Source organism: Carettochelys insculpta, chromosome 1 (genome assembly GCF_033958435.1).
Source record: "Carettochelys insculpta isolate YL-2023 chromosome 1, ASM3395843v1, whole genome shotgun sequence".
NCBI lineage: Eukaryota > Metazoa > Chordata > Testudines > Carettochelyidae > Carettochelys > Carettochelys insculpta.
In genome coordinates this window covers 254,548,773-254,609,535 of record NC_134137.1, presented here as the reverse complement: position 1 = coordinate 254,609,535, position 60,763 = coordinate 254,548,773, and the positions used below count along the sequence as shown (strand labels likewise).

The window sequence follows — 60,763 nt, the reverse complement described above, 5'->3', positions numbered from 1 at the left end:
GGAGGGGACAGAAGGGGGCAACAAGAAAGATATGTTTTGAAAACCTGACATGTAATGAAAGGCTTAAAAAATTGGGCATGTTTAATCTTTAGAAAAGAAGGCTGTCGGGGGCACGTCATAAGTCTTCAATAGTGCTCTTTATCTTGGGGAAAAAAAAGAGTGCTAGTACTCACCCCTGACTGGATGGTGTGCGGGGATCCTGCAGCACTGTGGCTGGGAGCCAGCTGAGGCACCGAGACCCAACGGCAGCTCCAGCCGTGACAACCCTGGCTGGGGAGAACATTGTTGTGGAGGTAATGATATGCAGGACTGTCAGGTACCGCCACAAAAAAAGCCCTGGTATTCAAACATGTTACCATCATCATCATCAACATCCATGGGCTCAGTGCCTGTTGGTGTCTGAAGCCTCCCTCACTATTTCCTTCCATCTCTCCCTGTCCAGTGTGGAGTGGCTTAGTTTCTGGGCTTGTCTACACTACCACCCTCCTTTGAAGGAAGGATGGTAATTCGGGTGTTGGGAGTTTACTAATGAAGTGCTGCGCTGCACATGCAGGACTTCATTAAGCAAATTCTCCCCCCCGCACCCCGCCACCCCTGTGGCAACTTCGAAGTTTTAAACTTCAAAGTACCAGCACACGTCTAGCTGTGGCTCACCCGCTGGTACTTCAAAGTGCCAGGCCAGCTTTAGTCCTCAGGAGTAAAGGGACTTAGAAGTTGCCCCGGCACTTTGAAGTACTGGCAGTTGAGCTGTGGCTGGATATGAGCTGGTACTTTGAAGTTTAAAACTTTGTAATTGCTGCGGGGGGGAATTTGCTTAATGAAGTGCTGTTTGTGCAGTGCAGCACTTCATTAGTAAATTCTCAACACCCTACTCACCATCCTGCCTTCAAAGGAGGGTGGTAGTGTAGACACAGCCTCCACAGACTAACCACACCATTCTAATATGTCATCTGCCTATTCTCTGTGGGGTCAGCCTTTCCTACTCGAGCCATCCATTATGCTGAATACCTGCATCTTGACTTTTTACTCATCATTTGTTCTGCAGATATATCCGAATAGCTGTAGCTTCCATTTTATAATCTTCTGCAGTTTCAGCTGTATTCTCCTCTATAATTTCTCACTGGTGACGTTCTGCATCCATCCTATTCTCAGGATCTTTCTATAACAATGCCTTTTCAATGCCAATATCCTTCTCTTTGCATCTTTTGTTATCACCCATGTCTCACATCCATACAACATGTTGCTGAATACATACATTTTCAAGACACTCAGCTTCATTCCTAAGCTAATCGCTTTGCTGTTCCAGGTCTTATCCATCTCTTTCAAACTTGCTCTTGCTTTCACTATTCTGGTCACTATGTCCTTCTTACAATCTAGATCATACATCATATTGACAATGTCTACACTAGCCAAAAACTTCAAATGGCCATTTTGAAGGTTACTAATGAAGTGCTGAAATACATATTCAGCACCTCATTAGCACACGGGCGGCCGTGGCACTTCAAAATTGTTGCGGCTCACAGCCGCACAGCTCATCCAGACAGGGCTCCTTTTCGAAAGTACCCCACCTACTTCGAAGTCCCCTTATTCCTATGAGCAGATGGGAAAAAGTGGACTTCGAAGTAGGCGGGGTCCTTTAGAAAAGGAGCCCTGTCTGGACAAGCTGCGTGGTGGCGAGCCGCTCCAATTTCGAAGTGCCGTGGCCGCCCGCTTGCTAATGAGGTGCTGAATATGTATTTCAGCACTTCATTACTAAACTTCAAAATGGCCATTTGCATGGCCATTTCGAAGTTTTTGGCTAGTGTAGACATGGCCATTGCTCCCCAGATAAGTGAGCTTCTCTACATTCTCTAGTTTGATCCCATCTACACTGATCTTCCTATTTCCTTATCTCCAAATACCAGTCGTTTTATCAATGTTCATAATCAGTCCGTACAGCTTCCCCTCCTCTTTTAGAAACTGCACTGTTTTTGCTAGCTTCTCTTTATCTTTCTTGATGATAACTATATCATCTGCAAACCTGAAGTTGTGAATTCTCATCCCGTGCACTGATATCTTGCTATTCCTTGATCTTGTCCATCGCTCTCTCTAGGTGCATGATCAAGATACCTGGTGATGTCTGATCTCCTGGTCTTGTACCTCTGCTCATTCTAAACCAACTTCCCAACACTCACATGTTCTCAGCAGTGCCTGTGCATAGTCATTGACATCCTTCAATAACTGTATGGAAGTACCATATGTGGCTGTGATCATATAATACCTTATGGGCTGTAATACAGGGGACAGTGATCAATTTTTCCCCATGTCCCTTGAAAATAGAACTGTGCTTAATCTGCATCAAAGAACATTTAGCTGGATATTAAAAATAACTTCCTAACTGCAGGTTAGTTAAGCATTGGAATAGGCTTCCAAGAGAGTTTGTGAAAGCCCCATCACTGGAGGTTTAAGAATAGGTTAGATGAACACCACTCAGTGATGGGCTAGGTTTATTTAATTCTGCCACAGCATAGAGGGCTAGACTTCCTGATTTCTCAAGGTCCCTTCCAGCCCTATGTTTTTCTGATTCTATACAAGACAGACAGCTTTAAATGTTTCCCTGTTTTTGGCCAACTTTTTCTGTTCTATGAAACCTAGTGTTACCTAAGGGGGAATAGAAGAAATTAAAAATGTTTCCTAAACTGATTTAGGGACTCAAATGATTAACAAGGCACTGTGGGATGTTGGCATGCCTTTAAGAATTATGGCTATATTAATATATAACAACAAAATATTGGGTTTTTAATTTGCCGCCTCCTATTTACCTTCCAAGACACAATTTCTGGCTTCCTTTCCCTGCTGTACCCCCCAACCCCAGCTGTGAAATATTTGGCAAGATCATTGAGGCTATGGCCCCATCTGAGTTGTCAGTAAAGCTAAATTTGTCATTGAGAATTAAAACCAGCTTCTTTCTCACATCACTCATTAGCTGATATCAACAACAAACTTGATGGCGCTTAGAACAGTGAGCTCACCTACAAACCTAATTGTGTTTATTTAAAGAACAGTGTTCAGTCATCTAGCAATGCTTGGTCAAATGCCTATCAGCATCAAATCTATGCAGCACAGGTAGGGAACGAAGACACAGATGATCTATTTTCTGTGAGAGTAATTTTATCTTAAGTGTATGTGTACTCTGATTGCAAATTTCTATAAGTAATCTTCTAACTCCCCTTTTCTGATTTTATGGTAAACAGTCAACAGCTTGTCTGCCCAGGAAGCAGTTTTGCAGGTTTTATTGTTGTGTGACATAAGTTTCAGTGTTGAGTCCCAAGGCTACCTTTTTAAAATGTATTTGGTTTCTTTCAGAATAGAAACAGGGGATATTATCATGGAGAATTCAGCAAAAGAAAATGCTCAGTTGTTCTCAAAATCCATAATCCTACCAATTGATGGGTCTTCAGCGAAATCGGAATCTTCTGCTTCCAAGGACAAACAAACATACTGTGGAGGTATAAAGGTAAGGAAGAGCTCTGAATTTTGACACACACTCCTTTGAATATCTTAGGTTATTTTGCTGAATGCATTTTCCCCCCTCCCCACCCCAAGCATATTTCTCATTGGAGTGTTACCCCTTTTCCATGCAATGTAAAGCTATTTTAAATGAAGCTAATATATGTGCTCATTCCCTTTTCCCTAACTTTTGAGGATGTTCATGTGTCGGGCCCTGGTTCAAGCTCACATGTAACATACACTCAATAGTCACTATTCATGATCAACATGTACCCACTCTTACCGGTTCATATTTCCTTAGCTGATAATAGAACAGTAAATGTCTGTACTGGCAGTGTGTATGTGAGAGGCTGGGGAGGGGATCAATACACGTCAATTTCTTAAAAGTTGGCAGTCATAGTCATACAGGTTTCTGGAATTTGAAAAAAATTATTCCTATGCTCTACGTACATTTTGAAGGCTTCACTGATTGAACGAAGATGCATTTTCACTTTTGTTACAGTGTATGAGAGAGCCCTGAAAGACAATATTAATGCTTTTTTTTTTGTTACAATCAAATGTTGTTTGCCTACTGTTTTTGGTTCTCTATGCCTTAAATATTGAGTCTGTTCTGGTATGGCTATGGTCTGAAGAAGTGGGTCTGTCCCACAAAAGCTCACCTAATAAATTCTTTTCTTAGTCTTTAAAGTGCTACTTGACTGCTTTTTTCTTTTAACACACAGAATGTGTGACAATTTTGGAGCTGGTTGAAGCTGAAGGAAAATAATTTGCTCTGTCTGCAAAAAGAGATGTGAGAATCTCCATTCAACAGATCCAGTACCGGAAATCTAGTCTGTGTCAGGGCTGGACTTACTGGTGGTACCACCTCATGCTTAGGTCCCTAGATCACCACTCTCCACCGTCTCTAGCTGGTTGTCATTTCATTACAGCAGTGTTCTTGCTCTTCTGGTACATAGGTAATACATCCCTCTGCCCTGGTCACTACTGAAGTCCACCCCTTTCTGGGATAAGAGAGTCTAATAATATGTAGATGTCTGATAGTCCTGCAAAAGGAGTATCTGGCCCAGCTCTGGGCTTCAGAAGGCTCCATACCCTTACTTCAGGGCTCTTCCCTCATGGTGGCAGAGGGGTTATGTCACTGTTGCTGCTAGTTGGTACAAGGTTCAGACCCGTTTTCTCTGTTGGACTCCAACCCAGGTCTCTGTGAGGAGCAGCAATGTCAAGCACCCTGGAGTGTTCTGAGATTACCTCCCCCAGACTCCTTCCTACCAGTTATTTCCTCAGTTCAGGACATGGTCATAGTCTTACAATCAGAAAAGAGGGAGTGCAGCATTCTTTAATGCTTAAGAATTTTTAATTCATCCCTCTTCTGCAGCCTAGTAGCTGTTCCTTGCAGCCTCCCCTTCTCTGCATCAGCAAAGAGTACAACTACACTCTTCCTCAGGAGCGCTCAGATAGGTCCATTGGCACCTGCTGTCCCTGTTCCCCTTTCTGAGATGTCCAGCTTGCTTTTAAACTCCTTCTCTGATTGGAGCAGGAGGGGTGAGAAGAGTGAGGCCACTTGGGCTTAGATCTGCTTCTTAACCCTCTTCTATCCCCACATAAGGTTTATATACTCCATCAGGCAGACATAAGAGAAATATCCAGATACACTGTAGTTACAAGATGACAGGAGGTTTGATGCAGGGACAGGTCATTCTACAAAGGACATTTTTCATGTAATTAATTAAAATGGGGATGGGGATCGATAAAGGGATGTGGCACCTTTTATTTCATGCTCAGTGGTTAACAACCAATTCAGGTTGGGTTTGTTCAAAGTCCCTATTCTGCAAGTTGCTGTACAGTGGCTGACTTGCCTGTCCAGGGTCCCATTGACTTCAGGGAAAACAACTTTTAGGATACAGGTGTAGAATATATTCCCATTGGATGGCAGGTGCCTAAGTGAAATGGGGTTGCTACAGTCAGTCAATTCACTAATGAGTCAGTGTCCATGTCAAAAATAAAATAAAGTACAAATAAAACTCATCACAGCTAACACTAGTTGCTAAGGAGCCTGAATTATCCCCCTATCCTTAGAGACAGGGTCTGTTTCACTGTTTCATTGCCCTCTACTAGGGATAATAGCAGTATTGACCAAAAGTGAAAGCAATTTAAACCACTGATGTCCATTAGCTGTGGAGAAACTGAAGACTGTCTGTCCAACACTGTTTACAAAACTATGAGGGGATGTGGAATCAGTCAATAATTATATTAATAATAAAAGTACATTTAATAACATAATTTAATGCAGTAAATAAAATATTTTTATAGTATGATGTTAATTTCCATCAACTTCTCTCACAGATCTTTCTTGGCGCATTGTCCTTTGTTTACTTCGCTAAAGCATTGTCAGGAAGTTATTTAAAAAGTACCATCACCCAAATAGAAAGAAGATTTGACATCCCTTCTTCTTTGGTTGGTGTTATTGATGGCAGCTTTGAAATTGGTATGTGGCACTTTCCTTTTTGAACTACTGCCACCCTCCTCTGTGGCAAACAATTATACAAATCTCATGGGCCTTCTGAAGTTAAATGAGATTCATCTGGAAAGAACAAACATGGTTTACATTTGGTGTGACAGTGATGAGACAGAGCTTAACATGGGCTTGACCATGTTATGATTGAAACTGTGGTGGTAACTGCTGCATTTAGATACGGTTCTTGTTAGCACAGTTTCTCTGAACCAGTGTGGACAGGGATTCATTGTAACACTTGTGATAGCCATGGTGTAGACTACTCCCCTTGGTAGTAGAATATAGGGTAGTGCCTGAGCCTGACTGACCAGCAGTGTGGACTGAGCTGCAGATATGTCACTTATCCTTGTAATTAAGCAGTGGTGCCCACACTCATACATGCCTTACATGTCATGTGTAGTATTGGCAGAGGTGAAGGAATAAGTGGCAGTGCTGGCACCTGTCCCACTGCGAATTCAGGTTTGGTCCCACACCCAGCTGTCATGATGGTAGGGCCATGGGACCAAACATGCAGTGACTCCACTGGGCAATGGGAAGGCCAGTACTGCTCCACCTTGCTGCTGTGAGGGAGAGGGGCAGGGCTATACCAGCACTTCCCATCGGAGGCCTGTTCAGCCTCATCCTCCTTCCAATGGCCCCTGTCCCAGCTCATGTTTGAGAGGCGTGATGCTGCACCTAGGTAAGAAAGGCTGAGTGGCCGGGGCTCAGCCTGGTAAGGATTTGTGGAGTGGAATACTGGGGCCAGCAGCTACAGCAAGGACGGCTCCACAGGCACTGACGGTGTATATCATGTGGAAGAATGTGGGAGAGGGACCTCTTAGTTGTTGTGGTAAGGGAGCTGCAGCCATCAGTCCATACGAAAAGAGAGGCATGTCATGGTGGTAAATGATTACCCTTTTAGCAATGTTAAAAGGGTTTGGTACTGGTAATAGTTGTAGACAAAAGATCATACTCTTGTGCAATGTTCATCCCTTCATTTGTCACTGAGATCCTCTCTTGCATCATACAGTCAACATATCTCTGTGACTTGGTAAATGGTGGGAATAAAAAATTAAATCCTATATTACAACCATTGATCAAAGGATCGGTGTATTCCTGCACTAACAGCACCAGCAAGACATCATGCAAAGTAACATCAAACCTTTGTATTTAGGTCAAAATTCTTTCAGTTTAGTGTTTCAAGGAATTTTAGTACTCCTGGGAATACAATACTGACTAAAGTACCCAAAGCCCTCTTGCTTGGCTCCCTCATTCCCTCCCCGCCATAGCATTTCACCTCTTGTTCAAGTGACTGGAAGTTAACTAGGTCCTCGTTTCCAGTTGCTTTAGATGTGCCTGTGTTCTTCCTAACTATGATCCTGGAACTGCTTGCACAAATATTTGGCAAGAAAGAGGCGACCAGCCACCATCTTTCTTTAGACCCCCCAGTGAGCACTATATAGGCCATATTTTGGGAACCACTGGCTTACCATGCAGTTCTCCTATGAACATATTGTAAATCCAAATTATTCTTTTGTATTTTTCAAAGGTAATCTCCTCATCATAATTCTTGTAAGCTACTTTGGAGGAAAACTTCATAGGCCAAAAATAATTGGAGTTGGTTGCCTAATAATGTCAGCTGGAACATTTCTAATTGCGATGCCCCAATTCTTTATGGGACGGTAAGTGCAAAGCAATCTGTTCTTTACATTCAGAAAGAAATGCACAAGCATTTTCTTTTGCCCATGAACAAAATGTAAGTACCCATTTAAACAACATAAACATTAAAATTAGAATATTGATGGGAACAGAGAATAATATGGCTACTATTATCTATTTATAATAAATATAGTCTTTATTAATATAGTTGAGCAAATAATAGTAAAATATTCCATCAAGTCTGAGTGGATATTGACATTCATTTCTGAATACTCTGTGGTTTCTGGGCATGATCTAAACTCCATTGAAATCCTCTATGATAAAGTGGTTAATAAAAATAGAAGATAGTGAGGCTGTGGCTACACTAGACCCCACCTTTCGAAAGGGGGATGCTAATGAGCCACTTTGGCAGATGCTAATGAGGCATTGCCATGCCTAAGTGCCTCATGAGCATAATGGTGGCCGCACGTGTTTCAAAATTGCCACTTTTGAAACGCATGCCACCGGTGTAGACGGGGGCCTTTCAAAAGGACTCCCAGACTTCAAAAGCCTCTTCTTTCCATTTGGTTTTGGGAAGAAGGGGCTTTCAAAATCTGGGGGGTCCTTTCGAAAGACCCCCATCTACACCGGCAGCGTGCGTTTCAAAAGCTGTACTTTTGAAATGCGTGTGGCTGCCATTATGCTAATGAGACACTGCATATGCATGGAAGCACCTCATTAGCATCTGCCAAAGTGGCTCATTAGCATCTTCCTTTTGAAAGTGGGGAGCTAGTGTAGCCACAGCCTGAGTGAAAGAGAAATATGTAGGGTGCAGAGAACATTCCCACTATTTTGTATTCTACATTAGACCAGATCTGTGGCTGAAATTACCATCTTGTTTTGTGGTACACAGCCACACACATACCTCACATACAGGTCAGTATTCTTATTTATGCAATACCTGTAATCCATTCAGATTGTGTGGGTGGGCGGGTGGGTGGGGTAGTCCTTTAATGAGATGTACCTGAAATTTCCATTGGTATGTATCTATCTTCGATGAGGGTGCAATGAAAAAAAATTGTTGTAATATATTGGAAGGAGGGGAAAGTAACGAAGATTTTGATTTTTTTTACACAGCTATAGGTATGAGGTATTTTCTTCCTCCACCAATTCTACTGTTAGTGTCTCCCCATGTCTACAGGATAAAAGCCAAATACCTTTCTCAGTGTTAGAAAGATCTCAAGTCAAAGTAAATGCAGGTAAGAATATTCTATTTGGAAAACATAATGTGTATGTATGTAAGCAGAGCGGGTGGCACTGGCTATTACAAAAGTTCATATTATAACACCCTGCTTTCAGTTTCCAATCTTTGAAACATTTGGCTGTGCGTCTGCTTCTGGCTAAATGTTTCTGGGGAAATTTTGGCCCAATGTGTTCAACCAACGTCAAGAACAATCTCATCACAGCTCCCTTTTAGCTCAGTTAAGCTGTGACTGCTCAAACTACTGAAGATCTAACCCAGAGTCTCAGATCAGACGCTATGAAAATGAGGAACACACAGTCTGTTACTGCATGCAGGCCTGCCGATGGGCTTGGGTCAAGGGGCGTGTCAAGTGGGCTTGGGAGTGTTATTTTGTCATTGCTATAAATTGGTGGGCTCAGTTCTTCCCCACTCCACCACCCACCATGCCCCCATTGTACAGGTGCCAGCAGAAAATGCACTTGTACATCTGAGGACAGAACTGACTTCCATGTGTTGAGTGTCTAAAGGTCATAAACAATGTCTTGTTCTCTCTCTCTCTCTTTGTATTCAGGGTGTGAAAAGGAAGTTGGATCATCCATGTGGATGTATGTTTTGCTTGGGAATCTTTTGCGTGGAATAGGCGAGACACCAATCCAGCCTTTGGGAATCACATATATTGATGATTATGCTAACGAAGAGAGTGCTGCTTTCTACATTGGTAAAATAAATAAACAAATAAATAGATAGATAAAACCACTTTAGCTTTATTTTTCACAAGTAAATGGAGTTGGTTTTAGTAACAGGCTGAATGTCATTAAATTAACTTGTCCTGATTATTTTGCTTGCATAGTTTCAAATTCTGTTTTCTATGAGTAAGAATGAGATTATTTTGGATTCACACTGTACCCATGTGTGAGATGGAAGAATTTGGTCCTGTAGGTTAAGATGCCAATCAATTTTCACTGATACATTGCCATGCTCTGTTCTTGTGTATGGTATGAAAACATTTCATGGCAGAAAAACGACAGTTTCCTTCTGTGTTTTGTTTTGCTGCAGGGTGTGTACAGACAGTTGCCATTATAGGGCCAATATTTGGTTTTCTTTTAGGATCCCTCTGTGCAAAACTATATGTTGACATTGGCTTTGTAGACTTGGGTAAGTCAGAAAAATCATTTAAAAATGTTTATTCTATGTGACACATTGAAAAATTCCAAATCCTTCAGGTAAATGATATGGTTAATATAAAAGACAGGTTAAACTAGAGGTTTGAGGGAAGATGACTTTGGAACATCTGAAACTGAAAAATTATTTCCAGAATAATAATTCTCTTTTCTGCTCATTGTAGTATTTCTTAAATTAGTTAAAAGATGTTAAAATACAAATAACTTGAATTCTGTAAAACCAATGAGTACAAATGGTATATTCTCCCTTCATGTTTTTCAGAATTTGTTTGTTTGGTTAACCCCCCAATTTTCCATCAAAAATTATTAAATAGAATATTTTATAATTATTAAATAGAATATTTTAAAGAATGTTTTGAATTCTTGCCCTGACTATACTGGGCCAGAGGTGAAATAGCAATGCATAAATAACTATTTGTTGGTGCTGTATTTTTGTAACTGATTTCATTGAGAAGATGATGCTCAGTTAGTGGGACTGATTTAGTAAACTGCCAAACACTTGCTCCTTCAAATGTTATTGACTTAATAGGAAGTTGCTTAGCCCCTATCATTGACTGAATTAGTTTGAATATCGAACATTGACAAAAACGTGTAGTTTGTGTCAGTGCTGGAGAAAATTCAGTCTGGACTTTTTGGGGATATAAAGGCTGATTACATTTAATCTAAATCACATATTTTCCAGAAATAAGTACAGGCTGAACCTCTCTAATGTGGCACTCTCTTGTTCAGCAACATCAATAATCTGGCATAATTTTTGTTAGATGGGTGACCATTTATCATGGGTGTGGCCAAGTTTTCCATGGTCCCTTAAAGTTTGTTTCCAGACACCAGTCCTGGCTCTGAGCTTTCTGTGCTGTTATTTAGCTGTAATTTATCTCTAAAGTGTTGGTAATGTGCTAGATAATATTGACATTCTAGGGTCCAGAATCACTTAGGTCTAAGGGGTGCCAGATTAGAGAGTTTCAACCTGTAACTCAAAAAAGAAACTCCCAGTCTGCACGGGAGATGCAGTAGCATCATGGTTATAAAATGAGGAGCCTATATGCAGCTGGCTCCTCATCACCTACCCACAGATGACCCCATGGCTGGAGCTGCTGAGGTGCCAGTACTCAGTACTGGCAAGTACCAGCACAAAAAAATAACTGGTTATATGTCTCAATGGTGAACTTTCTGTTCACTTCAGGAACAGCATAGACAGTTACAAAAAGGGGAAGTATGCTCCACAGCTGTCAGAAAAGTATTGGGAGGGGGTGGGCCCAGTGATTATGGAAAAAGACAATGGGGGATCTCTACTGAGGAAATAAGAATCCCTGCTGGAGAGGTACCCCTCAAACTTTGCTTTGTTCTTGACAAACTTTCACTAAATATGGAAATGTATCCCTCTTCCCCCCCCCCCCATTCCACAGACGGTATAACAATAACTGCCAGTGATGCCCGATGGGTAGGAGCTTGGTGGCTTGGTTATTTAATAGCAGGTGTGTTAAGTGTTCTGGCTGCCATTCCATTTTGGTTCTTACCAAAGCACCTGCCAAGACTGGAAAGCAGAAAGGATTCCAGTACCTCCTCTGAGCAGTCAAAATTCATTATTGAAGATAACAGGGAGCATCACAGACCAAATGACCAGAAATTAAAGATAATTGAAATGGCAAAAGGCAAGTAACTATAATTTCTTTTGTAACTGGTTAGTTTTACACCTTATCTTTTAGGTTTGACCTCTGTTTAAGGGCCTCTGAGTTCATATTGGACAAGTGGCCCCATAGGATTAGCAAGCTAAACAAAAGGGGGCCTTTAGTTGATTCTCAGATCTCACCTTCTACAGCCTGGTTTCTCCAGCTGGGCTGGAAAACCTAAAGGGATTCATAAGGCAGCTTGTGGGAGAATTTGCCAAAAAGCTGGCTCTTTCCCTGTAAAAGTTGTTTGGTTAAACAAACCCAATAGACAGAGAATCTGGAACTCCTCCATATAGGAAAAGTACACAATATTTGCAAACCCCTGCAGTAAAATCTTCAGGTTGATTGTAAACACAATGTTCAGAAAAATGAATGGGAAAATGACTTTCGTCTTCTCATGTGACCATGCCCAGGTGAAAAAAATTCTGACTTGTGTGCTCCAGCAGAAAAAGGCAAAGTTATGGTATCTGATTGCATGGAAACATAACATAAAATATTTTATTTACAAAGACCAAGCCACACTATTTCAGTTTAACTAATAGCCTTCCCTCTAAATTATAGGAATTTATGACAGCAAGTTGGCAAGACAGAGCTCAGATTTTGCTAGCAAGAGCAGGTCATTTGAACCAAATAAGTGTGATACATAGCCTATCATTTAAATTAGCTTCTGTACCCGGCATCTGAACCATAGGTAATATGATACCAATTGCTACGAAGAGCTGGTCATTTGAACCAAAGCAAAGTAAACCTGGAGATGTTACAGCTTTCTGGCTATTTAATTGTAACCCTAGAGGCACTGAGACCACTGACAAGGGAGAGTTATGGTTGTTCTTCATTTAATGAATGCATGCAACACTCATGTGCTATAATGAGTTCCACTCATTGGCTAGGGTTACACCAGCAAGCTTTGCCAGCAAACCCCCAGTTTTGCCAACAAAACTTGTGGAGTGTGCACACACAAAATGGGATTGTTCAACAATGTCTGGTCAAAACACAGCTCTTTTGCCATCAGCGTTCTGCCTCAAAGCATGAAGCATAACTCTGCTGTCGACAGATTCTATCAACAAAAAAGCTGTGTGGATGCTCGGGGGGGTCTTCTCTCAACAGACAGGGCATTCACAATAATGGGCAATCCAGCTGCTCTGTTGACAGAGTGGAGCACTCTTCCAATTGGCCTTTGTGTGTGGCCACACTCCGTCATCACAAGTTTTGTGAGGAAAAATCTTCTGACAGCGATTTCTGTCAACAGAGTGCTGTTGTGTAACCACAGTCATTTACATGAAGGTCAAGAACCAGCTAAGATAAATTAAACTTTGGCCAAAGCCTGAATTAAATCCCTCTCTTTGTAATAGGCAAGACGAAAATTTGAGAGATGGTGAAACTAGTGGGGCTTTGAAAGAGTTTAGTAAATACTATTTTTTCTTTTATTAATTGTCATGCCTGGAAATATAAAAATACCACAGTAAAAGCTATTTGTGTGGTATTTCAAATGTGCCCCAAGCCACCCCTTTTAATTCTTGACAGTCTTCTTTGGATTTAACCATCTTGAGTCATTTGGTATTGTGTTCAGGTTTTGTCTCTTCACTGCCTGTACTCGTTTCCAGATGATTTAAAATATGTTGAACATCACTTGTCCCAGTACAGACTTCTGGTGGCCACCACTGTGTACTCTTTTCTATTCTGAAAATTGACCATTCATTCCTACTATTGTTTCCTGTCTTTTAATGAGTTACTGGTTCAGGAGAGAATTTCCATCTTATCTCATGGCTCCTTACTTAAGGAGGAATGTTACCAAAGGCTTTCTTACAGTCTAAGTACACTAATCCATTGGATCACCTTTATTTTCATGCTTGCTGACCCCCATCAAAGAATTTATATGGAGTGATTAGGCATGTTTTCCCATTACGAAGGCCAAGTTGAGTCCACCCAAAAAATTATAATCATCTGTGACTGATGTTTCTGTTCTTTATTAGAGTTTCAAGCAATTTGCCTGATACTGAAGTCAGGCTTACTTGCCTGTAATTGCCAGGATCACATCTGGAGTCATTTATAAAAATTGGTATCATATTACCTGTGGTTCAGATGCTGGGTACAGAAGCTAATTTAAATGATAGACTATGTATCACACTTATCAGTTCTGCAATTTCATAATTGAGATCCTTTAGAATTCTTGGATGAATAGCAGCTGGTTGTGGTGACGTGTTACTATTTAAATTAACAATTAAATTTTCAGTAAGAACTGGAAATCAAAGTATCATGCAGTCATCTGAAAATATTGTCTTCACAGATTACTGCTCTTGCAAATGTGTGTCAAAGAGTGAGAATCTGTGAATGAAGTTTCCATAAACTGAAGCTTATTCAAACCTCTCTACCATTTAGAGTTAATCCATTTCTAAAATGTATGTATCCTAGTTCATCAAAGCAGGTGTGGGGCACAGTCTAGTTAAAGAATTGGTTGAGGAATCATAAGATCTGGATTCTAATCCAAGCTGCTCCACAGGCTTGTTTTTCATTGGCCTTAGATTTCCAAAAGTGGTCTTCAGCTTTCGGTGTCTCAACAGTCAAGCAGACAACTTGACCTATATATGGTCAAGGCAGTTGAACCAGTGGGCCCTATGGGCATTCAGTGAAAGTGAAAAATCAAGTACATATCTGTCTAAAGTTAAATATTTGGGGGAAAAAAAAGGTGAGGCAGTCAAACAGAAACATCATTGTGATTTATGGAGCCCTACACAGTACTATTAAACTGGTGCCCATATACCCAATGGCAGCTGAGGAAGGGAGGGGCAATTTTTTAGAGATATGATTTGATAATCTTCAGCAACACTAGAGAACATGACCTATGAAGAAAGGATGAAAGAACTGGACTTGTTTAGTTTGGGGAAAAAAAAAGATTAAGGGGGGACATATTGCAGCTTTAATATTGTCAGTCAATGGCCGGGTACAGGTGCCCAAGAGTCTGCTCTGTGGAGGCAGCATGACAACTCAGCACCCAGCTTTTACTGCACCTTACCACTGACCAGGCTGAATATAGCCAAAAACTGGCTAAGATTCTTTGTTTGTGTTTGGCCGAGTTACAGCAACTAGAAGGAGTCAGACTGAAGCTTAAACAGGGTTACTATTTATTACAAAGCAGAAATGAACATCTTAATGGTTACAGAATTATATAAAGTCTTAATGGGTACAGTTGAAGGAAAGGTTAGGTAAAATCTTAATGGTTACATTGGTATTGCTCTGTTTGCTTAGCTACTATAGGAGGATGTTACAAATGACATGTCAATCAGAGAAAGTTACCCATTTGAGGACCAGACTCCTCAGACTAAAGAGCTCTTACTATTAAATGTGCACAAAAAAAACATTGCAGGTGTAATTCTCAGCCCTGCATCCTTCAACTCCGGCGTAGCCAAGGTCGTTCACTGAATCCCTCGGGAAGAACTGTACGAGGAAGGGGGTCCCCTAGATCCTCAGGAGGCAATAACCTTACTCGACCGGCAGGCACAGGAAATTGGAGCTCAGTTAGAGTAGGCTGCCGGGCCCCTCTTTATACCCCTTGGGGCACGTAGGTTCTTCCTTATCTCAAGGTACCAATTGTACTGGTTCGTCTTTGTGACGCCAGCGCTTACAAGGCAGTTACACTTGTAAGGACAGAGATAACTAAATTTATAGAAACGGGGCAAACTTTCACACAGGCAGTAAAATTCCCCTCCCTGGGACGATGTGTGGGCAGATCAACTACTGATGCCAGCCAAGGGCAGCTTGAAGCCCCGAGGCCGACAGCTAGCCTGTTAGCCCCCTTATCTGTATTCTTCAGTCCAGGGTCATGCTGACATAGCACATCTGCGTTTGTGAGGCACCAACAGACAGTGTGCTCTCAAAACATTCCAAGGTTGTGCTGTCTCTTTGTGCTGTGTGCCCTGAGACAGCTAAAAGGGGCAGGCAAGATGGAGTAGAGCAGGGGAATTCTGTCTGGCTACAAACATATCTAAAAGATTGTCATAAGGAGGAGGGAGAAAACTTGTACTTCTTGGCCTCTGAGGATAGAACAAGAAGCAATGGGCTTAAACTGCAGCAAGGGAGGTTTAGGTTGGACATTAGGAAAAAGTTCCGTACTGGCAGGGTGGTCGAACACTGGAATAAATTAACTATGGAGGTTGTGGAATCTCCATCTCTGGATGGAGATATTTAGAAACAGGTTAGATAAATGTCTGTCAGGGGTGGTCTAGACAGTACTTGGTCCTGCCATGAGGGCAGAGGGCTGGACATGATGACCTTGCAATGTCCCTTCCAGTCTTAACATTCCATGATTCTATGATTGTAACACACTAATAAAATATTTTAAAGCAAATTTAAAGATCCTGTCGACTAACACAGTAAATTCAGAAACCGATAGTATACACCTAGGGCTGACAAATTCTTGTTAAATGGGTTTCTTACCCCTTGAAAGGCTCTTTCACAGGTTTGATATTCTGCTAATAGTTCTGGCAGGCTTTTTCACTTTAAAGTTATTTAGATCCTCTCTGGAGGAAACAGAGGCACAGAACAGGGATAGGAAGACATGGTTGGGTGGATATTAAGATCCAGTAGAGCTCAAAATTTTCATGTGCCCTACACAGTCGCATATTCTATGTGGCTATATCTATGCTAGAAGCATCTGTCTACAGAAGTTAGTCAGGAGAGATGTTCCAACAATACTTCTGTCGACAGATCATGTCTACATGTAAAAGTGGATCAATCTTTTGATCTGCTCTGTTGACAAAAGGGCCCCCTGAAGCATCTACATGGCTTTTTCATGAACAGTTTCTGCTGACAAAATTAATTTTGTGTGTAGATTCTCCACGACTTTAACTCTGTAGTGTAGACATAGCCTTTATGGGTAAGGATGGCCCCGCACTCAAAACAAAGTGCCGTTGTTGAAAGTTTGACAATTATATAGTTTGTTCCTCACTTTTCTCCCATTTTGTAAAATAAGGATCATGTCCACCTCCTAGCAATGCTGTGGGCTGACTTCATTAATCTTCATTAAACATTTGTGGTCCCTGAGGGGAAGGAGTTATTGAATTGAAAATATTCATTTGAACTATTATATTTTGAATTTGCTTTTCATTAACTTCCAGCACTTTGGTTTTCAGATTTCCTGCCATCAGTGAAGAACCTCTTTGGAAATCCAGTTTATTTTCTGTATTTGTGTGCAAGCATCATTCACTTCAATTCTTTAATTGGCATGGTAACATATAAACCAAAATATATTGAACAACAGTATGGGCAGTCACCTTCAAAAACAAATTTTGTTATAGGTATGTTAAGTCAAATTCTTGTCGCCTTAAAATTTGAAACTGGTAGGATTGCTTACCGGCAGATAGAAGCAGGAAAAATGCTTCTGAAAACTGTATTTGTTGTTCTCCTTTTCATATTTTAAAATACCAGAATTGGAACATGAGTCTGTTCTCATTATTGGGTTTAGTGCTTAAACTATGAGTTTGTGTCCACTAGCGCTCTTGCAAGGGATTTTTGAGGTTGCTGATTTACTCACCCTTGTTCCAGAAAATATATATATTACATAAATCACAAGAAAGTACTTTACATTGGGAGTTAATTTTAAAATAATTTCCATAAATATATATTTATAAAAATTGCTGAATCCCATTCCAGTAAAATGGGCATCAGGTCAGACATCTCAGAGCAGCTGTAGCATCCCTAGAATTATTAAGAAATTAATTAAATAATACTATTCTTGATAGCAGAGGGAGGTAAAGAAAACCAGCTGAGCTTCACATTTTCTTCCTGTCAAATACGTTGAGTTTGTAGTTATTTGCATGTAAGCTAATGTTAAAAAGAAAAGAATAATTGATGTTCTGTCGAGAGAGCAGCCGGGGCAGGCTGGCTGCTTTTGTATGTGACTGCACTCTGTCAACAGAAGTTTTGTTGGGAAATCTCTTCCAACAGTGATTTCTGTTGACAGAGCGCTATAGTGTCATTGTAGCTATTGAGTCATGGTTAAATTGGGATGCACCTGGCACGCTTCTGTAATTTTCTCTATAAGGCAGCCATTGCCATTCAAATTCCTGTTCAAGATCCACTTCTAGCTCAACGTCTATAAGATAGTATCCACATAATTTTGCTAATGTCAAAATCTATGTTAAGACGTGCTGCTATATGATTTCCTTAACAGAGAGTCTGGAAACTGATTTGGGCCTTTTATCCCTCCATTTGAACCAAATATCTTTCAAATAATAATAAAAGCCATGTCTCCACAGATTGTGAATTTCCTTATAATCAAATTTGCAAGTGGTTGTTGTAAGTATGTGTAATGTCGACAGACCCAGGTTGATTAACCTCACACTGGGCTAGTGGCCAGGAGGGGTTACACATGCATCAGAATTCATCAGTTCAATGAAGGGAATGTAAAATGTGTAAAACAAAGGCTCTCATTTCTTGGCAACATCTTTAGGTCCATTTGGTAAAACCAGAGGCAGTGTTTCATCCATACTGGATGACAAAAGGTTTTGAATCTATCCAGTGCAAAAAAGACTGTCTTCACCTCATGGATCTCAAGACAACATTGGTTGCACAGCAACAGATAAACCTGTATGCAGAAAAGGCACAGTTATCCATTGTGCTACGTTAATTCCTTTGAGACAGAAGTTGGAAGAGACCCATAGAAATGTAACAGTAATGGTCAGAAAAACATTCACATATGTAATTACAGTACTTTGCAGTGTATTTAAAGATTTTCCCAGTGCTAAGCTTTCAGCTATGTGTGAAATTTAGGATTAATACCCTTCTAATTTCATAAAGCCTGGGAACAAAACTTGGCAAAGACATTGCTGCTGTGGTTTGTTTGACAGCATTCTTCTGAAGAAGTAAGTCTTACCCATGAAAGTTCATTACCTAATTAAAAAAAAATAGTTTTTAGGTGCTACAGGATTACAAAGGCTATGAGAGATCTGAAGCATAACAACTACAAATCAATGGGAGTAAAGTATCGGAGGGAGAGCTGTGTTAGTCTGGATCTGTAACAGCAACGAAGGGTCCTGTGGCACCTTATAGACTAACAGAAAAGTTCTGAGCGTGAGCTTTCGTGAGCACAGACTCACTTCATCAGATGCTGGTCATGGAAATCTGCAGGGACAAGCATAAATAAGCCAGAGCAAGGCTGGGGATAACAAAGTTAGCTCAGTCAGGAAGGGTGAGGCTTACTACCAGCAGTTGATCTGGAGGTATGAACACCAAGGGAGGGGAAGCTGCTCTTGTATTTAGCCAGCCATTCACAGTCTGCTACTGTGTGGCCTGGCAGATTGAAGTGCTCTCCTACAGGTTTTTGTATATTGCTATTTCTGATATCTGATTTGCGTGCGTTTATTCTTTTACGTAGAGACTGTCCAGTTTGTCCGATGTATATAGCAGAGGGGCACTGCTGGCACATGATGGCATAAATTATATTGGTAGATGTGCAGCTGAATGAACCCATGATGGTGTGGCTGATCTGGTTAGGTCCTGTAATGATGTTGCTGGTGTAGAGGGCTACGTCTACACTAGCCCCAAACTTTGAAATGGCCATGCAAATGGCCATTTCGAAGTTTACTAATGAAGCGCTGAAATGCATATTCAGCACTTCATTAGCATGGGGGCGGCCGCGGCACTTCGAAATTGACGTGCCTCGCCGCTGTGCGGCTCGTCCCTATGGGGCTCCTTTTCAAAAGGACCCCGCCTACTTCGAAGTCCCCTTATTCCCATCAGCTCATGGGAATAAGGGGACTTAGAAGTAGGCAGGGTCCTTTCGAAAAGGAACCCTGTCGGGATGAGCCGCCGCGTCAATTTCGCCGTGTCAATCTTTGGTAGCAATCCACACAGTCCATTGTCTGCAGCCAAGCACTAAGATATAACCGCATTAGCTCCAACCCCTCTGACAGAGACGAACACCTACAGGATCTGCACCAAGCATTCTTGAAACTGCAATACCCACCTGAGGAAGTGAAAAAAGAGATCAACAGAGCCAGACGTGTGCCATGAAGCATCTTACTACAGGACAAGCCCAAGAGAGAAACCAACAGAACACCACTAGTCATCACCTACAGTTCCCAGCTAAAACCTCTACAGCGCATCATCAGGGATTTACAACCCATCCTGGACAATGATCCCCCACTTTCACAGGCCTTGGGAGATAGACCAGTCCTTGCCCACAGACAACCTGCCAATCTGAAGCGAATCCTAACCAGCAACTATACACCACACCACAGTCACACTAACTCAGGGACCCATCCATGCAACAAACCTCTTTGCCAGCTCTGCCCACATATCTACACCAGCAACATCATTACAGGACCTAACCAGATCAGCCACACCATCGTGGGTTCATTCAGCTGCACATCTACCAATATAATTTATGCCATCGTGTGCCAGCAATGCCCCTCTGCTATATATATTGGACAAACTGGACAGTCTCTACGTAAAAGAATAAACGCACACAAGTCAGATATCAGAAATGGCAATATACAAAAACGGTAGGAGAGCACTTCAATCTCCTGAGCCACACAGTAGCAGACTTAAAAGTAGCTATCCTACAGCAAAGAAATTTCAGGACCAGACTCCAAAGAGAAATTGCTGAGCTACAATTCATCTGCAAATTCGACACTCTCAGCTCAGGCTTAAACAAAGACTGTGAATGGCTGGCTAAATACAAGAGCAGCTTCCCCTCCCTTGGTGTTCACACCTCCAGATCAACTGCTGGTAGTAAGCCTCACCCTTCCTAACTGAGCTAACCTTGTTATCCCCAGCCTTGCTCTGGCTTAATTATACTTGTCCCTGCAGATTTCCATGACCAGCATCTGATGAAGTGAGTCTGTGCTCATGAAAGCTCATGCTCAAAACTTTTCTGTTAGTCTATAAGGTGCCACAGGACCCTTCTTTGCTGTTACAAATCAATGGGAGGTCATTCACGGTTACAGCACAGGGGTGCACTGCAGCATTCCTAGATATAATTGGAGATACATGTCTCCTAGAACTGGCAGGGACCTCAGGAAGTCACCTAGTCCAGTCCCCTCAACAAGACCAAGCACCATCCCTGACATCTTTTTGCCCCAATCCCTAAATGGCCTCCTCAAAGATTGAGCTCACAATCCCAGGTTTAGAAGGCCAATGCTCAAACCACTGAGCTGTCCCTCTCGCCAATGTGTACCAAAGAATATAAAGGAGAGCCAAAGGAGCCTGACGCATTCTTCATCCAAACTTTTGTTCCTTTTTAAAATATGGTTTGTACCAATCCCAAAGCTGAGACTCCAACACAACAGAGTAGGACATGGCCCCTGCTCTAAAGAGCTTCCCAGCTAGGATTTAGAACTCATGTCCCAAAGTGAGAGCCAGCCTGTTGAAATAACGACTTGAGAATACAGGACAACAGGCCTATATAAATAAGATCACAAAGTGACTTGTTTAGTTCTTGAATTTGGCATTGTAAACATCACTTTTTAAAAATCTTTAAGTGGGATTTTTAGAACAACTAAGCTGTCAAATTTCTATTGGTATTGATACCAAGGAGCTTTATCATTGATGTCACTGGGAACAGAGTTAGACCCACACTGAAAACTTTCAAAAATCTTTCCCTGTATTAGCTGTCTACCTCGGCTTTGTGGCAGAAATGAGCTTTGTCTTGTTTATACTTAATTGTTTGCAACAAAATATTGATTAGCATGTTTACCTTCAATATCTTCATTTTCAAATCAGTGAATTCTTCCAGTTTCCTGTAAAGAGGAACATTTAAAGCAACACATCATTCAAATATATCACAATGCTTCCTTCGGCAAACATATCATTCATAGAAGTTTACAGTGCAGATGTTCCTTGTGTTGTCAGATGCTATCAGCGTGGTGCTCTGCTCTCTCCAATGTTGGTATCACTTGGCTGCGTGCATGTGCTCCCTCTGTGCACTGCCCCACTCTGCAGATACCTGACACAGCAGACCCGAAGAGAACCCCCAATGACCACAGAGTCTAGTAAGGTGCAAAGGCATGTCGGCCAGGTTTATCGCCGTATTGGACACACTAGTAGTTCCCTGTAGACTTCTTAGTCTAAGTCAGGGCATACTACAAATATGCACCCACGATCAATGGACTCGGCTCAGTCAGTGGCAGGACTTTCCACTGCCCCCTCAGCCGGACCCAGACCACACCCCAGGAGTACATTCTTATACACAGGTACAAACAATTTACACATCACTCCTGACGTATTGAGGTACAACGCTTATACGTAGTCAGGTGCCACCTCTCAGCTTGTACATGTTGGTTTGAACAAAACAACTCTATCCATCATATTACCCTTTTGCCCCTGTCATTGGGATGGGTCGGCCTGTTCTTTCTTATCTGTGGAATGTTCCAGGGTAGGGTGTTCTGGTACCATGTTCCTACTTCAATATGCTAGGTAGATATGTTTATGCAACATCAACCCTCTTCTTGCCAACTTCTGTGAGCAATGCATTCCTTTAGCTCACAGCTGAACTTTGCTTTCTGTTAGCAAAGTCTTGCCCGTTACTTTAGTTCAGGCCTAAGGCCTCATACTGGGCCTGTACTTACTACAACTTGTATGTATGGAGTAAACCTCTAAGCAGTAATCGATGTATGGAAATATTGATTTACATATAAGATATTCCACTGTTTTCTACTGGACTGAGTAAAGGCTATCTTAATACATGCTGAACCTCTCTAATCTGGTACTCTCCTGTCTGGCAACATCTGTAATCTGGCATGATTTTAGTTAGCCATATGATCACTTATCATGGGTGTGTTCAAATTTCCCATGGTCCCATCAAGTTTCTTCACAGCCACCAGTGTTGCTCTCAGTGTTCTGTGCCATTGTTTATCTGTAATTTACCCCTAACTGTCTTCGAAGAGCCCAGGAAGCAGTGGAAGTGTTGGTAATGCTGTTACACAATACTAACCTCCCTGGGTCTGGCAAATTTGTTCAGCCCCAGTCAAGTCCTGAGGTTGCTGTACTAGAGAGATTCAACCTGTAATTAAGAGGTTATCTGGAGGCTGTCCTCGAATTTATTTTGTTACATATGTACAAATCAAACCAAAATACATGAACGATATAGAATAAATAGGTTCTGATAAACTTAAAAGCAGATACTCTGGGTTTAAATGTTGTGTCCCACTTTTACTAAATGAATTTTTTGAAATAGTTTATTAAAGCCTCCAGTGATCTCACTCCAAACTTGGACTATTGTGTGAATATATATTTTAATTTTCTTTTATCTGTAAAAACAAGTTACTCTCTCATCGTGACTAGATGTCTGTGTTATCTAAAAGCTATAAAAGAGGCCATCCTTGAACATGGGGGTAGGGAACCTCGAGCCCCCTGCTTAATTTCATCTGGCTTGTGCCACAGACAGTTGGTTCCCTGCCCCTGCTGGGCTGGAGCAGCATGCTGCTCCAGCTCCCATTGGCCAGGAACTGTGGCTAACAGGAACTGTGGGGGCAATGCCCGGAGACAAGGGCAGCACGGCGAGCCACCTGCCACTCCACCCTGCCCCCCCCATGAACGTGTCAGCTACCAGGGCTGGGCTGCCAAGGGGCACCGGAGGTGACTTAAAAGGGCCTGGGGCTGCCAGATACAGTGCAGTATAGTGCAGTGGCAGGGATAAGCCTTGGAGCCCTCTGCTGCTTTTAAACACCCACCAGGACAGCAGCAATATGGGGCACAGAGGGCTGCCAAATGGGGGCGGGGGTGTAAAAAGGGAGGGAGGCTACAGGCTACCTTTGTGGCCCTGTCCCTATTGCCTGAATTCCCACCCCTTCCAGGGACCCAGAGCCACTGTCGCCCCCCACCACAACCTTTGCCCAGGTGCTTGGAAACTCTGTCAGTGCCCTGAAGGCCACTTGTCGGAATGGCATGGGGCCACAGCAGATTGAGAGCCTGTCCTTGCCCTGTGGCACCACTGACAGGAGCCATCTGAGGTAAATGCCCCCATTCCCACCCTCACCCTAATCTCCTGGCCAGCTTAGAGCCCCCTCCTGCACCCAAATCCCCTCCTCCTCTTGCCTCACCCCAGAACCCACACCACCAACCAGAGTCCTCACCTTCACCTGCACTCCAAGAGCCTTGGGGTCTGTACTGCACCCATCTCATTCAGCACCTGCAATCCCAGCCCTGAACCCACTTCTGCACTCCAATTCCTTGGCCCATGCCTGGAGCCCCCTCCTACACCCCACCTTATCCCCAGTCCCACCCCAGAGCTCCCACCCTCTCCCACACCCCAACCCTGTACTCCAACATGGAGCTCCCTTCCATATCCTGAACCCCTCCTTTTTTGTCCACATCAGCATGAAGGGAAAGCCCTGAGCCTCCACGCCCCCAACCCCGGTTTCTGGGACTGTGTGCGGCCTGCAACTTCAGTGGCCACTGATAGGCAAAAAGTTCCCCCCCAGCCCAGGGGAAGCCCTGTGCCATTTTGACACCTTCCATTGTGGGGCTGTGCGTGGCATTCATTTGATTTTTTTCTGTGGGCTCAGTGGCCCCTGAGCAGGGGGGCTGACAGCTTTTGCAGGTTCATGGCTTTGTGCCCCCACACGGGTCAGAACAGCCAGCCCTCAGTGCCACTCAGACAATGGCCCTGCCTCCACTCCCCAAAGCCTCAGAGATGTGCACAGTAGCACACTGGTGCTCCCATGGTGATTTAAAGGGCTCGGGTTCCAGGCGCCACCACTGCCACAGTAGCAGACAGGGCGGCCAGGAGTCCCAGGCACCTTTTGAATCACTGGTCCCCAGGGCAACTGCCTCCTTTGTCCCTACCCCATTGGTGGGCTCGCCCCTGATACGAAAATGCTTTCAGATGAAAAAAAAAATTGTTTTGCTATATTGTGGCTGTAGATTACAGCTGAGAAAATAATTTGCAGTTGAAAATTTAGCCAGTGGATTTCACCTCTTTATTTATTCATCAGTGTTTTTTTATGATGTTCTTTTGACAGAGTTTTTGAATGTCTTGAATAGGTCTTGAGGTTTGTCTGAGCTCTGCTTAATGCAGGACCTGAGTAGGTGAGAGTCTGAGATGGCCCTCTGCCACCTTTATTTCCCCTTAGTCCTGAAGCTGTCTGCCCTGCACCTGGCATAAATTAAAGTGACCACAGAGCACTTCTTTCTTTCATCTTGTTGCAACAGCCCCCTCACGAGCTCTTTTGGCATTTAGAGTACTCAAATTCAGAGGCAATGCTGCCATACTTAAACATGCCATCAGTACTAGGAACCAGGAGGTCATGGCTTCGGGCTGGCTCTGTTCCTTCTGGGGATTTCCCAATAAACCAATTCCATTGCAGAGCTAGAGCAGAAAAGTGGGAGGATCTGATCTTTGGTCCCTTGACTTTGTGCAGTCAGTTTATTGCAAGTATTCAAAATTAAAATTGTGCTGGTTACATTCAGTTGGACGGGGGGCAGGGGGTTGAGTGGTATGTTTCCATTCCAGAAACTATGTGCATGGAACCACTTAGGATTAATATGCATGTCACCATTCTGGACCATTGTCAAAGAGGAGGCTGGGGAGTTCACCATAATAATTCATCCCTTACATTAGAAGTATTTTAACAGCAAGGTAATATTTCATTGAGAGCCTGTGATTAAATATTTTTTTCAAGGGAATACTGTTAATGTGTACCCAAGGAGATAATTGTGCCTGGAATAGGTATCTTAGGCTTTATAAATTAAAGGCAAATAATTAAACAGTGAGGCAACAAACATGCAAAAGGCCAGTGCCACTCACCTCACTGAAATCAGTCAAACTGAGGGCCCTTAAGTCTCAGAGGAATGGTTCTCACCCTGCAGGATTGAGCCATAGGATCCTGTCTGGTTTTCTAGACCCTAATTTCAATATATGTGTTTACAGGCATGTTAATGAAATCATGTAAATAGAATCTGAATTCAGGATATGTTCAACCTACCACAAACAAGTTGATGTTGAGGCAAACTTGAATGTCTTAGGAATTTGATAGATTGTTACTTAAGACAAGCCTTAGAAATCCTTAATATTATTACTGCTAATCTGCCAAAAATGTAACCATGAAATGTTTAAATAAATACAAGCTGTGAAAAGTTTTTGAAGCATTGTCAGAGAGACATTCGGAAATTGAAGAAGATTAAAACAAAAACCACTCGCAGAAAATGAAGATACTCCATACACTTGTGCAAATTACATAATTAATCTTATATGTTTTGATGTGATTATCAGTTTGCTTGATAAAAGTAATAGTGTTAAAGTAATATACTTGTGTAAGGCATTTGACTTGCTACCACATGATATTTTTATTTAAAAACTGGAACAATATAAAATGAACCTTGCACCCATTAAGTAGATTAAAAGCTAGTGATTATGTTTCAAAATATAACTTTATATGGGGCTCCTGAAATGCTGATTCAGTTTTCTGTATGGCATTCCAGTTGGCATGATGATTTTGCACCATAAATTAATCAATTTCCAAGAAAACAATCATCAGTGATGACCTGATGCAATACAATTTTTTATGTTAAAGTTGTAGCCGTAGAATGAGAGTTGTCATTCAGACAATAGCCAAATGTTCATTTTGTGGGCTTGCTTAGCAAATGTGGCTGAGCCTAGCCACACTCCTTTTTCAAGCTCAGGTGTATACTAATATTTCTTATGTGTTTGTAGGTCTTATCAACATTCCTGCTGTGGCCTTTGGGATATTCTCGGGAGGACTGATTATGAAAAAATTCAGGATTAATGTTTTGGGGGCTGCAAAGTTGTCCTTGGGATCATCGTTCTGTGGTTATCTCTTGCTACTTTCATTGTTTGCACTGGGCTGTGAAAACTCAGATGTGGCAGGACTGACTGTCTCTTATGAAGGGTATGTGGAGAAGGGCAAACCTGAGAGCAAAGTTCTATTTTAAAGCAAACTGCTTCCTCACAAGGATCCATACATTACATGAATATAATTGCCAGGGGTCTGATCTAAAACTACCAAAATCTCTCTACTGACGTCATGCAATTTGGATTAGAGCCAAGAATCCCTCTGTCCCATCACTTTTAGTTCAGAGAGCAGAAGCATTTGCTGAGCCAAGAAGCTTTCATATCAGTGTCCCTTACCTCACTGTGCTGCTGAATACTCCTAGCCTTGCTAATCTCCTCTGGATATGCCTGTTGTTGGGTTCCTCTGTCACAGGGGTGGGCAAGAAATGGCCCACCAAGCTGTTTAATTTGGCCCCCCAATTGAGGGGAGAGCTTTGCATGCTGGTCCTGCTCCAAGCAAAATCTCTCTGCTTTTATTGTCCAGAATAGCCAATGGGAGCTCTAAGAGAAGTTGGGGGTGCGGAATGCTGCACATTGTCACAGCTCTCATTGGCTGGAAGCTGACCAATAGGAGGATAGAGATTTTCCTGGTTGTGGGGCAGGATGTGAAGCCATCCCAGCAGTACAGAAAGCCAGGTCTGGGCCTGCTGGTAAACAGGGAAGCCTGCTTTAAAATGATGATGCCAGAAGCTCCTTAGTCTCCCTCCTGCACTCCAACTCCCTCCCAGACCCAGCACCCACTCCTACGTTCGTCCCCTAGGCCAGAATCCTCTCCTGCACCTATACCTTCTCCTGGACCCTGCACCAGAATCGTCTGCCTGAGATCACAACCCTTTCCTTCACACACCCTCCTTCTCAGACCCCACACCTTCTCCTGCTCCCCCGTCCTTTACCCTGAGCTCCCTTCTGCAACCAACCTCAATTCAAGACTTAAATCTTCCGCCACCCTCCAGAGAAAAGTGCAGCCCTTGACCATTTCCTAAACTCTTGGAATCACCCCCCCTCAATCAATAATTATCTCCCACCCCGGCTCTAGCAGTACCACTGTAGAAACTGCTTGAAGGTGGAAATTGAAACTGTAGAGGGTGAAATACAGTGTAAATTACTCAGCACTCTTAGTGAAATCCTGGCCATGCTCAAGTAAATGGAAATTTTGCCACTGTCTCTAGTGGGGGGTCAAGATTTCACACTCTGCTGTAATTTATACCAGTTTCTCCAATAGGTTTTGATAGAAAAATCCAGGAGAACTTGACTAAATGTCACTCCCAATCCCATCCTTCTTGAAACATAACGTGCCTATCTCTCTGTTACTATTCCCCACACAAGTGAGTCCTCCATGGGGCAAAGATGGAAAAGGCCACCATAATATGTAGAAGTTTGCTGCTTTCCCACTTTTCACATCACAGCAGCCATGATCTGCAGATACAAGCTTCCATACTCTTGTAGCAGCATTGGGGACTTTATGGGTGGACTTTCTACACTTATTTCTTCAACTAAACCATGAGTGATCCTCCCACTGAGGTCTAAGAGTCTGTAGACTAAATGGCTACAGGGTCAGCTCCTTAGTTTAGCTCAATCCATCTATGATCACCTCCCTACCTCTTTTTCAATATATTTTAGGTAGAGATGAATTTTCCCCTTTTCATCAAGGTGCTCTGAGCATTTGGGTCCAATTTTGCTTGATTTAATTGAGCCCCAGATGTTTAAGATCAATATTTTTAGAAACTAGAAACAATATAGATATACATTGTTAAAACAATAGTAAACAGTTTGCCTTTAAAAATGCTGTATTTTAATAATTTCAGACGGCTAGCCATGTTAGTCTGTAACTTCACAAAAAAAAAGTAAGAACAAGCAGCAGTTCTGTAACACCTTAAAGACTAACCATTTATTTATCAGTTTCTGTGAATAAGACCAACTTACTCAGCTTTTGCTAAATCCCATGAAAGATCATTACCTGGTAAATAAATGGTTAGTCTTTAAGGTGCTACAGGGCTGTTTGTTTTAATGGGTATGACATGTTGTAAAATATTGTTTGATAGCTGCAAGTAAACTTTTATAAAGGGAAGTGGAAAGAAAAAATAGACTAAACATACACCCAGGTGCATTTCTCTGAAAATATAGCCCATGGTTTAAAGACAGTTCTGCTTAAAGCTGCTGAAAACCAGCTTTTCATTTTGTTTGTGTTTTTTTTTCTTCAGAACCAAACAGATCTCTAGGTATGAGCAAACCCTCTTTTCTGAGTGCAATTCAGGATGCATATGTTCGAAAAATGAATGGGACCCTATATGTGGAGAGAATGGAATCACCTATGTATCAGCTTGCCTTGCTGGTTGTAAAACATCCAATGGAAGCGGAAAAACCACTGTAAGACATTTCTCTGTCATCGTTCACGATATCTCTGTGTGTTCTAGCATAGCTAGTTCTGCTATGGCAAATGAATTGCAGTTCTTTAAAATTAGTGATCTGTGAATTTCCTTAGGCTCTTTGTTTGTTGGCAATGCACCACCAGTGCTTTCTGAGATTTTTTTTTTCAATTCTCCTTCTCATTAAATGAAAATATTTTGCTGCTTATAAAATGAAAATTGAAAACGTAAAGGTGCTTGACAAAAAATTGGTTTTAAGTTATCAAAACCATTACAACAAACACCTGAAATATTTTGTCAGTAATGGAACGTTTTCCTGGAAAATGCTGTTTTAAGAAGAAAAGACTTTAAAAAACAACTGTTTTTCAACAGAAAACATTTGGCCAGATCTTATTTTGGATTGCACACAGAGTTTTTGACTTTCCAGGCATTTAGAAAAATACAGTGTACGAGATCTTAACATTTTAGATTGTAATTTACCCTTTACTCCTCTGCTGTATACAACATATCTCAATAAGCATAGACTGTCACCTGCTATATTCCAGGTATTTGATAACTGCAGTTGTGTGGGAATTACAGCCTCTCCATCAAAAAGTTCTTCAGCTGTGATGGGAACATGTCAAAAAGGAAACGAATGTCCAAAAATGTTCCTATATTTTCTGGTAATATCAGTCATCACTTCATATACGTTGTCAATAGGCGGTACACCTGGATACATATTACTTCTAAGGTAAATAGTAATAATTCTTTTTTTCTATTGGCAAATATTTTCAAGGTGATTTTGTTAAAAATCTGTTTCACATTTATATTCATAATACTGGGTGCCCTTTCCAACTACAGGTTGAACCTCTCTAATCTGGCACATTCTGGTCTGGCAACATCCATGGTCTAGCATGATTTTAGGTAGCCGGATGTCCACTTATCATGGGTGTGGCCAAGTTTCTCATGGACCCATAGTTTGTTTACAGCCACCAGCCCTGGCTCACAGTGTCCTGTGCTGTTATTTAGCTGTAATTTACTTCCTAAATGTCTTCCTAAATGTCCAGCAAGCAGTGGACATGTTGGTAATGCTGCTAGGCTATACTGACCTCCTGTGCTTCAGCAAATTCTCTGGTTTGGCATGAGTCAGGTCATAAGGGTGCTGGACTAAAGAGGTTCAGCCTGTATTCTGAAGGGAAGTGGAAAGGATTTCAGTTTTTTTAACCATTAAAAAGCATCCTGAGGACATTGTCTACAGCAATGAAAATGCTACCAGTTAAGCTACATTGTGCTTCTGATTAGATTGTACAAATAGTCTCATATCTAGATGTATTGTCAGCCTACATATGGTCACTTTGCTATAAAAGTGATACTCTGGGCCTGATTCTCAAAGACATCAAGACAATTTCATATTGCTCTGGTAGTGGTACTCCTTTAAACTGCCAGAATGGTGTCAAATGACCTTAGCAGACATGAGAATTGGGTCTTGTGTGTATACACAGTAAGTCAAATATTCATTGATACTGAATACCCACAAATGCCATTATTGTAAGTGTATTTGTGCAGGCCATCCAATGGGGAGCGGGGAGGGGGCAAAGGGAACTGTTGCCTTGGGTCCTCGTGATTCAAAAGGGCCTGGGTTCCTGGCTGCAGTTACTGCAGGAGCAGCAGCAACTGGTGCCTGGGCCCTTTAAACTGCTGCAGGAGTGTCACACCATGAGCCCTGGGCAGCTCTAAGGGTAGTCTGGGAACTGGGGGTGCCAGCATGGCACGCTGCAGGTGGCACTGAGGGCTGGCTGCCCTAGTCCCAGCCCTTCTGTCCGAGGCCCCGCCCTTTCTGGAAACACAGATCTAGACCCTCCCACCTTGCCCAAGGGCCTGGTATATCTGTCTGCCCATATGCATGTGCATTAATTACAAAAGAACTTAAAGAGACTCACTAAAACAAAACCACACACTAAACATTCACTCAGTTCCTCCCCATAGCATTCATGACAAATTATTAATTTCTCATATTATCAGTTAAAAATCTTGTCAGTAACATCATAACAACAGAATATATCTGAGATTTTTTTTATTTTATCAAAAACTGGCTTCTACCGAGACAGGTTCTGGGATAATGCCAGCTACATATAATAGTGGAGCTGTGGCGCCAACACTTTTCCAGCTTGCAAGCTGATTTTCAGAAAAATACATAGAGGATATAATATGGCCAATTTATAATCTTGATTTGTTCAGCTTCAGTCTGATTTCTCCAGGGTGACTAAATGGCCTAATTTTATAGGACCAAAAAAAGCAGTCATGTAACACTTTAAAGATTAACAAAGCAATTTATTAATTATTTTATTTAATTATTTCAAATTAAGTATTAATAAGTTATTTAATTTAATTATATATTAAATATTGATATTACTAATTATTAATAAATTAGTAGCTTTTCTGGGACAGACTCGCATCTGGAAATACTGACGAAAGTAAACTGGCACAATGAAAAAAAAGTTGAATGAAAATTGACAAATCAGCTACGTAGGACAGACGGAGGTGGGGGGCAAAGGGTGGGGAAGAGAGTGAAGAAAATTACCTACTGCAAGTGTCTATTACGTTAAGTGACTTGCCTGAGGTCACTATGAATATCGAAGATGGGCAAGTTGTCTTTTTAATGTGTAAGAATGAATGCAAGAAAAAATGAATGGACACAGGTCACACATTAGGAATCTGAACACACACAAACCTGTCAGTGTGTATTTCAAAGGGACAGGCCATAGCGTTAAAGACTTGAAAATCTGCATCCTAAAAAAAAAAAAGACTTTAACACCAACTACAAAGGAAGACATCTGCAGTGGAGTTATTCTCAATTTTGAAACTTTGTGGCTTGATCTTAATAGTAATTACCTTATGCATTACAAGGACAGCTTCCCCACCTTTGATATACATAGTGATCTCAGGCAAGTCACTTAATTTAATAGACACTTGTTGGAACAAATGTAGGAAATATAAAAGCTCAGTATAATACATTATTAAGCTTCCATTTACATTTTCAACTTAATCTATATTTTCCTGTATTTAGGGAGGATAAATTTTCTCCTGTACATTGAAGTCAGTTGACGTTGGCCAGACTCCACACATCTAGCAATCAGCTACTCTCTGATGTTCCAATTTCAGTTATCTATTTGGAACAGTTTCGAAATGCTTTCAGTAATAATCACAAACAAACAATCACTTTTTGTTACAGAAGGGAAAAGATAAAACTTTATACATAGAACTTTTTTCATATAATTTGGAAACGGAAAAAATGGATTACATTTATTTTAAAAGAATTTGTTATTTTGAGCCTCTCTGTAAGGAATTCCACTCTGTGACACAAACAAACCTAATCGCAAAGCTAGCTGCTACTCAGTGTGGGTAAGGGCATCAGAATCTGGTCCATAGAAAAACAAGAAAGCAGTCAAGTAGCACTTTAAAGACTAACAAAATAATTTATTAGGTGAGCTTTTGTGGGACAGGCCCACTTCTTCAGACCATAGCCAGACCAGAACAGACTCCTTTTAAAAATACATTTGGATTTTTATAAAATTGCTCATTATTGCGAAAGCATTCAATGGTTTTCTTTCCAAGGAACTTTTTGCTAACACAAATGAGCCTACATTCACTGAATGCAAAGATGTATACTTTAGAAACATTACTGTACTGCCAAAGTGAATTTACAGTTTTCATTCAAGCAGCCATTTATTAACGTGGTTTTATTTTTGTTTGTTTGATTTTGTTTTTTGGTATTTTCAGACAACTCTAACGTAAAAGCTGGTTCTGGTACTCACTGCAAACTGGTATTTTTGCCGGTATACATATTCTTCTGAAAACTAAGAAATGTGAGATGCAAATGTGACATATGAGCACAGAAGCTAAATCCCTACAAATCTGTAAGATTTAGTGACATTTGCTTCAGGGGTTTAGAAGATTAAAATCAGTGAAATGTGCTTATGCTCAGTGACTGAGCCATCTGATATTAGGTTAATTACCATTGCCAAAGGACTTCAGAAATTACTGAAAATATGTGACATAAATGAAATGCAAACAGGACTGATTTAAGTAAGGGCATGTTACTAATAGAGTGCTAGTAAGCGGGGAAGTCGGGGAAGTCTCCTTAAGTCTTCTCCTGATGGACTGGCTTTCAGTGAGTGGGAAATATGGCTTCTATTAGCAAGCTGATATGCCAGGTAAACCAATGCTGAAATGTTCTGTGAAACTGGAGCAACTTCTTGATATAAAGAATTATTTAAATAAAGCAGGAATGTAAATGTAAAGAAGCAAATTTTAGGTATTAAATTTCTTTCTTGGTTTCCAGCATTTTGAATGTAATATTGAACGTAATAATTTTACTGGCCGATGGGGCTTTATTCACTATTTCTTTGAAATGTAGCATCATCATTTATACCAGTACAAAGAGGGTGTAAAATAGTGAGACTATTCTGACCTATTAATACATTACACCTACTTTTCCACTGGCGCAAATAACTGCATGCAGGCAGAACTTTAGTGAATTGGGCCTATAAATGTAGTTGCTAAGACATTCTTTTGACTTTGACTTCTCTTGTGTTTTTTGATGCAGGCCTTCCTTGTATTTTGCATGTTAGTTAAATAAATGGAGGGCCTGGTTACCATTTACACTAAAGCTTCTTGACACAGGAGTGGCTGCGTAAAAGACTCTTAAAAGGGTCAATCAGAGCAGTGTAAATGGGCCTTTGTGTAAATGAGAATCTTCTGAAGAAGCTTTCAAAAAACCCTTTGAAGGGACAAATTCCTGGGATGTCATTTCGAGATACTAAATTAAGGCTTCTTGCAGTAAGTCGTTGCTGCCATCCTTAGATAATATTCTGGAAGAGGATTTCAAGAAAATAGTGAGTCTTCATAGATGTGAGAGAGGACTAACCCTGCCAAGAGTTAAACAGGCCTTGAGAAGGGCTGAGCCCCCTGGACTTCAGTGAAATTTGCGTATGCTCCTTAGTGGTCAGGAAGCATCCAGTACCTTGTAGGATTACATTCCAAAATGTTACATTTATCCACAGTACAGATTTAGCTTCAATGTTCTTTGTGAACTACTCAGAAATACTTAACAGGATTGCCAAGACATTTATTAATTGTACTATTACCTACCAATATAAGCACATCAGTAGTACTATGGATTTCAGGGAGACTATTCATATATATAAAATTAAGCCTGCACTTAATGTGATTGATGGATCAGGGTCAGAATGTTTGTTTGCAAACTGCATTCTATGTATGTAAGGGCATGATCCTGTAGTCCTTGTAACCACAAAACTCATTTACTTGTATCAGCACTATGCCCACACCAGTTAGCCATCACTGTGTTGTGTCAGAAGGTTTTTAAAATGCTTAATTGTGTGTTTGCAGAATTAATTTTGCACATACTGTGTGAGTAAGTCCTAGAAATTGTTTCTATTTGAAAATGTACTGCAATAGTCATAAAATTTCATAGTGGAGTTAGATGTCAACTAGGGCTGATTTTCAAATCATGACATTAAGTTCATGCCAATTGGATGTTAATGACATTATCTCAAAGTAAAATTAGCATCACAGAGTAGAAAATCAAGGGCCTCAATCAGTAGTTCATGTCTTACATCACTTTAACTATCATTTCTATATTTTTAGATGCATTAAACCACAGCTCAAATCTTTTGCTCTTGGTATTTACACCTTGGCAATAAGAGTTCTTGGTAAGTTTGCTTCTACATTTCATCTTATTTGGATACACTGTCGACCTAGAATGTTGTCTGGATTTAATTTTAGAGTGCATATCCGTATTACATTTAGGAAACCTGTAAAATTTTCCGTTTATTATAAAATGTCAACAATTACAGTAAGAATACGCAGAGTCCAGTATTATTTCTAGAGCTGTTATTGTTCATACAACATTGTCATCTTTGAGTTTCCTGTCCCATACTGGTTATTCAGAGGTACTCTGGTGAATGTCATTGCATAATGACTAGAACAGAATAGATCAGGTCTGCAGTTTATTCTCATTCTTTATTCAGAAATTTTTTCATTTATTTCTATGAGAATTTGTCTAAATACAAACCATTGCTTTCAAGACCAGATCTAAAATCTTTCAACTGACTTCAAAGGGCATTAGGGCTTGAGTATATACCCTTTGTTCACATTAAAATCCAACGAAAGTTAATGGGAGAGTTAAAAGTGTAAGGAATGCAGGATCTCACTACTTATTTAAGCGGCTGATATGACTGGTTCACATCAGTCTAATAATCAAATCCTTATTACTATTATTAAGAAGAGAAAGTAATAAGACTGTAACTTTTCAGCCTGGAAAATAGATAATTAAGGAAAGGTATGATAGTAGTCTATGAGATCATGAGTCTTGTGGTACGTTAAAGCATAAGCTACATTAGGTGTTTTTCAAAGTCATGGCAGGTGTGGAGAATGTAAGTAAGTGTTATTCACGCCTCACAAGAACTAGGGGGCCACAGGGGCAATGTCTACACTGGTTTCTCCCTTTTGAAAGGGACATGCAAATGTGCCAGGTTGAAAATGCAAATGAGATGTGGATTTGCATAGTCATACCTTATTTGCATAATGGCAGCCACTCACATTACAAAAGTGCCGCTTTCAAAATGCAAAACAGCTATGTAGATGGGGCTCCTTTGAAAAAGGACCTTCGCTTTCAAAAGCACCTTTCTTCATGAACAAAATTAGGAAGAAGGGTACTTTTGAAAGCAGGGCTTCCTTTCGAAGCAACCCCCTCTAAACAGCTCTTTGCATTTGGAAGGTAGCATTTTCTACCCAGCATATTTGCATGCCCCTTTCAAAAGGGAGAGGCCAGTGTAGAGGTGGCCCAAATGAAATTAATAGGAAGCTGGTTTAAAACAAAGGAAGTATTTATTCACAAGGCACAGTCAACCCTTGGAACTTTTTGTCAGAGGATGTTGTGAGGGCCAAGGCTATAACAGGGTTCAGAAAAGATCTAGATTAATTCAAGTTTCTCAATGGCTCTTAGACAAGATGGACAGGGATAGTGTTCCCAGCTTCTATTTGCCAGAGACTGAGACTGGGAGACAGGAGATGGATCTCTTGGTGATTACCTGCTCTATTCATTCTTTCTGAAGCACTTGGCATTGTCAGAAGACAGGATACTGGGCTAGATGGACCTTTAGTCTGTTCCAGTACTGATATTTTTATGTTCTTATTATTGGGTATCATTTTGTTAACAGACATGTAAAATGAACAATATTTTCATGCAAAAGCCACATTCATGCTCTTTATTTAATACAGCAGGAGTTCCAGCCCCAATGTATTTTGGAGTGTCAATTGATACCACTTGCCTGAAATGGGGAAGCAAAAGTTGTGGGGGAAGAGGAGCGTGCAGATTGTATGATTCTAATGCATTTAGGTAACAGATTTGGAGAAATCATGCTTTCAGCTCAAATATTTTAATCGTGTTTAAACACTGAGGACTAGAGCTGGTAGAAAACTATTGTTCAAAACTCTTTGTGTGCACAATTGGGGTTTTAATTAAACAAAAATTATCATGGAAGATGTCTTCTTTGCTTGAGAGCAAAATCCAAAAATTAAAAAAAAATGGTGGAAACCCAAAACTCTTTTGGTTTGTGGTCATCTGGGGCTGACTATTTTCAGTTTGGGGCATTTTTGGCTGATACTTACTCAGTTTTAGCTCCTGACTTTTAATAGAAAGTTTCAATTTTCTGCAGAAATATCTCTTCCCTGCGTTTTTTCTACTAGCTCTAATGCAGCCCAAACTGTGGTAGCCAAATGCTTCTGCACATTCAGGCAATACAGAACTGGATCACAACAAGGTGTTATGGTAAGGAAGCCACAACAGCCTCTAACAAAGTGTGCTTGCTCTATAAGGACCAACCTAGGTACAGTATAGTTATTGATTTCTTCCTGGGACAGTGATGTTCTCAGAAATGCTCTAAGGAACAAAACCTAGGAGTTAGAGACTGGACAGCCAGGCATGCTGGAAAATGAGGTTGGGATATAGCAATCTCCTGCTTTCTGGTAAAAGGATTACCTGGAGAAAAGTAGGGCTGCTGGTAGGTCTCAATACTGAGGAGACAAGAACAAAGGTAAAGAATGAGACTTATTTTAAATAGTTTGAAAGAAGGAAGGAGGGAAGGAAGGAAGGACTCTTCATTGGGGACTCAAGTGTTTCTGTAACACAGTAACAAATAATTATAATAGTTCCTAATTATTAGTATGAATGGCTGAAATGCCAGCCTTGTTGGTAACATTGATGAAACTGCCAAGGCTTGAATTGGCTGCTGAAGAGATGTGAATATTCCTTTGGCCATGAAAAGTGTCTCTCCAAAACCTTCCTTCACTCTTTCCCACTGAAGGACACTGAGAGGGTCACTGTGTGGGAAGCTCATATTGCCATTGCCTATGCCAGGGGCAGGGAACATATGGCCCGCAGGCTGGATATGGCCTGCCAAGCCTTTTAATCCAGCCCACAGCCAGCCTCTATGGCTATGGATCAGGGAGAGCTTGGGTGCTGCTCCTCCCCACAACAGAATCTCTCAGCTCCCTTTGGTTAGTTTCATGTGCTGCCCCCAACCTCAGCAAAATCTTGCAGTTCCTATTGACCCAAAAGTGGCCAATGGGAACTGGGACATTGTGCTGGGGATGGGTGCAGTGCAGCACAATTTCTCAGCTCCCATAGGCCAGTTTCTCACCAATAGGAGCTCAGAGATTTTGCTGAGAGTGGGGACAGAATGCAAAGTGGGAGCTGAGAGATTTTGCTGAGGCCAGGGCAGCGCAACACACACTCTCAGCTCCCAGTGGCAGGTTTCCAGCCAAAAAAAGCTGAGAGATTTTGCTGCGGAGGGGGTGCAGTGTAGGAAGCCCTTCCCCACCCCCAGCACAGAGAGCCACATGGAACAGCCAGGGAGATGGGGCTGCTGGCAGGCAGACAACCCTGTCTGAGAGTGCTGCTGGACGGGAACCACTTAGGTAAATGCCTCCTGGCCAGAGCCAGCTTCCAGCACCAACTTCCTCCTAGACCCTGTACCTACTCCTACATCCCTTCGATAAGCCAGAATCCTCTCCTGTACCCATACCCACTCCTGGGCCCTGTACCTTGGTCCCCTGCCTCAGGACACCACCCAAAACCTCTGCACCCTCACTCTCCTTGCCCATGATCACAATTCCTTCTCTGATGCTGTGCCCCCTCCTACATCCCTCTTCCAGGCCAGAATCCTCTCCTGCACCCGTACCCCATCCTGGACCCTGAATCCCAACCCCAGCCCAAGATCACAACCTCCTCATTCTCCCAAACTCCCTTGCAGAACCTGAACCCTATTCAGCACCCCAAGCATCCTCTACCAGCATCCTGTACCCTGATCTCCCTTCTGCACCCAACCCAGATCCCGCACCCTCTCCATAGAAAAGTGAGGTCCTTGACCACTTACCAAAATCTTGTTGTTGACCCCCGGTTGAAAATTACTGCCCACCCCAGCCTATGCTGTACCTGATATATGGCTAAGTCTGAGCACCTTACATGAACTCTGTATTCATACAGTGTTATTAACTTAATTGGGATTATAAATGACACCCTTTTTCAGAGTTCTTCCAGATGTACCTGAGGCATTAATTGTGCATGAACTTTACGGAAGACTGATTGAAGTTCTTCTTTTATAGATACGTATATTTGGGATTAACTGTGGTATTGGGCACCATGTCCATTTTCTTGAGTGTTGCAGTCCTTTTCGTCTTAAAGAAAAGGTGTGTTCCACAAGATGAAAACATCACAGCCAACGGAGGGAGAGGAATGGTCTCGGTACAAAATAGGAAAGATAATTTTGTCAATAGTGACTATTTAATTCAGACAACCTACTGGCCAGAAAAGGAAACTCAACTTTAGGAAAATGGTTAGGAGTGGGGAGAGATTTTGACCAACAAGAGGAGCTCCCTAAAGAAACCCATTTGAACATGTTTGAGTGGGTGAATATAACTGAGCATCCATTTTAGAAACATTCCCCTTTACTCAAGTTTGGTTGTAAATACCAAGCATCTTCCTAGAATGTGTATGCAGTTCAAAGTTTGCCTTAACAGTACAGGGTGAAATTCACTCCTCTCCACAAAAAGCCCGGGTAATGGACTCTTCGCAGGGAATTAAGTGGGAGTTCTAGAGTTGCATTAATTTCTTACCTGAAGGCAAGTCATATGGTAGCCCCCAAATTCTCTTCAGCAGCTGTTCCATTTTTCAGCTGGAAGGGAAGTTACTGCCCCTTTGTATCTCCCTTGTGTGAGAGGTAAGGGCTGGTCTGGAACCTATGAGCCAATCTGGATGATCTCTTTTACATTGGTCTATAAAATGTGGATGTATAAATACCCTTCAAGGTACACAAGAGACATACAAACCTCTTCCAGGGATGCTTCCTGAAAAATGAAGCAGTTAGGAAGTGTACTGGGGCACTGGGCTTTCTGTGAGACTCTACCCCAAAGTAATTCCAACCATGATATTTAGACCTTTGAGTTGTGGTTGGTAATTCCTTCTCAAATTAATTCACACAAGCTCTATTAAATCATGACATCAATATAAAAGAAGTTGTCACCAATAAAACCACTACTTGCCGTTTCATGTAACTTTTCCAGAGGAAATTTTGAATTAAAGATACAGCTGTTCTGTTTTAAATGGCTACTTGCTTCTTGCTAAAACACTTTGACTGTATAATTCCATACCTTTTTTTATACAATGTAATAAACAAGTTGATTTAACATATACCTGATTGAAAAAAAAATGACAAGACTCTTTGGAAGCAATAAAATTAATCCTAAGAGCAACAGTCTTTGTTTGTTTCCTTTTGTTAATGGATTTTTAATTTATTGAATTAATCAGGGCAGAAACACGTGAAACCATCTAGATTGAGTTTTTTCATGGGTTTGGTTTTATTAATTCTTTGATATTTTTCTGAATGAGCCAATCTGAATTAATGTCTGCGTTGAGTATGACACGAGGTACCCTGAAGGGTTTACTGCAAATACCACCCCAACCAATACTGTTTAAAGGAATAAATGCCTTTAGTGGCAGATATTCTTCAGCTCTGGGTCACATTATTTGCAACATGATCTCACCTCAGATAACTGTCAATTACATAGGAACTGAGTGAATATGTTAGGACTGGACTGGAACCTGAGCTGACCAGATTTACAGTTTGAAGTTATGCAGTCCATTGTAGTTAACAAAGAACTGTGAAGACATCTCTTATTTCTTATCATTTAATACCCATATTACTCAGGTGTCAGTAAGAGGGTCTCAGTGTGCTGGGCAAACATAATATGAAAATGTGGCTCCTGCCACAGAAAGTTCAACATTTACGAAGTCTTATGACACACAAAGGTTGATGGAAAGAGTTGGAATAAAAACATGAACCAGGACAAATCTTGCAAACTCCTCTGCTTTTCCAAATTAAGATCCTTGAACGTTGTAGGTACCAAACTTGTGCAAGCTTAGTCATGGCCCAGTCCCAGTCTCAGGCAGGTGAGGTCTTGTCTGATTCCCAAACTCAGAAGTGTTAAGCATTGCTGTCTTCAGGCCAAAAATCCAGACACGCATTCCCAGATTCAGGCCAGAAGTGTAAGGCTAACACAAATTCACTGAAACAGCCACAGCTTTCAGTGGTAGATAACTGAGCAGCTCCAGAATTTTCAAGAAAAATAAAGTGCATATCTTTCAGATTCCGAAAAACAGAAAGGCAAAAGTCAAAACTGCTATAGCTATCCCCATAGTGCATGGATTTTTTTTGTGTGTCTTATATACTGATATACCCTTCTCCTGAAACTTGAAATGGGGGGGTGCTATGGAAGAATTCAGGCTTTGTTTGTGACAACACATATTTTCACTAAAGTTAAGAAAATCACACCTTTTGTCACACCTTTCAGTGATGGCATAAGAATATTCTGAGTTGCCAAGTATATATTACTGTTTCTACTGCAGTAACTCTTGTGAAGTATCAAAAGGTCAGTAGTAGTATCTTAATCTCAGAAGTCCTCTAGTCAAGTAGATAGATGAGGATGGCTTGAGATGTGTGGTCTGTACTGCTTGCACCCAATGGTAATTAGGAATTCTACCTCATTAAGTCTTTCTTACAGACAGAGTTCTGAAGGGTCCTTAACAGCATTCCCTTCCTTAAAGTAAATCTACAGATGACAATTTATGGCAAAATAAATCCCAATTTAGTCTTTATTTTAAATACAAATTGCCTAATGGTTTATTCACTTCATTACTAGCCACAGATAGGTATCAAATATGCCTTTTTTTTGCTCAAATATGCCTTTGGAACCACTACAGAGGGCATCTCTCTCCACACGAGAATGGACGGCAACCTCTTCAAACTGTCGAGGCTTAGAGCGAAGACAAGGGTGCTTATGAAGTGTCTAAGGGAGTTCCTTTTTGCTGACGATGCAGCTATTGCTGCTCTCACTCAGCAGGAACTGCAGTCACTCATAACTCGCTTTGCGGATGCATGTATGGAATTTGGCCTCACAATCAGCTTAAAGAAGACCCAGGTGATGGGCCAAAACATGGGTAACGAGCCATCTATCAACGTGCTAGACTACGAACTGGAAGTCGTCCATGAGTTCGTGTACCTAGGCTCGAGGATCTCGGACAACTTGTCACTTGATAGCGAGATCAACAAGCGCATTGGAAAAGCCGCGACAACGTTCTCCAGGCTGACGAAGAGAGTATGGGCTAACAATAAGTTCACTATACACACGAAGGTGCAGGTCTACACAGCCTGTGTTTTGAGCACACTGCTGTACTCCAGTGAAACATGGACTTTGCGCTCAAAACAAGAGCAGCAGCTCAACACATTCCACATGCTCTGCCTTAAGCGCATATTCGGTATCTCATGGAGGGACAAGGTCCCCAGTAGTGCAGTGCTTGAGAGGGCAGGCACCGCCTCCACGTTCACCCTTCTCAAACAGAGGCGTATGCGCTGGCTGGGCCATGTCTCATGCATGACGGATGGCTGAATACCGAAGGACCTCCTCTTTGGCAAACTGGCACCTGGAAAGTGGCCAAAAGGTGACCTAAATTGCTGTATAAGGACACGTGCAAGCGTGACCTCAGTGCGCTCTCTATCAGTATGAACACCTGGCATTCGCTCACCTCAGACAGGCATGCCTGGAAACAGGGAGTGAGGGAAGCTCTTCTTATGTATGAAACTACCTTGGTGAAGAAAGCGGAAGACAGGAGAGCCCTCAGGAAGATCCGTGCCCGTGATACCAGAGCGACATCTGCCTATTGCTGCTCACAGTGCGGAAAGGACTGCCGCTCCCGGGTTGGATTGCACAGCCACAGAAGACGCTGCTCGAATCAGTCCAGTTGGGGTGCAAACCCATGATCCCTCGGGATTGAAGGATGCCTACGACATAGGTATCACTATGAGCCATACACATTTCATGAGACATGCTCTATTGAAAGGTAAGTGTTTCTTTTCAGTCTGTCAAGGCTAAATTGTATTCAAGGTGCAAACATTGTGATTGTGGTTTGCAACTCAGAATAAAAGAGGAATTGATTGTAATGTTATGCAAAAATTGGTTGTTCTGTTAAATCTAACACATCTCCTTGGGCGTGGATGCTGGAACTAAGGGTGCTAGGAGTGCTGCCACATCCCTAGTCCTGCACAGATAAAAAATCGGTTTCAACATTCACATCCGTGGCCACAAAAATGAACTGCAGATTTCCCCATCCATATCCACAGGTGCTGATACTGGCAGATATAAAGAGGATATATATATACAGGCTTCTAGACACAAAATTTGTATCCACATCCATGTCTGCAAAAATGAGCTGCAGCTATCCATGCCCATATCCACAGATGCGGATACCTGCAGATATATAGTGGATATCCGCCAAAATACACGGCTCTACACTTCCCCTGGCTTGAAGTGATTTCCATTATATAGAGGGTTTACCAGTGGTTCAGTGGCTCTCAGCAGCCCCACTGTCAACACTGATTCACTGTCCCATCCTTGGGTCAGAAAAATAACTCTTAGTGCTCTGTAGCATATTTGACTTAGTACTGTGATTATAAACTTCCCAGCACATATAGCTTGGATTAAAATCTCTCAGACAGATGAATTTCAAAAAGTAATTGTAAACAGAGAATGAACATCCTGTGGGGCATATCTAGCAGAGTTCTCCCGGAATCTGGACTTGGGCCGGTGCTATTTGTTTTCTTGCAGATAATTGTTTCAAGTAGTTGCTGATAGAGTTTATAGATGCTCTAAAATTGATGGAACACGAAATAATTAAGACTGGTGAGTTCTATGGAGCTATGTGGATTGTTTGGTAACTTGGGCTCATGTGAATAAAGTGCATATTAAAGCTAAAAGTCAAGACTAGGAACCAAAAAATGTAGATCTCATATATAAGATGGAGTGACTGTACTGTGGACAATAGTGACTTTGACAAGGACTCAGTGCCATTGTGAATAATCAAATGACCACGATCTCTCAATGCGATGTAGCGATTTGGAGAGCAGCTTCAAGCCTTGGGTACGTAAATAGGAGAATATTACATAAAAATTAGAAGGTGTTACCACCACTGTAAATGCCATTATTAAAACCATTGCTGAAATATTGGGCAATGTTCCGGTGTTTACATTTTAAAACAGATGTTTACAAATTGAAAATGGTTTAGAAAAGAACTATAAGAGTGATCCCAAATCTGGAAAAATCTACTGTACAATGAGATACTGAAGGAGTTCGATCTATTAAGTGTATCAAAGAGAAGTTTAAGAGGCAACTTGATCATGACTTCTTCAAGAGGAGTGAAGAGTTCTGAGAGTAGGGGAATATTTAATCCATCAAACAAAAGTATAGCAAGATCCAGTGACTGGAAGATGTGGCTGACCAAACTCAATCTAAGTATAAGGCACAATTTAAAAAAAAAAAAAGAAAATAAATTAATTATATTTAGAATGTGTGTAATTAACACTAAAATAAGTTGAGGGAGATGATGCAATCTCCATCACTTGATGTCTTTAAGACAAGACTTCATGTCTTTCTAAAAGGTAACTTGTAGCTCAAACTGAAGTTAGAAAGGAATCGTAGTGACATTCTAAGGCCCATTTTATGCACAAGGTGAGAATAAACAATTATAATGGTTCCTCCTTGTCAGGGATTTTTAACATCCCTTGGGCATAATCGTCCCTGTGGGCCAGGGAATACAAGCCTTTGACTATATAAAATCAGTTCAGGCACATGAAAAATCTAAAGTGTCACAGGCTGCCATTTAGCAGCATTACCAACAGTCACTTTTTGTCAGTTGGTTTCCCCAGTAACCTGAACTCATGAATTACTAATGATCATGTATTTGAATGAAGGCCTCTGATTGGGCGAGGGTTTGGGTTTCTAGCACCTTCTAAGCCCCAGAGGACCTGATTGAAAACAGGTACATAGAATTTTGAGTATGGTAATCAGGTCATGAATTATGCATGAACTCTGTCTATATAAGTCAGGCTGGTCCTGGCATTCTCGGGCCCTTGGGTGACACAGACAAGGTTTCTGTGCCCCTGCAAAGGGAAGTGTCGGCTGCCTTGAGCAGCGTCCACTGTTCCCTCAGGCCAGCTCCAAGGAGCAAAGACACCTGCGGCAGTGCAGCGCTCCCTAGCAGCGCTCTCCAGCAGCGCCTCTAAACAACTCTGCCAGAGAGCGACAAGCGGCCTCAGCAGGGACGTGACTGGGTGGCGAACTGGCCCGCCACTTTGCAGTGGGTACTGCGTACCCAGCCACTGAACCCTGAGGTCGCTGCCACTTCTGCGGCATCACCGCTCTCGCTGCCATCTTGTCTGTGCTCTCTAGCAGCTTCTCACCTGATTGGACAATCACCTGGATTTGACACACATACCGGATTTGACAATACAAACCTCTTCTTCAGGACACGTAAACTTTACCCTCTTACACTGAAAGGGACACTAGCCTGGGGCACCGGGACCCTCTGTGAGGGAGCAGGGGAGTTGCTCCTCTGTTGTTCACCCTCCCTGATGGGGGAGGGGAATTACCTGGGGGCCTGACCCCTGAGGCCGGGCCTGAAAGCCCAGGCTGGGATATTACTTCAGATGTTTTAAAAGCACATTTGATTAATAATTCTGTTAATGTTTATTAGGTATACATTTCCTTAATAATTAGTATTATTAGTATTCATTAGGTTCCTAGTTATTGTGATTGTTGTCTATAAATAAGGTGAAGGTTCAACCTCCCTTATCCCCTTTTACCTACCCATCTCTATAAAGATATATTGCAGGTGTAGGCATAGCCACCCTGCCTTCCCATTTGCTGTTCACCCTAAGGGACCTGAGGAAGAGCATATTGCCTCCCAGGTATCCTCTAGTTAGGCCTACTGGAGTAGCGAGGGCCCCCCAAAGAAAGAAGAGGGACAGCCCTGACTGCCTCCTAGCCCTAACCCTTTGGGGCAGGCTAGCACCCTGCCCCCAGTAGGGGGTGAGATTAGCGACTTCACCCCTCCTTTCTAAGGGAACAGCGGGGACTTAAAACCCTAATCCTAATTATACTTACCTATACCTATTCTCCTTACCAATTTTCTGCCTTCCGGTTAAATAAAGTCTAAAGACATCTAACAGGAATCAGCAAGGAAACAATGTTTATTGTAAGTTTATAAGTTAGCTGTTTAAGAGTTGATACATTTTAAATTTGATGGTGTTCCTCAAATAAAAATTTTAGTTACTTTGTTTTAACTTTAACCCTTGTCCTGGTCTCGTTGTCTCTGCCAGCCACTTCTTTCCAGGAGGCCTTAGTGGGGACCAGAGCGTACCGGGGTGGCACTCTCCCGTCTTGGGGTGCAGCAGGGTTCTGGTTGGGTCCCGGGATCTGTGCATAGGAGGTTCACGCACCTCCTTGTTCAGGGACTCATTTAAATACCCATATTAATAACCTGTCCGTCAAGAGAGTCCTGTCACTCCTGACCTTTAAATCTCTGGATGACATGCTGAACCTTTTGAAGTCAGTTAGAGTTTTGCTATCCAGTTCCAAGGGGCAAGGAATTCACCCCCGAATCTACATTTTCTCTGTACCGAGGTGCTGAGTGATGTCGCGCACAGAGAATGAGAATCTGCGCCAGTGCTGCTGTGTGGGTGGAAAGTAGTTCCCATTACTTGCAACTCACTATTTAGGAGGAGGAAGATCCCTATTTTATAAAGAAAAATGGGTCTTGATGACCCTTCCTACTTCTCCCCAGATAGATACATGATAAAATCAATGGACCAGATTCATCCCTAGTGTTGCTCTGATGAGTGACACCAGGGAAGAATTTGGCCAAACGTCTTTCAAGCTTTGCGTTAGGAGAGAAAGAATGCACTGACTCAGCCTGTTTTCTTTGTTGCTAGATGCCTAAGAAGGCAGTCATGGGAATGCTTTGTGTAGGAAATGCACCAATGTGACCAAAGCTCGAAAGGTTTTCTGAAATGAACACATAATCATTTCAGAGTTTTAAGACATCACGTAATTGTTTAACGTTTTCTTATTTCTACATTATCCGTTTCCTGAAGTTGTTTCTGACAGCCAGGCTCTAACATTAAGAGCACAAACCAGTCTATATAGACTGAGAAGATTGGACTTCCCTGTGTGAATTAGCTGCTAGGGCTCAATGGATCCTTTGTTTAAGGATTAGTGGTCTGAGAATAAAATGACTTCCAAAACAGCTGCTTAGTTCAGTGTTCTCTTGTTGCCTGACTGCAGATGGCTATTGCTAAGCTACCAATTACCAACGGCTATGAATAGGATTCTGCTAACAGCTACTGCTATAAAGGTGATTCGTAACTTTTTTTTTTTAATAATTAGATCATGCTGCAGGTATAATCAGCCATTGCTAACATCTCAGTTTTAATGATTTGGGTAGGAGGAAAGGCTGAGACCTTTTTTCCCCAGGGCGGAAATCAAATAGTATATGATTACGCTATAGTGCTTTCCCTCTCCTTATTTTATTAATAATAGATACCTTCTAACTCAAAACTTCTGGCTCAGGTAGGCCATTCCAAGCATGAATGCTTAGACAGACATGTTGGACTTAGGTAAAAGAATAAAACGTTAAGAAACTTAGTTTTACATTAAGAAACTTCATGAGATTTCCCTTACCCAGGTATAAATTACCATGTTTTCTCTTCCATTTATATAGAGAGTGCATTCATCTTTGTTTGTGAGTCTGTCTGTTCAAGAACTCCTCCTAAATATTAAGAGCTAAGACCACCAAATTTAGTATACAGCTCTCTCTCATCCTATCTTAAAGAAAGGTGGTGATTTAGCTGTGCCAGGAAAATGGGTTGTACCTGGAATGGGATTGTTTTCCATAACATGGAAAGAGAGGGGGCTCATTGGAGGGACAGCTATACTGAAGAGTGATCACTGGAGGCAGTGAGTGTGTGGATAGGTGTACTCTGAGTGATCACAGAGGAACAGCAGCTCCAGGAAGAGAGTGGCCAGCTGGGCCTAGGGCTTTCCATGTTGCTCACCAAGGGCCCACCAGGAAAATGGAATGCAGCCTTCTGCCCCCGTCTCCTCCTGCCAGGCCCTTGGCCACAGCACCCCACCAGCCTGTAGCCCTGACACCCCAAAGAGCAATGATGAGGGCCAAGGCCTGGTTGCACATCTTCATTCCCCAGGCTCTCCTCTGGAAAAACCCTGCCAGTGGCTGGTGCTGGGCTGTGCAGCTCTGGCGCTCTGGCCACCCGAACCGGAAGAGCTGGTGGCCAAAGTCAAGGCCCAGGCCCTGCAGACCTGTCTCACCTCCCAGAAGGAGGGGCTGGCAGCTGCAGCTTCACCCTCACTACCGTGAGTGGCCATGATGAGCCCCAGATCTCCCATCACCCTGGCTTGAGCCCTCCACACACATCCTGCTCCCCTGTCCTGAATCCTGTACTTCTACCTCCTACACTGACCCCCCAACCTCCCACCCCTCTGACCTGATGCCTACATCCCTACTACCTGTCCTAAACCCCCCATCCTCCTGCTCAACCATTGCCCTGACTCCTGCAGCCACACTGCCAGCCCCCTGCCCTGAAGGACTTGAGAAATGCCGGGCAAGTCCTATAGCTTTACTATACAGCAGACCAGACACACCTTTTGAGACTAATTGCTTTGGAAGAGTTCATTAATATGAGGAAACCAGGGAAATTCTCTATTTAGAGATGTTAAAATGGTAAATCAGTTAAACAACAGTGCTTAATTGGTTAACTGTTTGACTTAGGGCCTGCCATCCAGTCTACCACCTGGACTTGCCACAGCTGAGATTGTGAGGTCCCACTGTGGCTGTGACAGATGCCAAGATGCCATAGTTGTCAGGTCCCACTGCCTGGTCCTCTGGCCTGTCTGTGGTCATGGGGTCCCACCACCCAGCAGCTGCATGGTCAGGGCTGCTGCAAGGGCTGTTTGACCAGTAAGCATACTGGTAAGCCTCATGTTTACCAGTATGCTTACTGGTTAACTGTTTGCCTTCCTTCTTCCCCCCCCTCAGAAAAACAAACAAAAATCTGTCACAAACGGGGAATAAAGGTTACTTTTTATTCACATCAGCTGAACCCCTTTTTCCTACCCTTCAGTGAATAATGAGGAATCCAATGTAATGATGTGTGAAATCTTCTAAACTGTTGGAGAAAGCCAACTGTTTTATAAGAGAGGTTGATTGCTCATGCCCAGCTATTGAACAGCAGCATCAACATATGAAGGACCATCCCATAATCTGTAGTATGGGGAATCTTATTTTGGTGTTATAAGTATGTAGAAAATGGATGTGGACACAAATTACATGCATTTAACCCACCAAGCTCTTCCCTGTTTTAGCTAAAATTGTTTCTGAGAAGCAGGCCACATCTGCTACAACAAGAGTATCTCTCAAATCAAATGCAATGCTATGCTTCATTTCCTTGAAATGGACCGAATTATGGGAAAGGGTAAACCAGTGAAGATCTGCTCCAAAGAGAATATAAATACCCTTAAGATAACACACACTTGAAATAACCTAAATAGTACCTTTCTGGGTTTTCCAGTATTGCAACATAAACCTAAGCATTCCCCTCAGCATGACTGTTCCTTGTGTTTCTGGTCTCTGCCCCTAGTGACAACCATTTTATCCTCTTCTATTCCTTGACTGGAATTAGTAGGACCCAGAGGACCTGATATCAAGATGGGTCAGCAAAATACATTTTATCTGGATCTAGAAACTACAGCAGTTAGTTAAATGCAATCGACAGAAAACACACTCTAGGGCTATGTCTACATGGGGAGCCTCTGTCGGCAGATGTCGCTGTCAGTAGAGTTACCCCGGCAAAGCATCTGTCGACAGACATCATCTACACAGCAATGCAGATCTGTCAACAGGGGGAGCCCCTTAACCCTGGAAGTGTGGCTTGTATGGAGAGCAAGACCTCCCAGGAATACTGGCTCCACACTATCTTAAAGGCCCTCCCCCTGCCCCACCCCCCACACTGCAGGCACAGCCGAGCCCTTGGAGAGACCCCAGTCTCTGGTGAGACTGCCTGTTCCCGCCACCCCAGCAGCATGCCAGGGCAGCCTTCCCAGCTCTCCCTGAAGCAAGGACCAGCTGCTGCTGCCTCTGCCCCTCGTCTTCATTAGGGTGTTTCATGGCCTCTGGGAGGACAACAAGCCTGAGGAGGAGACTGTGGATGATGACCCTGTTGCCCCGGTACCCCAGCAGCCCTCCCCCTCCTTGGGACCCCTCGACGGGACTGGTCCACCTTCCTTGAGCTGTGCAACCAGACGGCCGCCTGCCCAGCACAGACAGGACACGAGTATGTGACCCGCCCTTGCAAAGCAGGTGGCCATTGCTTTGTGGAATTTGGCCACCCCGACAGCTACCATTCGGTGGGCCACCAATTCAGGATCGGGAAGTTCACCACTGGAGCCATACTGAGGCAGGTAAGGTATCCCTTGGCTTCAGGGGGAGAGGGGTACAGGAGGGATGGGGAGGGGGAACAGAGGGAGAGGAAAACAAGGGGAGAGGGGCTGTGGAGCTCACCAGGGCCCAGGGGTGCCATCTCTCAGTGACTCATGGCTGTGTCTGATCTTGTCTCCCCACAGGTGGTACATGACATCCTGCTCCAGAGGCTTGTCATCATAGATATGGACATCCTGGTAGCTGGCTTCACCAACCTGGGCTTCCCCAGTTGTTTTGAAGCACTGGACAGGACCCATATTCCTATTCAGGCCCCAGAATACAGTGCAGGATGCTTCATGAATCGAAAGGGGTACCATTCTGTGGTCATGCAGGCCCTGGTGGCCCACCGAGGACAGTTCCTTGGTGTCCATATCCTGCGTCTTCTGGAATTGAAGCCTGTTCCAGAGGATGGAGGCAGGCTCCTGCGTCCCCCTCCAGAAACTGGTTGTCGGGTACATGCAGATGCCTCTGTGCATCAATGGACATGCAGCCTACCCACTCCTCCCAGGACTCATGAGGCCCTACACCCACCACCTGGAATGCACACAAGAGCTGTTCAATGGCCACCTAACCTGGGCAAGAAACCTCATGAAGCTGGCCTTCAGCCACTTGAAAGGGAGGTTCCACTGCCTCCTGATGTAACTAGATATGAAGCAATGGAACACCCCCACAGTCATGGCTCCTTGTTGTGCTCTCCACAACTTGGTGAGGTGGAAGGAGGAGGAGGAGCCTGCAGAGCTGGGTGCCAGGGGAAGGGGGACGCTATGAACAGCCTAGGGTGGTCCCGAGCTAGCAAGCCCATGCAGACTGGGTGCACATTTGGGGGGCCCTGTGGTAGTCCTTTGCCTGTGGCCTCCCAGTGACTCCCCCAGGTACCTCGGGGAGGGGGGACCCCAGTCCAGCCACACCTCTCTCTTACTACGCCCACCCAGCCCCAGACCACATTACTTCAAGGAGGGAAGCAGGGGTTGTGCAGAAAAATATAACCTTAATAACAGGTTAAATATAAGGGGCCTTGCTATTTACAAACAAAGAAGATGTTGGGAGCCTGAATTGGGGGATGGGGATCAATCGGGTAGGGGTTGAGGGCCATGACTCACACCAGCCACGTGAGCCTCTTGCACCCTGTGACCAGGCTCCACCATGGGGCTGATTTGGGGCAGGTCCCTGGGACGGTATGGGGCCAAGGGGGCTGCTGCTACATCTGGCTTGGTAGGGAGCAGGAAGGGATGAGGAGGTTGGGAGGGAAGGATGGGAGGGCAGCAGGGCCGAGGAAGCCCTTGGGGAGATGGACCCCTGCCATGTCTCATCAGCCCCCCCGGGGCGTGAAGCATCACATGGGGCATGGGGGAGCGAGAGCAGGAGGGAGAACATCAGCTGTGATGGGGATGGGAGCAGTGGGCTTAGTGGGTGGGGCAGTCTGGTCTACCCAGGCCTCCAAAACATCCCACAGCCAGTACACTCGGGCCAGCTACTGCTCGGATGCCTGCACCTGGTCTTGGTGCTGCTTGTGCTCCCAGCACATCTGCTCCTCTGTCAGCTCATTCTGGTGACAGAGGGTGGCTGTGTAGACCTTCAGGGTGTCACCCTGTAGCTGGCAATGTGTCCTCCAGACATGAGCATGTCCTGGTGGGGCTGGGCTGCCAGCCCTCAGGGGCACCACTTGGGGGTCCTGCCTGGGGATGCTGCAGCTGACGGCCGCTTTAAACGTGGCTGGAGGCAGGGATGATAGAATTGTGCCTCTGGGGGGCAGGGTGCCTCTCTGCACTGGCAGACAGACTGGGCCCCGAGCATCTACTGGGCAGGTTTGTCAACAGAACACTGGCACAGGTGGTGTTATGCCTGATCAGGGAGAGGCATAACCCTGCCAGCTGACCAGTTGAGTTTTGTTGACAAGCTCGACAGAAAACTTTGATAACTGTGTAGACACTCAGTGAGTTTTGTCAGCAAAAGGCCGATTCTGCCAGCATATGCTGCCTGTGTCGAACAAGGCCTATGATTCCAGACTGCCCCAGAGTGAAGTGACAGTTGGAATCCTCGTCTTTGAAAATAAATTCAAATTTTTGCCTTTTTTCCTTTTTATAGCTGAACACTCACATTAACATTGGGCCAACCATTACGTAAAGGCAAAAGAAGAACTCTTATGGCTCAGTATCAGTGCTTATTTGTGCCAGTACTTGCTGCTTCTGAGTCCCAGCACCTCAACAGCTCCAGCTGTGGGATTAGATGGGGAGAGGAGGAGTGGGGAGCTGACTGACTACCAGCCTCTCTCTGTCTCTCTTTTTTTCTTTTTTGGTTTTGTTAACAAAATAGCACTGCCCAGGACAATGGGAACTTCACAAAACTATTGTAAATGCAGAATCCAATCCTGAATATGTTTTACTTCTATGAGATTTTAATCTTGTAGTCTGCATGTATCTTGGGACAGAGTAAAAGAGGGTGGCGCTGGCCAGAGACAGAAGATCAAAGCACTGTAGCTGAACCATAGTTTCTATTTGCCTAGTAAAATGGCCACCCTGGCTAGTTAATGAGTCTGCTGATAATGATCAGAACTGCCTTGTTTAAGGAGAGGATCCTCTGCTTCTTAAATGATAGGGTAGCTGCTGCTGTGCTGGATTCATAACGTAGGTAGGCATTTTTTAAAATTTGGTTTTACTGCTCTTTGAATTTCAGATTAGCCCCCTATCTTCAAAGCAACCTTTGAATAAATATACTGCTATCCATTAGAGTATTGGCATTTACTTGTTGAAACTAATTAGCATTACCCTAGCACTAGTTGTATTCTTGATGCTACATTGTACATGTGAAGACCAATTACTTTCCCATTGTAAATGACATCAGTTTAATGATGACCACTGTTATACATGATATGGAGATGCAGTTATAGGTTATATATACATAGATAAAATTTGGGAGGGAGTACACTGTTGTCATTAAAATGTCCATTGTACAAATACAGATGCATAGAGGATACAGCTGTCACTAGATACTTCATGAGTAAAATAAGAAGGAATTGGCCCTGTATAGTACTAGAAAGAAAGTTTGTATTACTTTTTTCTTCATATTTTGGAAACTAAGCTTTTTAAAAAGTGTTTTTTCATTTGTCATAGGCAGAAATTGAGAAAATGTTTGTTTAGCAGCTCAGTTGCTAAAACTCGATATAGTTTCTTTAACTTCTGGACAGGACCTGGCTCATATTGCATATGGTTGTGCCCTGAATGCTGATACTGCCCTTTACAAACTATTCAGATGGAAATGTTAGACAAAACCCCAATGAGAGTTGTACTTTCTTAGTGGAGTAGCATTTCTTTGCATATTTTGATATTTCTCCTTCATGTCAATTTGTAACTACCGTATTATCTTGCATTTCATAAACTAATTCAATGTAATCCAAGATAAACAGTTTGATGCTTTTCTCATCCGTTTTGATTTGATGTAGGAATGAATGGGAAACCAAAATAAATCACTGAATATTTTTGTAGCATTAAATGTAAAATTCAGCTCCATGCAGACAATTAACATAGGGTTCCCTATTTATGTCTCATTTAGATTCTCAAAGTCAAAATACAGTTTATGTGATTCGGAAGCTCTGGGCTGGCCCTCTCTTCACTGATGAATTTCATCCAGTGGATATGACTGGCAAAGTACTGAGTGCCTAATGTGATGTGGTGAAAGCGCTCAACTCGAACTGAAGCGAATGGTCCTTTTGGGTTAGTCCCAGGATCTTATAGTGTCCACTGAGAATTCATACTCAGTAGATGCACATATTAAACCTAAGAACAAGCTCTTTACATTTTCTTACCATTACAAATGATACAGGTTGAACCTCTCTCGTCCAGCACCCTTGGGACTTGACTGGTGCCGAATGAGAGAATTTGCTGGACTGCAGGAAGTCAATATTATCTAGCAGAATTACGAACACTTCCACTGTTTGCTCAGCTTTGAGAAGCCATTTGGGGTAAATTAGAGCTAAATAACATCACAGATCGCTGAGAACCAGGGTTGTAAACAAACTTCATGGGACCCAGGGAAACTTGGCCACACCCATGATAAGTGGTTGTCTGGCTAACTAAAATCATGCCTGATTACAAATGTTGCCAGACGAGAGTTGTGGATTAGAGAGGTTCAGCCTCTATGTGCTGTCAATCAGGTTCTTGTACAGATGCAATGGGAGCTGAATCAACAGATGCACATCTGTGAAAAACTGTGAGAACATCACCGGGCCTATATTAAGCAACTTTCAGGTGCTTATTTGGAATTGTAGTCAAAGTCATCCTACTGCGTGTGCACTTGGTTGTAGGCTTAAGCCAAATGTAAATACCTACTTATTGTTCTCCCCTGCATACTTACTTGAAAATGTAAAGAACATAGACCATTGATAAGTTAAAATGGAGTCGTGTAAGTAAACAGCAGTGAACAATGATGAAACTAATTAAAATATTCCTGAGCAAACCCATTAAAGTCACCTGTGTGTGTGTCTGTTTTGGGAAAATGAACACTTCTACTCTTGTTCACGATGAGGAAGGCCAGCCCAATATGGCTAGCCAAACAGATAGCAAGATAATGCATCAGGCTAGATCTTTAGCTGGTGTAATAACCATAACTCCATTCATAACAGTAGATTACATTAATTTACCCTGGTGATGTCCTGGCACACACCATGTGGAAATAGATGGGAGATAATGTTTTCATTTGGATTTTGAATGCAATTTCTGTGGAGTTGTTTAGAAAAAATGATGCTGTATGAGGCTTGATGAAGAAATACTTTACAGGCTTGTGTTTAGCACCTATTGTCCCTTCACAAACTGATCTACTCACATTTCTGGGAATGGGAATCATGTTTGTACATTGAGGCCAAGATTTTGGGCACTCGGGATACCTTAAAAGAGCCTGATTTACAGAAAGTGCTACAGAAAGGGCTCCTACAAGCAGCATGCGCACCCAAAATCATTGATTGCATCTGAAAATCTTGGCCATCTTGATTTTTGCAGAAGAAAACAAATAATTTCCAGTAGTGCCTAAGGAGTAGGCTTATTAATTTTAAGCAAGAATGAAGTTAAAAGTAGAAGACTGAGGTTTGTTACGAATAGTAGCATGGCTGCTATTTATACCATATGAAATGTTTTGGTTCAGATTAACCCCAGCAGCAAGTTTACCTTTGATCTTTTTACTTAACTTCCATCTGATCATGAAACCCCCTCAGCACTTAACTCCTTCGTACATGGGCTAGAATCATCTGAGAACAGAGCAGACTGCGCACGTGAACAGTTCTAACCTTTGGACCCTCCTCATTGCTTCTTCAATGCTGACATGACCTTTTTATTCCCCCCCCCCCCGACCCAGCACTGCCTGTAACACCGGGACAGAGGTGTTATCTATCCCTAGACAGTTACCTTTGCTTCTTTATCATCATTCTGTCTCAAAACTCTTCCGGGAATCATGAACTCTTTCAGACCCCATCACTGACTTGTCCAGCTACACTAAGCCTCCCTTGCTCCTAAAATCTTCCCTGCAGCCTTTCCTCTACCTCCCCTTGGACTGGGTTGTGCATTCATTGAAGCTGCACCGCGGCAACATTTTAAGCGTAGAAAAGCTCTCAGGCTTGATCCTAAGCCATTCAAGTGATGGGAGTTTTTTCATTGACATGAATGAAAGCCATATCAAACCAACAGGCATTTTTGAAAACACAGCCCTTTGTGGTTTGGATTTTTTCCAAAGGAGGGAAGTTCAGCCAACTTTCACAAATCTGTTCCAGCTGTACCGTTGGAATTGTTTATTACTAGAGTTTCGTTTTTTTCCTTGCATCCTCAGATCTCAGGGGTACCAGGAAAGGTGAAACAAATTGATTTGGGCACTGGTCTGTTTTTTTTTTTATTGGTCCATGTGTGTTCTGGCTTTGAATAATTAGCTCTAATACTTGAGTCTCCGTGTTCTATCAGAAAAAAAGTGTTTCTAAACTTGTTTGTTTTAATGGATTCACTATTTCATTGAATGTGGTGGTTATATACAGGAATTCCTTCATGGATCCAGTTACAGGTCAGGGCCTTCTTTTATATTGAACTAGCGTATTGACTAGGCATTGCTCAGGTACTTAAGTGAAGTAAGTTTTTTTTTTCCCCTTCGCCCTCCCTTCCCCACCCCCACTGAGCCAGGGGAAAAAAGTTGCAGCTCCAGACCTGGGTCCAGCCCCAGCTTTTTGCCCTGGCCCCAGCTCCAGCCCAGCTGGAGTGTGTGTTTGAAGGGGGAAGAACTGGGGGCCGTGGCTTTTTTATCGAGCCCTGGAACAGTGGCAGTGGTGGGGGGAGCAGGGCTGTTTTCCTTGGCCACAGGAATGAGCTTTGTGGCGGGCAGAGCTGGGGGTTCATCACCACAATATCGTGGGGGGCCTAATTTTGTGGTAGAATTGCAGGGGGCAGTGGGGCTACCTCCGCATCTCACTGTGACTGACCACCTCGTGGGGTGTTGGTGTAGAAGGGCACCTACCTCTCCTGCCAGGATGGAGGTCCCTGTCTCCACAGGAACATTGTTTCCCTACTGTGGGTGCCCCCAGTGGTCACGCCAACAATGGCTATGAGCCAGGATGGGCATGGGTGGTGTGGATAAAGGAGAAGCAGTGGGTGTGGTATACCTAGATTTTAGTAAAGCTTTTGATACTGTCTCACATGATATTCTTATCAATAAACTAGGCAAATACAACTTAGATGGGGCTACCATAAGGTGGGTCCAACACTGGCTGGATGACCGTGCTCGGAGAGTAGTTATTAATGGTTCTCAGTCCTACTGGAAAGGTATAACAAGTGGGGTTTTGCAGGGGTCTGTACTGGGACCAGTTCTGTTCAATATCTTCACCAACGATTTAGATATTGGCATAGACGGTACGCTTATTAAGTTTACAGATGATACCAAGCTAGGAGGGGTTGCAACTGCTTTGGAGGATAGGATCAAAATTCAAAATCATAGAATCATAGAATAGTAGGACTGGAAGGGACCTCGAGAGGCCATCGAGTCCAGGCCCCTGCCCTCATGGCAGGACCAAGCACTTTCTAGACCATCCCTGAAAGCCACTTATCTAACCTCTTCTTAAATATCTCCAGTGATGGAGATTCTACCACCTCCCTTGGCAATTCGTTCCAGTGTTTGATCACCCTGACAGTTAGGAACTTTTTCCTAATGTCCAACCTGAACCTCCCCTGCTGCAATTTCAGTCCATTGCCTCTTGTTCTATCCTCAGAGGCAAGGAAGAACAAGTTCCCTCCCTCTGCCTTATGACATCCTTTCAGATACCTGAAAACTGCTATCATGTCCCCCCTCAATCTTCTCTTTTCCAAACTAAACAAGCCCAATTCTCTCAGCCTTTCTTCATAGGTCATGTTCTCTAGACCTTTGATCATTCTCGTTGCTCTTCTCTGGACCCTCTCCAATTTCTCCACATCCTCCCTGAACTGCGATGCCCAGAACTGGACACAATACTCCAGCTGAGGCCTAACCAGCACAGAGTAGAGCGGGGGAATGACTTCTCGTGTCTTGTTCACAACACACGTGTTTATGCATCCTAGAATCATGTTTGCTCTTTTTGCAACAGCATCACACCGTTGACTCATATTTAACTTGTGGTCCACCATAACCCCTAGATCCCTTTCTGCTGTACTCATTCCTAGGCAGTCCTTTCCCATTCTGTATGTGTGACACTGATTGTTCCATCCTAAGTGGAGTACTTTGCATTTGTCCTTATTAAACTTCTTCCTGTTTACCTCAGCCCATTTCTCCAGTTTATCCAGATCCTTTTGAATTATGACCCTATCCTCCAAAGAAGTTGCAACCCCTCCCAGCTTGGTATCATCTGCAAACTTAATAAGTGTACTTTCTATGTCAATATCTAAATCGTTAATGAATATATTGAACAGAACCGGTCCTAAAACAGACCCCTGCGGAACCCCACTAGTTATACTTTTCCAGCAGGAAAGCCATTAATAACTACTCTCTGGGTATGGTTATCCAGCCAGTTGTTCACCCACCTTATAGTAGCCCCATCTAAGTTGTATTTGCATAGTTTATTGATAAGTATATTATGTGAGACCGTATCAAATGCTTTACTGAAGTCTAGGTATATCACATCCACCGCTTCTCCCTTATCCACAAGGCTCGTTATTCTATCAAAGAAAGCTATTAGATTGGTTTGACATGATCTGTTTTTAACAAAACCATGCTGGCTGTTCCCTATCACCTTACCACCTTCCAATTCCTTGCAAATGATTTCTTTAATGACCTGCTCCATTATCTTTCCTGGCACAGAAGTTAAGCTGACTGGCCTGTAGTTTCCCGGGTAATTCTTGTTCCCCTTTTTATAAATGGGTACTATATTTGCCCTTTTCCAGTCTTCTGGAATGTCTCCTGTCTCCCATGATTTTCCAGAAATGATTGCTAGAGACTCAGATACCTCTTCTATCAGCTCCTTGAGGATTCTAGGATGCATTTCATCAGGCCCTGGTGATTTGCAGGCATCTAATTTTTCTAAGCAAATTTTAATTTGTTCTTTTCGTATTTCAACTTCTAAACCTACCCCTTTTTCACTAGCATTCTCTATGTCAGGCATTCCTTCAGATTTCTCAGTGAAGACCGAAACAAAGAAATAATTAAACATCTCTGCCATTTCCAAATTCCCTGTTACTGTTCCTCCCTCCTCACTGACCAATGGCCCTACCCTCTCCTTGGTCTTCCTCTTGTTACCAATGTGTTCGTAAAAAGCCTTCTTGTTTCCCTTTATGCTTGTAGGTAGTTTGAGCTCATTTTGTGCCTTAGCCTTTCTAATCTTGCTCCTGCACGCTTGTGTTGTTTGCCTATATTCATCCTTTTGTAATTTGTCCTAGTTTCCATTTCTTATACGATTCCTTTTTTAGTTTGAGATCATGCAAGATCTCCTGGTTAAGCCAAGGCATTCTTTTGCCATATTTTCTATCTTTCCTACACAGCGGGATAGCTTGCTTATGGGCCTTTAATAATGTCCCTTTGAAAAACTGCCAACTCTCCTCAGCCGTTTTTCCCCTCAGTTTAGCTTCCCATGGGACCTTACCTACCAGCTGTCTGAGTTTACCAAAATCTGCCTTCCTGAAATCCATTATCTCTATTGTACTGTTTTCCCTTCTACCCTTCCTTAGAATTGTGAACTCTATGATTTCATGATCACTTTCACCCAAGCATCCTTCCACTGTCAAATTCTCAATAATTTCCTCCCTATTTGTTAAAATTAAATCTAGAACAGCTTCTCCCCGGTAGCTTTTTCAACCTTTTGGAATAAAAGGTTGTCTGCAATGCAATCCAAGAATTTATTGGGCAGTCTGTCCCCTGCTGTATTAGTTTCCCAACATACACCTGGATAGTTGAAGTCCCCCATCACCACCAAATTCTGGGCCCTGGATGATTTTGTTAACTGTTTAAAGAAAGCCTCATCCACCTCTTCCATCTGGCTAGGGGGCCTGTACTAGACGCCTAGTAGGACCTCATCCTTGTTTTTAACTCCTCTGAGTCTAGCCCAGAGACTTTCAACCCGTCCATCTCCTACGTCCATCTCCACCTCTGTCCAGGTGTGTACATTTTTAATATACAAGGCAACACCTCCTCCCTTCTTTCCCTGCCTGTCCTTCCTAAGCAGGCTGTACCCTTCAATACCAACACTCCAATCATGAGTATTATCCCACCAAGTTTCTGTGATACCAACGATATCATAGTTGTATTCATTTATTAGTACTTCCAATTCTTCTTGTTTATTTACCATACTTCTTGCATTTGTATATAGGCATCTCAGACATTGATTTGGTCTTGCCTCCCAGTTTTGCCCTGGCCCTCTTTTTACTCTCCCAGTGTAGCCCATACTCCCTCCTATTTCAAGTTCATCTCTCAGGTATCCATGCTCTCCACTTACCTGCAGGCTTTGGTCCCCTGCCCCTGTTGAACCTAGTTTAAAGCCCTCCTCACTAGGTTAGCCAGCCTGTGTCCGAATATAGTCTTCCCCCTCCTCGAAAGGTGAACACCATCTCTGCCTAGCAGTCCTTCCCGGAAAAGGATCCCATGGTCAAAGAAACCAAAAATGATCTGGACAAATTGGAGAAATGGTCTGCAGTAAACAGGATGATGTTTAATAAAGACAAATGCAAAGTGCGCCACTTAGGCAGGAGCAATCAATTTCACACGTACAGAATGGGAAGCAACTGTCTGGGAAGGAGTAGGGCAGAAAGGCATCTAGGGGTTATAGTGGGCCACACGTTAAATATGAATCAACAGTGTGATGCTGTTGCAAAAAAAGCAGACATGATTCTGGGATGCATTAACAGGTGTGTTGTGAACAAGACATGAGAAGTCATTCTTCCACTCTACTCTGCACCAGTTAGGCCTCAGCTGGAGTATTGTGTCCAGTTGTGGGTGCTGCATTTCAAGAAAGATGTGGAGAAATTGGAAAGGGTCCAGAAAAGAGCAACAAGAATGATCAAAGGTCTAGAGAACATGACCTATGAAGAAAGGCTGAAAGAATTGGGCTTGTTTAGTTTGGAAAAAAAAAGATTGAGGGGAGACATGACAGCGGTTTTCAGGTATCTAAAAGGGTGTCATAAGGAGGAGGGAGAAAACTTGCTCTTCTTTGCCTCTGAGGATAGAACAAGAAGCAGTGGGCATAAACTGCAGCAAGGGAGGTTTAGGTTGGACATCAGGAAAAAGTTCCTAACTGTCACGGTGGTCAAAAACTGGAATAAATTGCCTAGGGAGGTTGTGGAATCTCCATCTCTGGAGATATTTAAGAACAGGTTAGATAAATATCTATCAGGGATGGTCTAGACAGTACTGGGTCCTGTCCTGATGGCAGGGGGCTGGAATTGATGGCCTCTCAAGGTCCCTTCCAGTCCTAGAATTCTATGATTTTATGTCCCTAGCCTCTGTTTGCAAGAGGCTGGAAATGGGCAACAA

The 60,763-nt window shown here is 42.7% G+C and overlaps 1 protein-coding gene across 2 annotated transcripts; it reads left to right on the top strand.

Moving 5' to 3' along the window:
- Positions 1 to 3,367: 3,367 nt before the first annotated feature.
- On the top strand, positions 3,368 to 38,783 carry SLCO1C1 (solute carrier organic anion transporter family member 1C1). Of its 2 annotated transcripts, XM_074983731.1 has the most exons (14): positions 3,368 to 3,496; positions 5,833 to 5,974; positions 7,530 to 7,662; positions 8,756 to 8,877; positions 9,433 to 9,579; positions 9,918 to 10,016; positions 11,449 to 11,694; positions 16,842 to 17,006; positions 26,363 to 26,558; positions 28,702 to 28,867; positions 29,412 to 29,596; positions 34,513 to 34,577; positions 36,148 to 36,265; positions 38,533 to 38,783. In XM_074983731.1, exons 1-14 carry the CDS (start codon positions 3,368 to 3,370, stop codon positions 38,753 to 38,755), a joined length of 2,136 nt encoding a protein of 711 aa, XP_074839832.1. In that variant the 3' UTR covers positions 38,756 to 38,783. The 2 variants fall into 2 exon arrangements, with proteins under 2 accessions (XP_074839832.1, XP_074839834.1); XM_074983733.1 differs by lacking the exon at positions 9,433 to 9,579.
- The last annotated feature ends 21,980 nt before the right edge of the window (positions 38,784 to 60,763 follow it).

What these genes read in the sequence shown, in the direction of transcription:
- SLCO1C1 (XM_074983731.1), top strand. Translation starts at nt 3,368, where the DNA reads ATGGAGAATTCAGCAAAAGAAAATGCTCAGTTGTTCTCAAAATCCATA. An exon ending in GAGTGCTGCTTTCTACATTG is followed by an intron (nt 9,580 to 9,917) that starts GTAAAATAAATA and finishes GTTTTGCTGCAG; the next exon opens with GGTGTGTACAGACAGTTGCC. An exon ending in CATTGGCTTTGTAGACTTGG is followed by an intron (nt 10,017 to 11,448) that starts GTAAGTCAGAAA and finishes CCCATTCCACAG; the next exon opens with ACGGTATAACAATAACTGCC.